This window comes from Hibiscus syriacus, unplaced genomic scaffold, assembly GCF_006381635.1.
Source record: "Hibiscus syriacus cultivar Baekdansim isolate YM2019G1 unplaced genomic scaffold, ASM638163v2 tig00111989_pilon, whole genome shotgun sequence".
Classification (NCBI taxonomy): Eukaryota; Viridiplantae; Streptophyta; class Magnoliopsida; order Malvales; family Malvaceae; genus Hibiscus; species Hibiscus syriacus.
Genome location: NW_024063230.1, coordinates 971,007 through 1,043,095, shown reverse-complemented (window position 1 = coordinate 1,043,095; position 72,089 = coordinate 971,007). Strand labels below are relative to the sequence as shown.

Below are 72,089 nucleotides of genomic sequence, written 5' to 3'. Positions count from 1 at the left end.
CCAAGTATGTGAAATAATGGAAGTGATCATATGTGTGCATATGAAGTTACGTATGTGTTTACATGGACAGTGATAAAAGAGATATAAAAATGAGAAATATATTTATATTTAAGCCCATGTTATTTAATATGAGAGCTATAGGTATAATTGGCATGCCAAGAGTCGAGGGATTACCTCCTATTCTAAATAATGTACATGGGCATCCAAAGATAAATTAAAGGAAAACTCTTATAAGACATAAACGTTCATTTGTGCATATCATATTTATATATGTCAGATTGTAGTATATACATGTACATTGCCATGTCATAATGGATTGATAGTAATACATGTTCATGATTTTATTGTTATGTGTTCATTTTATGCCTCATTAAGTCTGTGACTTAGCGTGTAAGTGATTTACACGTAGGTAGCAAGAAAACAGAAGATCAGAATTAGGAGTGGCAAGGACAGCATCACTACTAGAAGATCATATCAGAAGTAATTGGAAAAGTATGTATTTTGGTTGTAATTACTGTGTTGGTATGTAAATCGTTTGTTAATTACGAATGCTCTGATCGATTTTGTATTGTTATGGTCAAACTTTTGCAAGTCAACAACTTTTATGGTAATGAAAGTTCAAAATTTCCTTGTTTTTCTTTAAGTGTCAAAGTTGAAAAGTCAATGTGACACCTTGTACTCGTATCTGGGTCGGGTACGGGTTGGGGTGTGACATTTAATGGTATTAGAGCTATGGTTTAGTCTATTCTCGGTATAAACTGGGGTCTAGAGTGTCTTATAATATATACATACTAATAAAATAGTGAAAAATTCTTATATGATAGAATAATGAGTGTGTTTTTTGCTAATAGAACGATATGGTTATATTTTTATAGATGTCCAGAAAAGATAGTTCTAGAAGTGAAGCGGGAGATAATAGGCCGTTGAGAGTAGTAATTCACCTGCCCTGGCCAGGCAAGGTGAAGAACAGGCACCTTCTGGAGTACATGTAGCTGATCAAGATGTATTCTTTAGGACATTGCACGGTATTGGCGCGTTTCCAACCTCTTGCTACTTCAACTCCAAGAATGAATTTGAAATAGTTGAAGGGTTTAGGAGCACCAGAGTTTAGAGGAGAAGCCGAAGAAGGTCATGTTGTTGCGGACCTTTGTCTCAATGACGTAAAAATCATGCTTGAGGGACTTCATTGCTCTGATTCAGAGAAGCTAGATGGAGTGGTACTGTATATGAAAAGGATCAATGTTACATTGAGAATTTCTGATGATCATGTAACTTGATCCTTGTTTCTAGAGGAATTCAAGTATAAATACATCAGAGATCAATTCATCCGACAGATAGCAAGAGTTTATGAATCTGAAGTAATGGAATCGTACTGTATATGAATATGAGTGTGAGTTTAACAAGTTGATCCGTTTTGTTGTCGAGCTTATTCCTACAGAGAATGATGCTTGTGAGTGGTTCGTAGATAGGTTGCGTTCTCGGTTGAAAGAAATGATGATTATGTTAAATTTTTCTTCATTTCAAGAAGTGGTGAAACGCGCCAAAGCTATGGAAAGGGCTCAAAATGAGAGGTTTAGAGATTCCAGAGCTAAGACATCGAAAAGAACGGGTGCATCATCGAGTGTTGCACTATCAAAAAGGGGTTGAGATATTGGTTTTTGACCTCAAGCTAGATCGGAGTCAGTGGCCTCCTCCGCAAGGGGATTAAATCTGATAAGGGGATGACAGACCCAGTCAGTGGGATCTGGAACTGGGAGATCTAACCCGAGCCAAGTCAGGCCATGTTCACATTATGGAAGGAATCACTTGGGGATATGTAAAATGATTTCTGGAGCCTACTTTAAATGTGGGGACACCAGGTATTTTGTTCAGGATTGTCCTATGATAGTTGGTGAATCTGCACAGCCAAAGAGGTCTGCTATTGCTACTCAGAGGGGAAGAGGTAGAGGCAGAGGAAAAAAATCAGTCAGAGGCCTCGGCTCCACAAGAGATACTCTCCACAGCTTGGGTGTATAATCTCAAGACTAGCGAGGATCGAGATGACCAGAAGATTATAGCATTTATATTTCAATTGTATGACAATAATATTTTTGTACTGATTGATTCAGGGTTTACTTATTCTTACATTTATAGTAAGTTAGTGAGAGAATTGAATATTTAGTTAGAAGCAACTAGCAGTGAGGTGATAGTGACTAATCCGTTAGGGCACATTGCTTGGGTCAATATGATGTGTCGAGGGTGTCCCATACGGATTCAGGGAATTGAATTCCCTGCTTATCTGATGGAATTACCCCTCGGCAAATTTGAGGTAATATTGGGAATGGATTGGTTATATCATTATTATGCTAATGTCGATTGTAGACTAAAAAGAGTAACATTGAGAAGACCGGAAGGGGTAGAAGTCGTGGTATTTAGTGAAGGATGGAATCCATTGGCAAACGTAATCTCGGTGATGACGGAAAAGAAGTTACTGCTACAGGGATGTCAAGGGTTCATTGCTAATGTGCTAGATGTTAGAGCCAAAGAAAAGGGGATTGAAGAAATTCCTATAGTCAGAGAGTTCCTCGATGTATTTCCTACAGAGTTACCAGGGTTACCTTCGGACAGAGAAGTAGAATTTCAGATTGAGGTAATGTTAGGAACAACGCCCATTGTAATGGCACCATACAGAATGGCTCGAAAAGAGTTGCAAGAATTAAAGTTACAGTTACATGAGTTGTTGGATAAAGGATTTATAAGACCGAGTGTCTCGCCATAGGGAGCTCCAGTTTTGTTCGTCAAAAAGAATGATTGATCTATGCGTCTTTGCATTGATTATAGCAGCTCAATAAAGTAACCACCAAGAACAAGTATTCCCTCCCTGAATTAACGATTTGTTTGATAAGTTAAAGGAGCTTCAGTCTTCTCGAAGATTGATTTACTTTCTGGTTCTCATTAATTGAGGATTCAAGATAAAGATATTCCAAAGACGGTATTCAAAACGAGATATGGACATTATAAATTCATTGTGATGCCATTCGAAGTAACCAATGCACCAGCAGCTTTCATGGATCCAATGAGCAGAATATTTAACCCTATTTGGATCAGTTTGTGGTGGTATTTATTGATGATATTCTAGTGTATTCGAAGTCTAAAGAAGAGCATAGTTCGCACCTGAAGATAGTTTTACAGATTTTGCGAGAAAATAAGTTATATGCAAACTATCTAAACGTGAATTCAGGTTGAATGAAGTGATGTTCCATGGACATGTAATTTCTACAGAAGGAATTCTAGTGGATCCTAAAAAGATTAAAGCCATTTTAGAGTGGGAAGTTCCAAAGAATGTGTCAGAAGTTCAGAGTTTTCTGGGGTTAGTTGGTTATTACCAAAGTTTCTTTAAAAACTTTTCAATAATAGCATTACCCCTAACTAAGTTATTGAAGAAAGAGGTAAAATTTGTGTGGACTCTGGAGTGCCAAGAGAGTTTTGAAAGGTTAAAGAAGATTTTGACAAAAGCTCCAGTCTTGGTTCAACCCAAATCTGGCAAGAATTTCGTAGTATATAGTGATGTGTCTCATAATGGTTTGGGATGCGTATTAATGCAAGAGGGCAAATGGTGGCTTATGCGTTGAGATAATTGAAATCGCATGAGAAAAACTATCCAACGCATGATTTGGAGATGGTTGCAGTAATGTTTGCTCTTAAGATTTTGTGTCACTACTTGTATGGTGAACGTTGCTACTTGTATACCGATCACAAGAGTTTAAAGTACCTAATGACTCAGAAAGAGTTGAATTTAAGACAGAATATGGGTGGAATTTCTCAAGGATTATGATGTGGTAATTGATTTCCATCCGGGTAAAGCAAATGTGGTAGCAGATGCCTTAAGTCGAAAGACGTTTGCAGCCTTACGAGCTATGGATGCAAGATTATCGTTAAGTGGAGACAGTGCAATATGTGCGGAGTTGACTATCAAGCCATCATGGCTAGATCGAATTAAGGAATTGCAAAGTAAAGATGAAATGTGTTTGAAGAATCTGCAACAAGTAAAGAACGAAGAGATAAAAGATTATGAGATCAAGCCTGATGGGAACTTGTATTATCGAGAGATTGGTAATTCGGATAATGATGAATTGAGGAAAGAATTATTAATGGAAGCTCACTGTAGTCCATTGACTATGCATCCTGGAGGAAACAAAATGTATATGGACCTCAAGAGACGATATTGGTGGCCTGAAATGAAGAGGGACATTACGGAATTTGTATTAAGTGTTTGACTTACCAGCAAGTCAAAGCTGAGCATCAGGTTTCATCTGGAAATGGGAGAATGTAATGATGGATTTTGTAACGGGGTTGCCTTTAACTCCTAACAAAAGAGATTCAATATGGGTGATCATAGATATATTGACTAAGTCAACTCATTTCATTCTAGTGCGGATTGATTTCTCCATGGATAAATACGCGAAGTTATATATTAGAGAGATCATTAGATTGTATAGAATGCATGTTTCTATAGTTTCTGATCGAGACCCTCGATTTACTTCAAGATATTGGAAGACCTTGCATGGAGCATTAGGCACACGACTGAACTTTAGCACAGCTTTTAATCTGCAGATAAATAGACAGTTGAGCGAACTATCCAAATTCTGGAAGATATGCTAAGAGCTTGTGCAATAGAATTCAAGGGATCGTGGGAAAGGTATTTTTCACTCGCTAAATTTGCGTACAATAATAGTTATCAATCAAGTATCCAGATGGCTCCCTATGAAGCTCTTTATAGAAGAAGATGTCGTACGCCCCTGAATTGGTTTGAGCTTAAAGATAGAGAAGTTCTCGATCCTGAGTTGATCTAGGAAGTGAAAGAAAAGGTCCAAGTGATACAGAGTAACCTAAAAGCAGCAGCGAATAGACATAAGTCATATGCATATTTAAAGAGGAAAGAGATAGAATATCAAGTTGGGGACCAAGTGTTTTTAAAAGTATCTCTTTGGAAAAAAGTTTTGAGGTTTGGACGTAAGGGAAAACTTAATCATAGATTTATCGGACCTTATGAGATCGTTAAGAGAGTTGGACTAGTGGCATATCAACTGCTTTTCCACCTGAATTGAGAAGATTCACGATGTCTTTCATGTTTCAATTCTTAAGAAGTATCGATTTGATCCCTCTCATATTGTGTCATCAGAAGAGATTGAGGTTCAATCAGATTTAACTTATAAGGAAGAACCGGTTCAAATCTTAGCCCACGAGGTTAAGCAACTAAGGAATAAAACTATTCCACTAGTCAAAGTCTTGTGGAGGAATCACAAGGTCGAGGAAGCAACGTGGGAGCATGAAGAGGACATGAAGACTCAGTACCCCCATCTCTTTGCCCAATGAAAATTTGAGGAAGAATTTTCTTAAGGAGATTTGTAACATCCTCAATATCGGGTTAGTGACTAAATTGTAAAGTTTAGGAATTTGGTGATTAAAGTAGATTAATTGAATAGTTTAAGGACTTAAATGGGAAATATTGTGTAGGATTGAATTGTAAAGAAAGAGGAATAGAAGGACAAAATGATCATTGGCAAGGGAAATAATTTAATTGTTATGGTTATATATGTTTCTACGTGGAATGAGGGGGAAGAAATCAAGCTTCCAGAGTGATCTTCTTCTCTTTTCTTCTTCATGAGTGTGAGCCCCAAGCAAAAGTAAGAATTCTTATTAGTTTCATATTAGCTGAAATTAAGGTTGGTTTATGATCATTAGATGAAAATTAAGCTTAAGGAAAGCTTAATTTGTTTTAAAACAAGATGAAGGGTATAAGAAGGATTAAAGATTAGGAATTCTTGAATGGAATTTTGGAATATAGTTCATAATTTGAATTAGAAGTCAAATTTGACTTGTCATCAACTGAATTAAGACATATAAAGTGCTAGAATTAAATTTAGAACATGTTGCAAAGTTGGTTCAATTTTCTAATTACATATGAAGATAAGATTTTGAGGTTAAAGAACTTATTATTGAGTAGAAATGAGTTTAAACATGAGTAGATAAACTAAGAATATGTGAAAGAATGAAATATAAAGTGTTAAGCTGAAAATGGAGTGATTTTCGTGCTCAAAATATGATTTCTGGGAAAAGTGTATCGGTACACATTCAACAGGTATCGATACACTCTTGAATAAAGAAAACATTAATGCAATAAGTGTATCGATACACAGTTAATGTATTGATACCCTCTTAAAATGAAAACATTGAATGTAATTTGGGTACCGATACACAAGTAGTGTATCGATACACCCGTTAAGGAATGTACCGATACACTCTTGAGTGTACCGATACCTACCTTAAATAAGATATGAAAATAGTCTTTCTTTTAGTTTAAGAGATGGAAGATTATAATATACCAATTAGAATATTGATATGTATCAATGTATTATTATATAGATATAGAATGTAATCATGTTCCGGAACAATCAAAGAATTAGGATCAAGTCAAAGCAAGCAAGGCTAAGGTAAGTGCATATCCTAGATAGAATTGTATCGAGATAAGACTTGCGATGAATCTATCTCTTATAGTTGAATTTATGATTTCATATTCATGCACATGCATACATATATATGTATTAATGTTATAGTGATTTCATGCATAATTCATCCATGCTTTAACATGATATTATATGAATGAATGCCATTATAAGAGAATCAACCCAGGTATGTGAAATAATGGTAATGAAAGTTCAAAATTTCCTTTCTTTTCTTTAAGTAATTGGCAAGGACATTTGATTGTAATTACTGTGTTGGCATGTAAATCATTTGTTAATTACGAATCATCACTACTAGAAGATCATATCAAAAGTAATTGGCAAAGTATGTATTTTGGTTGTAATTACTGTGTTGGCATGTAAATCATTTGTTAATTACAAATGCTCTGATCAATTTTATATTGTTCTGGTCAAACTTTTGCAAGTCAACAACTTTTATGGTAATGAAAGTTCAAAATTTCCTTTCTTTTCTTTAAGTGTCAAAGTTGAAAAGTCAATGTGACACCTCGGACTCGTATCCGGGTCGGGTACGGGTTGGGGGTGTTACAAACGAGACATGGGTTGCCAATAGTGGTACGTATGTGGGTACTTTGGGGAGTTCTTGAGGGACATTTGATGTTGAGGCGTAGAATGTATTACCTCTCGCATTTTGTTTGAGAATGAACTAGGGAAGGGAGACATATTGGTGGTTGTGATAGGAGCAATTCCTTGAAAAAAGCGTTGAGTTGCGTGTCCCTTACCTTGACATACTCGAAAAAGATCTCCATGTGATCCTCTAAGTGCCTTATTTTCTCGCGTATTTCTCACATTTATGTAACCACTGCAGCCATTCTGGCCTCGCCAACCGATTTTCTCCCCTCTCCAAACCTTCATGCGAGGTGTTTTCGTCGAAACTCATTAGCTCGGGTACTTTCTTCTTGGTGATACCCTCCTTGGATTTAATAAAATCCTCAAAGGGCTCCTCGGGATCTTCTTTTCATGTACAGGGCGGTTATCAAGTTAGGAAATAATAAATTTCCCCGATTTCTTTTGGCACACTCGTGGATTTGATCAAAGATGAGTTCTCCAACATCGATCTTCCTCTCGTATATTATCGAGTGCAAGAGCATCAATCTTTTCACGAGCACTGTTGTATTGTGAGATGTTGGCATCTTCCATAACTTAACGATCAGTTTAAGGGCTCGACGATCGACTCTCTTCCTCGTTGGAGCATTCCCTTCGAACTTAGCCCACCCGAAGCATAGATCTTCAAGAACTCCGCTGTATGTTTCCTGATCTGCCTCAGCCACAAATTTATTGTGTTGCTCCTCTATTTTTCCAAACTTGAAGTATTTGTTCAGTGGTGAAGGGGAAAATCAAAGGATCTTCCCTCGAACATACATTATGTGGTTGGACGGGTCTTCGAGATGGGCGTAGAAGTCCCTCACCATAGATGGTGCTACGGCTTTGGGATGGCGAGCGAACTTCTCGTAGTTGTGCTTCTTAATCGCGTCCAATACCTCCGGTCCAAATGGCTCTTCATCCTCTACTGGAAAGACAAACCCATCTTCCAAATATACTTGTCATTTTTGGAGGATTTTGAAGCGTGCTTCGAATTCAGCTGTTTGGAAACGCTCAAAGCCTGGTGTTGGGGCTGGGGTTTTCCTTGATCTGGCCATGCTACTTGGTTTATGCAGTAAATTTAGTAGTGGTGATGGGGTAGATTTTGTAGAAAGAAAGAAAATATTCTTGTTTGGTAGAGAGAGAGTGAGGCACGATGAAGAATAAAAAGAAGTTTGACGGTTTTTTTTTTAAGTAATAGGTGGTTTCGGGGTAAATTGGTCCTTACACGAGGAGAAAAGATTTGGCCTTAAATGTGGGATATTTGATTGGACATAAAGTTAGGGAAAATATTGCTTACACTAGGGTTTCCTTTCTTTTCATGCATACGCTATCTCCCCATGCAGCCACGTGTATTCTTCATGCCTACAATAAATAAAGAAAACAAAACAAAACAAAACGAATAATGAAAACAGAAAATAATTTAATTTATTTATGTATAGATTTCAGATTTTCGTTGCCTAGGTAAAGAATTTTGTTCAAGTAAGGCAAACTCTTGGGTATCATGTGCCATTGATGTCGGTTTGTCGTGCATGACTGGGGTTCCTTTATATACCTTTAGTCTCTTCCCGTTCACCTTGAAGATGGAACCATCGTCTTGTTCTAGATTTCTATTGCTCCATTGTTGTGGACTAGATGTACGATGAATGGTCCTGACCATCGTGATTTTAGCTTGGCTGGGAATAACTTAAGACGTGAATTGTAGAGAAGTACTTGCTGTCTAGAATAAAATTACCTAGGCAATATTTTTCTGTCATACCATCGTTTTGTTTTCTCTTCGTACAGACGGGCATTTTCGTATGCGTATGCTCTGAATTCATCCATCTCGTTAAGTTCCAAGAGTCTTCTTTCTCCAGCAAGCTGAGCGTCCACGTTTATCTTTTCGATGGCCCAGTGGGCTTTATCTTCAACTTCCACAAGTATATCGCATTTCTTTCGTAGACTAGTTTGAACAGGGACATTCCCAGTGATGTCTTGAATGTTGTGCGATAAGCCCATAGTACTTCATCTAGCTTCGGCGACCAGTCCTATCGGCTTGAGTTGACCACTTTCACAAGGATCTATTTGATTCCTCGATTAGACACTTCGGCTTGTCCATTAGTTTGAGGGTGATACGCCATAGTGATCATGTGTCACACTCCATATCGTTTCAGAGCCTTGGCAATCAATTTGTTGTCAAAATGTGTGCCTTCATCACTAATGATAGCTCATGGTGTTCCAAATCGTGTGAATATATTTTTGTGCAAAAATTTTAACACCATCTTGGAATCATTTTTTGGTGTTGCAAGGGCCTCGACCCATTTGGATACATAATCCACTGTTAAGAGAATATACAGATCTCCAAATGATGTGGGAAAGGGTCACATGAAGTCTATTCCCCATACATCGAAAAGTTCAATCTCCAGAATATTTTTCCATGGCATCTCATGCCGTTTTGATATGTTTCCTGTTCGTTGGCATCTATCACATGACTTATAGAATTCATGCACATCTTTGAACAAGGTTGGCTAATAGAATCTGGACTGAAGTACTTTTGTCGTTGTTCTCATTCCACCAAAGTGCCCTCCATACGATGACGAGTGACATTGGTGTAGAATATCTTTATGCTATTCCTCTAGAATGCATCTTCGGATTATTTAGTCTCCACATTGCTTTAATAAAAACAGTTCATCCCAGTAGTAATGTTGCACATCATGTCAAAATTTCTTTCAGCCCTGGCTAGATAAATTAGGATGAATAATACCACTAACAAGAAAGTTAACTATATCAGGATACCACGGTGCAACCATGATAAATAATATTTTCTCATCAGGGAAATCCTCTTGAATTTCTGTTATGTCATGACAATTAAATTTGTTATCTAGCCTAGACAAATGGTATGTCAATTGATTTTTGTACCCCTTCTATCATTGATCTCTAAATCGAACTTTGTAGTAATAATATCCTTTGAATTAGCCTATGCTTTGCATCTTTTTTATTGATCATATATTTAATGGAAGAATGATTTGTATGCACAATTACCTTAGTGCCTATTAGATATGGCCTAAACTTATCGAATGCAAATACTACTTGTCATAACCATTTTTAGGTGGAACCATTATTTATGGTTTTAAAAAACGATTACGACTTTAATTTGGAAATTTGGTGATTTTGAATTAATTGAAATAAAATAGAAAAGGGTTCGCCATCGACCTTTGGGTTAGGTAGGTCGAATACCTAAAAACGTCTTTTAAAACAATTTTAAGAAAAATCATTTTTTAAGACAAAATTCAGTCTGCGTTACCGAAGATTCATTTAAATGGATTTGGGAGTCGGTTACGTGTGGGGAAGGGTAAACACCCCCACAACGCCCCAAAATTGGTACTGTGTAGCTTACACGTTGTCGTAAATGTGGACATTACAAATCGAATATAAAGTTAAAAGATGATATGTTTATTGAATTATAATTAATTTACTTCGAATTAATTAATTATAGAAAATTCTTTAACTTGAAAAGAAATATCAAAATTAGCAATCCTCCATTGGGAAAGCTAACTCGACTATTTCTTATCAATAAAAGAATATTCCCTCATTAATAAATATACGAATCGAATATAAATGAAAATCGACAATTTACATTTGCATACAATGAAATAAATTGTGAATTAAAACAATACACATTGCATTATTAAAGTAAATTAATTAGTAAAAGAAAATGGATTTATTTTAAGTTCATTAAATAAAGAAAAATGGAAATAAATAGAAATAGAAATATGTGAAATAAATATTTACAACAAACAAAATTAAGCATATTTAATTACATATGGTACAAATAAATACATAACATAAAAAATGTACATACATAGGGGATTAAAATAAAAGAAAATTAATATTACAAACCAAACTATAATGACAAAAAAAGTACTTTAAATTACAAAAACCAAAATAACAACATATAAACTCAAAGGACCAAAATAGTAAAAACATGAATTTCAAAGGACTAAAATGAAATAAATAGAAATATGAAGGGATTAATCGGTAAATAAAGAAAAATAGAGCCAAAATGAAAATATTAAACATTTACAAGCACTAGAAATAAAATAAACCATAAACAACATCTAGGACTAAACTGCAATAACCAAAAACATGAAGGCCGAATCATAATTAAACCAAAAGTAAAACAATGACTAAAATAATAGATTTATAACTATCATAGCCAAATTTGAATATCAAAGAAAGTACACAACACCTAATATCAGTGACTAAAATATAATATTTATAAATGTCAGAGACAAATTTGAAACTCAGCCAAAATACATAACATACCAAATCAATGTCTAAAATGAAACAAATGCAAATATGGTGACCAATGTAAAACATAAACAAACATGGTAAAATAAACAAACTAGGGCTTAAATATAAAATCTGAAATGTAAGTGCTTTAAATCAAAGAAAGTGGAACTTCATTTAATGGTGTAATAATTAGAGTATAAGATCCTATGGACTAAAAGTGTAGTTAACCCAAATGATGAAATTACAGACTGGTCCCCCTTGAAACTACGTCGTTTCGTGGGAGATATATAACCCTAAGCCCAAAGCTTTCTCATTTGCTTCCTTTGACAAAAACCAGAGAAGAGAGAAAGGGAGGGATTCTCTCAACTCCCCCATCGGGGAGAGAAGCAACGTCCGCCGCCGTGGAGCTCACGGGGCCAACGTCGGTGAGAGAGCGGAAATCACCTCAAAAGCTCCCTCTCTTTACCCTTAACCCAAAAATCAAACCCACTTAACACAAATCTGACTCTAAACTCCTAGATCTAGAGTTTTACCTTCGAAAGTTCGAAACTCCGGTGACCTTAAAGCTTCCCAAGCTTTGAACCATATAAAATCTCTTTCTCTCTTCCTCTCTTTTCTTCTCGATTTTATTTGTATTTTTTTTTATGTTCGAATGGTTTTTTCAAATCCTCGAATCTCTCTATTTTTTTTGAAATTAGCCTTCACCGAATACTCTCTCTTGTTTCCTCTTTTCTTTTTATCTTCTCCTCCTTAGTCTTGCATGCGTAACTGATATTTGATGGATGATTGATTTCATAGGGTCATAATATCCTAGAATTAGGATAAGATTTCTTTTGGATTTTTTTTTTCTGATTTTCTGTTCATTTTCACTGTTTGAGGGATTTCGGTCACTGTTGTTGATGCGTTCGTCAGAGACGATCGGAAGGGAGGCTCGGCTTGGTGACTCGGGAACTCGACGACGGCTCAGTGATGGGAATCCAGCTTGAGCGACGGCTGGGAACTGAGGAATTGAAGGCGGCGGCTGAGTAGTTAGGGGATTAGGGTTGAAACCCTAAATATCTCCCGATCTGGACCATTGATTTAGGTCCAGATCCAACGGCTGGTGAGAGGGAAAGCTGAAGCTTGAGAGGAAACCCTAGTTGGGTTGTCACATGGGCTCGGGTTTGGGCCTTGGGATTGGCCTGCACAAAATATGTATTTGTATTAATAATTATAATTAATAAACCTAACGATAATAATAATAATAATAACAAAACAAAATAAATAAATAAATAACCCGGACAAAAACGGGTGTCTACAGCTGCCCCTCTTTGCACATTCTTGTGTTAACAAGAATAGGGCAAAGACAACAAGACATCACGTTTTTGTCTGGTTTTCTCTCTTTTATGCTTAAAAATTGGATAATATTGGTTGTTGGGGACGACACTGCTCATACGTGATGAAGAGTTTGGGTCGTCTAAGGGTGACACGGTTCCTACGTGATGAGGAAATCTGGTCGAGAGATGACACTGCTCATACGTGATGAAGAGTTCTTGGCCATCTTTAGGAAGGGTGATAACTCGATTCCTACGCGATGAGGACGGCTGGTTATCTAGGGGTGACACAGCTCCTACGCGATGAGGAGATCTGGTCGAGGGATGACACGGCTCATACGTGATGAAGAGTTCTGGCCATCTTTAGGAAGGGCGATAACACGGTTCCCACGTGATGAGGACGTCTGGTTATCTAGAGGTGACACGACTCCTACGTGATAAAGAGATCTGGTCAGGAGATGACATGACTCATACGTGATGAAGAGTTCTAGCCATCTTTAGGGATAATGATTTCAAAAGAATCCGACTCAAAGATGATGTTTCAAAAGAAACAAACTCAAAGATTGTAAATTTTATTTCCAAAGAAACAGACTCAAGGATTTTTCTCAAAAGAAACAATCTCAAAGGTTGGTTTTTTCATTAAAATTGTCTCAAGAGACAAAATTTGTTTTTAAAGAAATAGAATCATATATGATTTTGTTAAGAGATACAATCTCAAAGATTTTTCAAAATGAACATGCTCAAAGATTTTTCTCAAGAAAAACTATCTCAAGAGACAAAACTTTGTTTCAAAATAAACAAACTCAAAGATTTTGGTTTCAAAAGAAATGACTCAAATATTTTTCAGGCAATTGTCCTAAGAGAGACAAAACTTTGGTTCAAAAGAATCATACTCAAAGAATATTTTCAAAAAACAACTCATATATTTTTATTTCAAAAGAAATAACTCACAGACGTTTTTGTTTCAAGAGAAACAAACTCAAAGATAAATTTTGTTTCAAGGGAAACAATCTCAAAGATGTTTGTTTTAAGAGAAATTGTCTCAAAAGAGACAAACATTTGTTTTCATAAAAACAGACTTAAAGATTTTTCTTCAAAATGAACTGTCTCAAAAGAGACAAAATTGTGTTTCCAAAAAAACATACTCAAAATTCTTTCAAAAGAAACTTTCTCAAAAGAGACAATATTTTGTTATTAAAGAAATATACTCAAAGATTTTTTTCATCTTGTTTTAAGTGAAACAGACTCAAAGATTTTTCAAGAAAATTTGTCTCAAGAGAAACAAAGTTTTGTTTCAAAAGAAATAGACTCAAATATCCTTTATTTCAAAAGAAACGACTCAAAGATGATGTTTGTTTCCAGTGAAACAAATTCATAATTTGTAAAATTGTCTCAAGTGAGACAACATTTGTTTTTAGAGAAATTGTCTCAAAGAGACAAAATTGTTTTTAGGAAAATTATCTCAAGCGAGACAAAGTTTGTTTTTGAGAAAACGATCTCAAGTGAGATCAACTTTGTTTAATGTGAAACAAATTCGAAATTTGTATTCTCAAATGAAAAATGTCTCAAATGAGACGAATTTTATTTTGAAAGAAATAACAATCTTAAATGAGATTAATTTTTGTTTCAAGTGAATCAAATTCGAAATTTGTATGTCAAAGGAAAAAAATGTCTCAAACAAGACGAAGTTTGTTTTTTTAAGAAAGCGATCTCAAATGATATCAACTTTGTTTAATGTGAAACAAATTCAAATTTGTATTCTCAAGTGAAAAATGCCTCAAATGAGATGAGATTTATTTCTCAAATGTGATAGAAAGCCTGCTTGTTCCTGCATGTTGAGGAAATGTCTTGATTGTTGACTTCGGAAGTCAAATCATTGCTTCTTCAAGTTTGAGACATCTGGTCATTTCCGAGCTTTGATTTCCTGAGAGATCAAAATGATGCATTTTTTACTGAATATCTTGGATGTTATGATGGATATCAAGATAAATTTTATTTTATTTTTTTATTGAATTTGTCTTCAAGTGAGGATAAAAATGTCTTTAATACACCTGATCATAAATGTTTGATGCAAATTTTAAGTATCATGTATGTATGTATGTATGTGTTCATGTATGTTTTCTCGATCTAAAAGGAGAATTGTTGCGAGAACAGTCTTCACTCCATCAATGATTCAGTTTGTCTGCATTTCCCTAAGGTGTACTCTTGCAAACCTCAAACTGAGACAATTTGTTTTCCTTGCCCCATCAAAATTTCCCCAAAAATTTGTCTTTTCTTGCCCCAACTTCAATCTTGAGCTTTAGAGGGATCTTCGTTGAATTCCAATATATGCCTCCAGAGAGATTATCTTGTTTGAAAAACTTTTTCTTCTTCTTGTATTTTCAAAAGTATGAAAATATCAATTAAAAGAGTTTTGAAAAATATTTAATCAAAAGTTTGAAAATATTACCCCTTTTGAGGTTTCACAATTGACAACTCATAAAACAAGAGTTCATTGGATATCAAAGAATTAATTACAATGTTAATCCTTCAATAAATTATAGCTATTTGACAAGTTTCAAGATCAATGCTATCTTTGAGAAATGGTTAAGTAAGGAAGTGATGAAAAAATGTCTCAGGTTATTGTCTTTGGTCAAAGGTATGGTGTTCTCATATATTTGATGTTCAATGGTCTGATGGAGTATCTTCTATACTCATTTATTGGAAGTGTTCTCCGACTCCCAGCTCTCATGTTCTTATTCGGGTTGTGCGATGCCTTATCAAGGGACTTGTACGATCGCCTCATATGCAATAGTCTCCAAATTCGAGCTGTCTTTTCAGGTTTTCAACTTGAATCCTCCTTTGGTTTCAAGACGTTACTTAGAATTTACGTTTTGAACCCCCTTTGTTATTTTTTCTCTACCATACATTAAAGATTTTAGAAAACTCTTTTTTTTGTAAATAAAAGATTAATCCTGATGGCGAGATGAGATCCGAAGATAGTCTCTTCTGTTTAGAAATCCATGTATGATTAGAATGGACTTTTAAGGAATGTAATGTAGGCTAGGGTTCATGGTTATGAAAAAAAGGATAAATAGGCCCAAACAAGTATTTCAGGGTAATTGAACCAAAGATCAATTCATTATGTTGCTTTCGATCTTGTCTTGCTCAATTTGGATCTGCTCGTATGTGTTCATCTTTTGGATGTTCCATGATCTTTGAGTGAAGTGATTCTGAAGTGATTGTGCTCGATCAATCTCGCGGTTTAAAACTTGATGCGTCATATGAGCCGAGAGACTCTTTGTTTGTGCTTTGTCATCTTTTTTTCTTTGTTTTTCTTTTCTTTTTTTCTTTTTTTTTTCTTGTTTCTTTGTTTTGATTTGTCTTTGCACTCTGTATTTAGTTCACTTTCGGTATATCATCTGAATCGATGTCTTCACTCATGTGAGCAGACTTCCTCCACCTTGCCCCCCAGTGTGGAGGGTGATCCTTGGTTAGGGTTGAATCAGAAGAAAACATAATTTAGGCTCAAAGGGGACACAAGGGATATATTTTCTCATTTTGTGAAGGGATAAAGAAAAATGCCATTCATCATCTCATACATAGAAGTCCTTGTAAAAGAGGTATCCCCAGGGGGATAGATTTCAGGAATAATTTTTATTCACATGAAATAAATGCAATTAATGCATGACAAAATTATTTTGAATTAATTTTGTTTTTCTTCTTCTTGCTGTCAGCATGCCTAAATGGTTTAAGCTCATCTTTAGAAAATTGATGCGAGATGCCCCACGTTGTCTTCTTGCAGGAAGCTTCATGTTCAAGTGAACAATCTTATACTCAATGTATGTAGGTCTTATTGGTAGAAAAATGTTGGTTTGAAGTCTAGGAAGACGATGGTGTGAATTTATTAGCTCAATGAAAGATAAGGGTATGACTTTTTGTGTCTCAAAAAAAAGATAAAGGCAATGTTTAAAATTCTCAAAGAAAATGGATGTCAAAATTTGGTTCTTTGGCAGTGGCCATGAATTATTTTGGGTCAAGAATCAAGAGATTTTATTTTGGGGTTGGACATAATAAGAAAGGTATAATCTTGTCATATGTCAAAAATCTATAATTCTTAAAGAATTAAAAGAATCTGTAATTCATTTGATATTCAAAGAACTCAAGATTAAAACTCGTTCAATTACTCAACCTTATAAGGTAACATAAGTTCAATCATTAAGATTAAAAAAATTAAGAAAATATTAAAGACAGATAAAAAATGAGTCAAAAAAATAATCTCTCTGGATGCAAATAGATGCAATGACTTCTCTTGCTTAGCATTAGGATGCCCCTGAATGAATCAGATTCTGGATTTTGATCTTTAATTCCTTGCAGTTCTCAACGGAATGTCCGGAGCTTCTCAGGCGGTAATTGCGTGCTGGATCAACATCGTAGCCCTCAGGATATGGGACTCTTGTCTCAGATCACCATGGAAGGCTCAATCCTATAACCAGCTGAACAAGCTTCCATCGTGCTAATTTATTCAATCTTGCTTCTATTCTCAATGGCGTCACATAATCATGATCATTTCCATCGAATTCTCCATGAACTAATTTCATGCATGTGAAAATGCTTAAAAATTTAAATACATATGCAAAATGCAAAAATGCAAATGCAAACGTAAAAATGTTGATCCCAACGATGAATATTTTAGAACAATTTTCACCAGAGATAAAAGTTTTCACATTACATGACAATCCACTTTACAGACTTGACTTCGCTTAGATGCTGAATCTAGAGTGAATCATTGCTTCGTCTCAAATCTTCGTCCTCGAAAATGATGCCCTTTACGTGCTTTGTTAATGCCCCGATGGTGTTGAATTCATTACTTCACTCTTTGGTTGGTAAGTGATGGAATGTTCGCAGATGAGAATCTACTGTTGGGTTACTCCTCGGATCAATGGATCGTCACTTCAGTCTCGAATGTTGCACGATCTTCGAGCTCACTGCTTCGTCTCGGATAAATTTGGAACTGATGCCCCTCAATGCTCTGTAAAACTAACTTTGTTAATGCCTCGGAAGTGCCAAAGTTAGTGCGTCGCTCTTTGATGACTAGTATGACATGATTGTAGATAAGACTTCACTGCTGGATTACTCTTCGAAATAGTGGGTCAATATATCAATCTCGAATGCTGCACGATCTTCAACGAAGCCTCATTCTAGTACTCTGTGAATTTCTTTTAGCCTTCGGTGCATATTTGTGTACTCGATTTCTTGATTGAAAACTTTTATCTCTTCTTGTGAAAATTTTCTCATGGACATCCCCTTGCGGATCAACATTTTTGCATTATGTTATGTCGATGCAATGCAATACAAAGAATAATAAAAATGACACAAACAAAATAAATAAGTTAGTGTACACAAACAAAAGAAAAAAAATTAGTTAGTACAAGTAAAATAATTGATACAGATAAAAATGTTATTCAGAGATGAATATAACACCTACCCCGTCATGATATCTACCCGAGCATACTTTCCATAGATAACATTCCAACCTGGGCATGCTTACCCACAATGATCTATTTTCAAGAAATTGGTCCTAACCGCATGGTATCTAGTTCGCATGCTTTTATTCGAAAAGAAAACAGATTCTACGAACTTAAAGCAAAAGATAAGGGTTTAGAAATGTTCCTCCTTTGTGTACACCTTTTTTGGGTACCTACTAACGGACAGAGGTTCGGTATGACTATATCTAGGGTGACCGTTCTACAGTTCACTATATGCATGGTTTAGGCTCTAACAGAAAAAGGGGACTCGAATTATCCTTAATGTCGGTGCCCCCTTGGGCTGCCAGACCCTCGATCCTCACCCATTACAGGTTTCGAATGAAACGAGTTCAATTCGAGGGGATTCACTGCCTTATACCCCTACGAAGAATAAATCCCTACGAAGGTATAAGGTATGTATCCCATGGGTTATTTACTAAAACTCATACGAAGAATAAATTCTTACGAGAGTAAAGCATTCACCCGACCAATTTGGATCAAAGCTCGTGTCTAGAGCTTACGTCATGCAAATGCACGTGATGTGTGTGAGGAGGAGCGTACCTACCTTTGACTCAAAAATGAAAGAAAGATAAAACTTGACAAAAATTTGGATCGATCTGAAAGCAAAAATTCAAGTGTTAGTATGACAGTTAAAAATGAAGCAATTAAAAACCTCAATAAACGGATCATAATTTAACTAAATACTCGAACTCATAATTTCCACCAAGACGACAAAGTGTAAGCGACTTAGCCTGACCCTCTAAAAAATCCCCAGTGGAGTCGCCAAGGTGTCATAACCATTTTTAGGTGGAACCATTATTTATGGTTTTAAAAAACGATTACGACTTTAATTTGGAAAATTTGGTGATTTTGAATTAATTGAAATAAAATAGAAAAGGGGTCGCCATCGACCTTTGGGTTAGGTAGGTCGAATACCTAAAAATGTCTTTTAAAACAATTTTAAGAAAAATCATTTTTAAGACAAAATTCGGTCTGCGTTACCGAAGATTCATTTAAATGGATTCGGGAGTCGGTTACGTGTGGGAATGGTAAACACCCCCACAACGCCCCAAAATTGGTACTGTGTAGCTTACACGTTGTCGTAAATGGTGGACATTACAAATCGAATATAAAGTTAAAAGATGATCTGTTTATTGAATTATAATTAATTTACTTCGAATTAATTAATTATAGAAAATTCTTTAACTTGAAAAGAAATATCAAAATTAGCAATCCTCCATTGGGAAAGCTAACTCGACTATTTCTTATCAATAAAAGAATATTCCCTCATTAATAAATATATGAATCGAATATAAATGAAAATCGACAATTTACATTTGCATACAATGAAATAAATTGTGAATTAAAACAATACACATTGCATTATTAAAGTAAATTAATTAGTAAAAGAAAATGGATTTATTTAAAGTTCATTAAATAAAGAAAAATAGAAATAAATAGAAATAGAAATATGTGAAATAAATATTTACAACAAACAAAATTAAGCATATTTAATTACATATGGTACAAATAAATACATAACATAAAAAATGTACATACATAGGGGATTAAAATAAAAGAAAATTAATATTACAAACCAAACTATAATGACAAAAAAAAGTACTTTAAATTACAAAAACCAAAATAACAACATATAAACTCAAAGGACCAAAATAGTAAAAACATGAATTTCAAAGGACTAAAATGAAATAAATAGAAATATGAAGGGATTAATCGGTAAATAAAGAAAAAACAGAGCCAAAATCAAAATATTAAACATTTACAAGCACTAGAAATGAAAATAAACCATAAACAACATCTAGGACTAAACTGCAATAACCAAAAACATGAAGGCCGAATCATAATTAAACCAAAAGTAAAACAATGACTAAAATAATAGATTTATAATTATCATAACCAAATTTGAATATCAAAGAAAGTACACAACACCTAATATCAGTGACTAAAATATAATATTTATAAATGTCAGAGACAAATTCGAAACTCAGCCAAAATACATAACATATGAAATCAATGTCTAAAATGAAACAAATGCAAATATGGTGACCAATGTAAAACATAAACAAACATGGTAAAATAAACAAACTAGGGACTTAATTATAAAATCTGAAATGTAAGTGCTTTAAATCAAAGAAAGTGGAACTTCATTTAATGGTGTAATAATTAGATTACAAGATCCTATGGACTAAAAGTGTAGTTAACCCAAACAATGAAATTAGATACTGGTCCCCCTTGAAACTACGTCGTTTCGTGGGAGATATATAACCCTAAGCCCAAAGCTTTCTCATTTCATCTTTCTCATTTGTTTCCTATGACATAAACCAGAGAAGAGAGAAAGGGAGAGATTCTCTCAACTCCCCCATCGGGGAGAGAAGCAATGTCCGCCGTCGGTGGAGCTCACGGCGGCCAACGGCCGTAAGAGAGCGGAAATCACCTCAAAAGCTCCCTCTCTCTACCCTTAACCCAAAAATCAAACCCACTTAACACAAATCTGACTCTAAACTCCTAGATCTAGAGTTTTACCTTCGAAAGTTCGAAACACCCGATGACCTTCAAGCTTCCCAAGCTTTGAACCATAGTAAAATCTCTTTCTCTCTTCCTCTCTTTTCTTCTCGATTTTATTTGTATTTTTTTCTGTTCGAATGGTTTTTTCAAATCCCTGAATCTCTCTATTTTTTTTTTGAAATTAGCCTTCACCGAATACTCTCTCTTGTTTCCTCTTTTCTTTTTATCTTCTCCTCCTTAGTTTTTCATGTGTAACTGATATTTGATGGATGATTGATTTTCATAGGGTCATAATATCCTAGAATTAGGATAAGATTTCTTTTGGATTTTTTTTTCTGATTTTCTGTCCATTTTCACTGTTTGAGGGATTTCGGACACTGTTGTTGATGCGTTCGTCAGAGACGATCGGAAGGGAGGCTCGGCTTGGTGACTCGGGAACTCGACGACGGCTCGGTGATGGGAATCCGGCTTGAGCGGCGGCTGGGAACTGAGGAATTGAAGGCGGCGGCTGAGCAGTTAGGGGATTAGGGTTGAAACCCTAAATATCTCCTGACCTAGACCATTGATTTAGGTCCAGATCCAACGGCTGGTGAGAGGGACAGCTAAAGCTTGAGAGGAAACCCTAGTTGGGTTGTCACATGGGCTCGGGTTTGGGCCTTGGGATTGGCCTGCACAAAATATGTATTTGTATTAATAATTATAATTAATAAACCTAATAATAATAATAATAATAACAAAATAAAATAAATAAAAAAAAACCCGGACAAAAACGGGTGTCTACACTACTATTAAGAGTTCTTTTTCAGTGGTTGTATAGTTTACTTGTGCATCATTAATAGTAAGGATCGCATAGTAGATAACATGAAAAACTTTACTTTTTCGTTTCCCTAGCACTGCTCCAATGCATAGTCACTAACATCACATATGAGCTCAAAAGGTTTGTTTCAGTCCGGTGGGACAACAATTGGTGCTGCCGAGAGTTTCTTTTTCAGATCTGTAAAGGCATTCCAACAATCATTAGTAAATTCAAATGGATGATTTTGTTGAAGTAAAAGACAAAAGGGTTTAGAGATTTGAGAAAAATCTTTTATGAACCGCCTGTAGAAGCCTGCATGTCCAAGGAAACTGCGTACACCTCTCACGTTGGTGGGTGGGGGAAGGTTTGCAATTACTTCCAACTTGGCTTTATCGACTTCAATGCCTCGGCATGAAATTTTCTGACCCAACATTATTCCTTCGGTTACCATAAAATGGTATTTCTCCCAATTTAGTACTAGGTTGGCTTCTTCACATCGTTTCAGTACCTTGGATAAATTGTCGAGACAACAGTCAAAATCATCACCTGAGATGGAGAAGTCATCCATAAATATTTTCATGCATTCTTCTACCATATCTGAAAAGATTGCCATCATGAATCTTTGGAAGGTATTTGGAACGTTACACAGCCCAAACAGCATTCGTCTAAATGCATAGGTGCCATATGGACATGTGAAACTGGTTTTCTCTTGATCCTCCGGTGCTATGGCTATTTGATTATTTCCTGAGTATCCATCGAGGAAGTAATAAAATATTTTTCCCGCTAATCTATCAAGCATTTGGTCGATAAAAGGGAGGGGAAAATGGTCTTTCTTTGTGGCTTTATTAAGCTTCAAGTAATCCATACATATGCGCCAGCCCATGACTGTACTGGTGGTGATGAGCTCGTCGTACTCGCTTTTAACCACGGTCACACTACCCTTCTTTGGCACACATTGCACCGGGCTGACCCATGAACAATCTGATATAGGATAAATCACTCCCGCATCCAACCATTTTATAATTTCCTTCATTACTACCTTCTTCATTATTAGGTTGAGTCTTCTTTGGGGTTTCACCGAAGTGTTATGACTATCTTCCAAATTGATCTTGTGAATGTATATGGTACGACTAATTCCCTTCAAGTCTATCATTGTCCATCCTAGAGCCTTTTTATGTTGTGACAAAACATTCAACAAATTATTCTCATGTTCGGAGGTTAGATTGGCAGAGATTATTACAGGTAAAGTTTCATCAATTCCTAGGTATGCATACTTCAAATGTGATGGTAAAGTTTTTAGCTCTAATTTTGGTGCATGTTCGGAAGATGATTCTGGAGTGTTAATTTCATCATACTCTAAGGGTTCGAATTTCATACCTTATCTATTATAAAGAATCCTCGATTGATCCTTTTTCTTTCCTTCGTATCCTACATTGGTGTCGTTTTCTGGGCACTCATGGTGTTCTTTGTTCAGATTTCTGTTGTCAGGGCTATAATTTTTAAAATTGCCTTATGAAAATAATTTGCCTAGGCCAGAGTTTTCTTGTTCATGCATCTCGGTTGTAGGGTCATGGTATAAAGCGTTGTATTCGTTGAGCCTTAGAGATTCACCGCGTCCAAGGATTTTTTTTCCTATACTTTTCTAATGCATTGACATTCTTCTGAGTCGTCCATATACTTCATGGAGTTGAATACATTTATGGTAACTCTTTGCTCTCCTACTCCCTTGGTGAACTCTCCCTTTTCACAATCTATTAGGATTCTTCCTGTGGCTAAGAATGGTCTTCCCAGAATGATTGGTGTGTTTTCATTGGCTTCACAATCCAATATGAGGAAATCAACTGGGAATACGAACTTATCCACCTTTACTATGACATCCTCTATTCTGCCTTCAGGCCGCACATAAGACCGATCGGCCAGCTCTAGGATGACTATGGTTGGACCGGCGTGATATCCTTTGAGTTTCATAAATATGGACTTTGGTAACAAGTTGACACTTGATCCTAAATCAACAAGAGCTCGTCCTACAAAGTCATTACCAATTGAGCATGGTATTATAAAACTGTCAGGGTCTTTTTGTTTTGGAAGGAGTTTGTTTATTGCAAAACAGATTTTTGTTGCCGTGGCAACACGTTCTACCTTCCTTTTCTTCGTAACGATGTCCTTAAGAAACTTGGCATAGGAAGGAATTTGCTCGATGGCTTTAAGAAAGGGCACATTGATATACAACTGGTCCAGAACATCAACGAATTTTCTGAACTGGATGTCATCATTATGTTTCTTCAATCGTTGAGGGAACGGTGGTGTAGGTCGCACATTATCTGATGTTGGTGTTGAGGAATCTTTGCCCTTGGCATGAATTTCTCATTATCTAGATGATGTTTTTCTGAGCCTTCACTCCTTTCCTTCTCTTCAGGCAATTCACCTTATTCCTTATTTTCAGCTCGATCCACTGGTTGTTTTATGCTATGGCGAGGAGTGTTTAGGTGTTCTCCCCTAAACTTGCCATTTTGGTTGACTTGTGTTCCACTCCTTAATGTAAGTACATTGCATTGCTCCTTTCCATGATATTTAGTTATCTCAGTATCACTAGGGAGATTTCCTTGTGGGCGATAATGTAATGCCGTAGCAATTTGTCCCACTTGATTCTCCAATGCTCTTAGAGACGAACTATGACTTTGTAAAAGTGTGGCTTGACTTTGTAGCAAATTTTCTTGATTTTTAATTGTTGTATAATGCTCGTGCATCAAGGTCTTTGTTGAAACCATGAAATCTTTTGTCGAAGCCATAAATTCCTGCAATGATAATTCCAAGGAGTTAGTATTATAATTATTGTTCGAAGAAGAAGCTATACCTTTATTGCTTTGCTAGGGCTGTTGATGATGTTGATTCTGAAAATGTTGATGGTCTGAATTATTCTGTTGTGGCCTGTAATTTGATGCTTGACTATTACTGTTCCCTTGATTGCTCCATGAAAAATTTGGGTGTTGTCTCCAACCAGGATTATACATGTTTAAATATGGGTTATTATTACTTCGGTTATAATTGCCCACAAAATTAGTTGACTCATGATTTTCTGGACAATCACTCTCATGATGGTTGCCATGACAAAATATGCATGCGTTATTGGTCACCTTGAATTCTCTTATCTTATTAGGACGTTGCAAATTTTTCAACATATTAGTTATGGCAGAAAGTTGAGCATCTACCGAATCCTTACCATCTAATTCATATGCTCCATATATTTTTCTGTCGGTTCTTAATCTTATATTTGGGAATTGATAATCATTATTTGTTATCCTGTCGAGGAAGTCAAAGGCTTCCTTGGGTGATTTGTCCAGTAAGGTGCCGTTTGCTGAGGCATCTAACATTATTCGAGTTGGTGCATTAACTCCGTTGTAAAACATCACCACTTGTGTCCAGTCATGAAATCCATGGTTGACACATTTGCGAAGTAGACTTTTGTATCTATCCTAGTATTTGTACATTGATTCATCATCTCCTTGGTGAAAACTTGTAATGTCATTGCGAAGCTGTGTATTCATAATGGGCTGATTATATCGAAGTAGGAAACTCTTGCATAAATCTGCCCATGACTCCATTGAACCGGAAGAAACTCCGCTGAGCCAGGCTCTCGCTCTATCGCATAGGGAATAAGGGAAGAGTTTTAGTTTAAGTATGTCTTCATGTACTCCTTGTTGTCGAAACGAGTCGTAAACCACAAGTAAAGCACGAATATGTTGTCTAGCATACTCATTGGGTGAACCACCAAATTAGCCAATAGGGTTTAGCATATTAAACATCACTGGTTTAAGTTCAAAATGAGTTGCTTGTATTTCAGGTGCCATTATGCATGGGTTGAGGTCATCGAGAATTGGGTTCAAATGATCTCGTATCACTCTTGGTCTTGCAACTTGAAGATTAATTGTTATATCAGGGTCTCCTACATTTCCCAAGTTATCTTGTATTTGAAGTTTGTTTAAATTTTCTCTGGTTCTTTGGGCATGTAACCTTTGTCTGAACGATTGTTCAACTTCAGCGTCGAATGGTTCCAAAGGTTTACCAGCAGATCTCAGGGTCATGCAATAATAAAAACCTACAAAAGAAAATGATGGTCTACGTTAGACTAGATAAATATAAGGTGACAAGAACTTGTTATGGCGAATAAAAATTTCGTCAGTTGTCAATCCCCGGCAACGGCGCCAAAAACTTGATCGCTTGTAAATGTATATGCTAAGGCAAAAAATTATGTGCAAGTATACACAATCGAATCAAGTAATATAGGGTAAGTGAGTATCGTCTCCGTAGGGATAGGTCTAGAAATTTACCTTCACCACAACTAGAACTAGTGGTCACGAGCTAATTCCTACTACCTTGTCAAACTAAAAATCTAATATTAATAAAAACAAGGAAATATTATAATGTATGATTGCAGACAAGTTTGGTTGAGGCAAAATAAATATGCAGACTACTGAAATAAAACAAAGCAAAGACAAGTGTGGATTTAGATATAATTCAAACAACCTCACATATTCATACTTATCACAAAGCACTTATGCTAATCTTTTGTATTGACAACAATTACTCTAAGTCTAGAATGAATTATTATGACTTGCTTAAGCTGCCCGATAGGATTCCTAGGTATTCTTAGACGGTTGCTATGGAAATACTACTCAGCGTTAACTACAACCCTTGATTTGTCAGACATGTTATTGTAGCAATACCTCTCAGCGTGAACTATAGGCGTTGTCTATCCTACTCTAGCGTCTATCTATTTTAGTTGATTGAAACCCGCTCTTTATCTCTAAGGTAGACAACTTAGAACTTCACCATCCCAGATTCATTCCATTGTTCACATAGATCTATCTTAATCCTCTCGAATATAAGAATCATTATCTAGACAAAAGGTGACCTTCTCTATGCTCTTACATTGCCAAGACATGTTTTACCAAAACCCCAAGCGATCTCTCGATGCTCTTACAGTGTCAAGGTAAATATTCAAACAATGAACAAAACAGTCATGAGTAAAAACATAATTCATCATTCATAAACATAAAATAATTGTCTAGGCAACACAAAGATTAACACCAAGTAAGACAGTCATGGTGCTATCAAAAAAAGTCATCCAAGATTCAACGTTTAATACAACCCCAATATGTAAAGAAATTAAGAACAAAGGAAGAATGACTCCCAAAATCGGGGTCTTTGTCGTGACAATTCTTATCAGCGTCGCGCATGCCTTGGTGATCAGCCTCTCTCGAGACCTGATCACCATTTTACTACATTCTGGCTATGGAGGACACCAATGAAGGTCGGCTGGTAAACGGTGGGAAAGCACTGTAGTTGCTCGCTCACACCTTAGGTAAAGCTCTTCTCTTTTCTTTCCTTGCCTCCTCTTTTTGGCGGCTACGACTGGTTATTTATAGGGAAGAATCTCCTAGGGTTTCGCATGATTGGAGATTCCTTAAATAACCATTGTTATCTTCTCCATGCTAAAAAAGGAAAGGTGGCTGACGACTGACAGAATATTTAAGGCTTGCTTGCACGTGAAATAGGTCATCCAGCTGGCGTGTGACATAGGCAATTTCGTCATACCCGCTTCAGACTCTTCAGATAAACCTTGCCTCGGCGAGATAAATATGCTACTCACGTTCTTCTTTCTTCCATTGGCCCTTGCAAATTATGTTGTCACGACTGAAATGTTCTTCCTCTGTAAATTTCCTGCACATACACAATCCACGCAACCCTTTCTCCTCAACAGCATCAGTTAAACCAAATAAATCTTGTCGTGGATCGTGGCAAAACTTATCCACGAAAAACAAATATAACCTAAATGTAACTAAAATGTTGTGCATACTTTGTTAAGACGAGCAATAAATTAAGTGAAAAGACTAGGAATTGAGTCTTTTTACGGAGTTATCACTTGTATCATACAAACACTTAAAATAAATGTGGGGGTGTCTTGAAAAGGTAATGGTCATATTGCCAAAACAAATAGAAATAAATCCTAAACAATGGATTTTATTTTCTTTGATTATCCTACTATTCTAGAAGGATAGACTGATGCTAGTTGGAATTTGATATTTAAAATATCAATGGCACAAGTGAATATGTTTCACATTGGAAAGAGAAGTCATGTTATGGAAACCCTTAAGAAAACATTTATAACCAAATTGATAATGAAGTCTGAGTTTGTAGTTCTATATAAGTATAGAGAATAAGTTGAATAGCTTTGGAATTTCTTGGAGGATATTCTTGAATGGCTGAAGCATGTGCCCACGGTATGTATATATTGTGACTAGAATAGAATTTTAAGTATAATGGTAAGTCAAGATATATGCATCGTCGACATAATACTATAGACAATCGATCTCAATTGAGTTATCTTTTTTTATTTGTAAGATCAAAGGATAACATTGTGAATCCACTAGCCAAAGGTTTAAATTGAGATCAAGTTGAGAAAAACTCTAAAGGAATGTGATTAAAGCCCATGAAATTCAAAGGTTTTATGTGAAGGAAAACCCTACCTTGTTGATTGGAGATCCTAAGATCTAGGTTCAAAGGGACAACCTAATTACATAAACCGTGTACGGTCACTATTAGGGTATCTTATCCCAATTTCATTCCAATGATGTAAATAGTGATCAGAGTGGCACATGCTAAGCTAAACTTTTAATGACCATTGTGTGATGCGGTGACCCGAGCAACATAAGTCATCTATGTGAGAGTAAAGTGGGACCGTTTCAAAGAGACTATTGGGGCATAGTTCTTTCAACCTCTTGCAGAACCATACATTGTCTATGGCTTTAAAGACATACCTATGAGAACTAAATTCTTGTCAGATAGATAGTTGTGTGAAGTATGTCATCGTTTACACAAACGACAGAACATTTCAAGGACATTGTGTCTATTGTTTAACCAATAAAGTAAATATACTTTCACAAGGGAAGGTTCAAAGGAGGACACCTACCTATCCTATGCAACTATCAAGCGTAGAGGTTATCTCCACACCTAATCAAAATGTTTTTGATAAAATCATCAATTGCATTCATGTGGGGGATTGTTGAAAAAAAGTGAATTTAATTTATGGATTTAATATTTATATTAAATTCATAGTCCTTTTAAATATTGAAAGTTAAAAGATTTTATTTAATTTGAATATAAGTAGGATAATTACTTTTTTAATATGTCAATTTAAAATTGTATGTGTTACCTTTTTAACTTTGAATATTAAAGATAATTATATAGCTTTGTATATTTTAAAATTAAAATAATATATGTTTAATTGAATAATAAAAGGAGTGTGTATCTGTTTAATATTTCAAATTAAAATATATTATTATTTGTTTACATTTGAATATTAAAATATATCTGGTTGGATTAAATCTCTCTTGAAAATCTCCTATAAATAGTGAGTTAACCTATTAGGTTAAACACAATAAGGTACATGTGTTTTCACAAGTTTTTTCATATGAGAAAAAGTTTTCTCCCATTAGTTTTTCGGTGATAGTCAAAGGCAAGGGTCGTTTGTAATCCCTACTGTTGTTGATCATCAAGTTTTTGTATCCTGGGAGACAGACGACTAACGAACTCGAGCACCAAGGAGTGACCGAAAATATATCTTAAGGAAACTGTGTAGCAACAAGTCTGAACTGATTCCGATCAATAGATCAAAATAAAATGAGTATTTTTATTTTTTTTTAAATTTTGATTTGGTTTTAAGAAGTTTAACTTCTTTGTTTAATTTTCTCAGAATTGATTTTGTCTTAGATTGTTACTCCAAATAACGATATCAAGATAAAAGTAAAATCATTCTTTCCCTTATCACTTTGTTTCCGTTGATTTTATAATAATATTTTATTATTATTATTATTTTTCTATATTGTCTTGGACTAATGAGTCCTATTTTTCTAACACAAATATATGTTGAAATACCATCATAACCCTTATCTTGGAGCAACATAATTTGGAGTCCCACAAGCTGCGTGAAGCAATCCATCATCCTGGGCTTGCTACAAGAATGCACTTAATCTAAAATCTGAAATTATAAGAACACCTTGCGAGTCAAAAAGAAGATTTTCAGGCTTCAAATCTCGATGGTAGATGCCTCTACACGGTGGTTGTAATCAACAGTACTGATAAGCTGATGGAAATAGCTTCTAGCCTCATCCTCTTTTAGACTCCCTCTCTCTTGGTAATTTTGTCGAAAAGCTTGCCTCCAACAACACTACTTGCTCATCATAACATGAACTAAACGATTTTTGTGGTTAAGGGAATTGTTATTATCCTTTGAGGTCTCGAGTTTGTGCACTACATATACATGGATATGAACATTTATTGTGAAATGATTGAAATTTTCTGAACATTTACTACATTATATTCACCTTAGAAATATATTAAAAAAATGACTTGCTTGTCATGAACAAAGAAATGTGTTTTAGCATGTTGCTTTTAGATAATTTTTCAAATGCAAACGCTGAACAGCATCAACATCCCCATCCTTAAAGGAATCTCTTTCAGACTTTCATCTCCCTCAAATTTTCCAAGAGAACCTAAAAGTTACTTCAAGTAAATAAAACGCATTTTCATTTACTGTGTAGCATGATGGAACCATACATTATAAGTCCAAATATTTCATGTATTTCAAAATAGTTTGGGACTTGAGGTAAAGCACCAACTTTCAGGAGCAATACTTATTATTATTTTTTTGGAAAGAATTAAATTCTCAATATACACTAATGGGCAAGGTCCAAATATCACAATATGGTCCATATTACAAGTTCAATTAAAAACAGTCCAAAACCCAAATTAAACTACTCATTACATCAGTCCAACAACAAGCTTGACCCAACATGTATCTTAGAGTTAGGGCAAACCCTAAGCATCAATCTAGCCGTAGACAGTGTGCCTTCAAATCCCAACGGCCGTTCGATCAGGGTTCCCCCCCACGGGTGTGAGCCTCGTCACCAGTGGTCCCCTTCCACACCATCAAGCAAGGAGTCACTCGACCGTGGTCTCCCGGTCTCCCATGCACCTCCAGCAGTCACGACAAGCTTCAGCCAGCCCCAGCTGGTTCCCCTATGCCTCATCAGCAGCACCATGCAAGCAAACAAGTTGAATGAGTTGTAAAAAAAATCAATTTCTTTTTAGGATTTCCATTGGTAACCCGGAAATGACTTTAAAAAGCCCTACAATTTGTAAAGAAGGGGATCCGGTCTCCCATTTTTTTGAAAAGGAAATATAAAACAGAGTGATTTCAAGATAGATTGAAACCCTTTTTTCCAATAGTTTTTTATTCGAACCAAAAGGAGAGGGAGGGTTAGTCATTTCTTACCTTAGACCTTTCTTTTTTTTTTTTACCGTTGTGGGGTCTTCACGGCTTCATTCCATGTCGATGGAGGCCTCACCGTTGAGTGAAGAGGGAACTTGAGCCTTCACGGTGGTCGGGTTTTTAGGGAGTCGAAGAGTGGGTTTTAGTTTACGTTTTGGTCTTGTCTGTTAGGTATCGAACCTTGGGCTTGGGGTAGAAATTAGAGGTTTTGGTTCTTTTGGGTTATGTCTAGGTTTGTCCGACCACTGCTGATGGTGGTCGGGATGAAGAGCGACATCGCTTTTCGAACGAGAGAACGACAGTTGAGAACTTTGATCGAGGAATGGTAGGTTTAGAATGAGAAGGGGAAGTGTTTGACCGTCTATGCCATCGATCGAAGGTCGGAATCACCAATAAAACAGTGGCCGGCGTGGTGAATTTGGCATTTCGGTTGTGGAAAGAGAAAAAAGTTGTGAACTTTTATAAAAAAAAAGAGTATTTTAAGCACTCGAAATGAAGTTTTATTGAAAATATCTACACGCTGAATCATCTTATTTTTTGAAAACCAGAAGGATTTCATAAAGATTCTCATAAATTACCTAATCATAATGCATGAATGAAAGGGGTTTGTGTTTGTGCTTGAATAAAGTGTTAAAACCAAAACCTAATTAATATAAAATCACGAACCCAAAATTTATTAGGTCAACTCATAAAGAATAAATTATTATATATGTTGAAATATACATAAATTAATGTTTTGAAAATTGGATCGGACCGACCGGTTCAACCGGGAATTGTTGCGTAGTCCGGTTCAATCTACACCGGTTGAACCGCTATTAGTGAACCGATCAGAACCGTTGAACCGTTCAAACCGAACCGGGTGAAAACTGAAAAAAACCATCAATTTTGTTTTTTTTTAAAAATTAAACCAAATGACGTCATTTGTTAAACGAGCCAAGTCGAACTCGAATATTGCTGAGCTCGACTCGAACTTGAAAACTTTAAAAGTAAGCTCAACTCGACTCAAACTCACAAGCTAAAAATTATCAAGTTCAACTCGAACTCGAAATATAATATTGAAACTTGAACACGAAAAGGCTTGAACCCAAAAAAAATAGAAGCTCGATTGAAGCCTAAAATTCGAGCTTGATTGAAGTGAAAGAATAGTTCACTCAATGCTCACTAAAAGGCTCCATGATTTTGAATGTCAAATTACTTCTATTATTTATAGAAGTTAGTTGAGATGCTATTCTATGTTTCTTAGCCATATGGGATTGTTTTGTTTTCATATTTTTACTCTTTAGACTTTTGGAATGCTCTTCTATGTTTCTTAGTCATGTGAGATTGTTTTAAAAAAAATTAAACCAAACAATATCATTTTGTTATGATTTTTTTAGCCCCAAATTTATTTTTTAATTATAGTTATATAATTATATTTATTATTTAATATGTTTTACCTTAAATATTATGTTGTAGTTAATTTAAATCATTTTGTTTCACTTGATTTTATGGTTTTTAACTTATTATGACTTGCTTTGAATATGACTTGTGATATAAAAAATTATTTTTTATTAAATGTTTTTGGTATTTTTATTTAATTTTTTAAATAATTATGACGTCGTCCGGTTCTTCCGACCGGTCGGACTTGTTCGACCGGTTGAACTAGTAGCATGGTCAGTTCGCTAATCGGTCCAGTTCTGAAAACCATGACATAAATTAATTGATATGTTAAAATTTTCAAGTTTTTTTATTGTAATATTTTAAGAATATATATTTTATTTTGTCATAAAAAGTTTATGACGATATAAGAGTATTACAAATTAATCTATTTCTTGGGAATTATTGCCAGTCTTTTAAATATTTATAACTATTACGCTCATTAAATTATAAATATAACTTAGAGTATCTACATTTTAACATCTACAAAACATGTAGCGTAATTGGTGATGTAATTTGTGTCATATTTTATTTTATACCTATGTTTCCACAATGATAAATTTTAATCCAATGTAAATTGTTGAAGATGTACCTTGGTGTAACCACATTTAATTAGCTTGATTGGTTTCTGAGTTGGTTGAAGAAACTCTTCTCATAGCTGATGGTGGTTGAATATGATTTTGTGCATCACACCATTCACCAAAAACATTGTTTCAAGTTTCAAAGGAAATTCCTTCGTTGTTGTTAGAGATGGTAAAGAACCGGGTTAATTCGGATTTTTTATCAATCCGACCCGAAAAATATATACTCTTCACTTGATTTAATTTGACTTAAAGAGCACATTTTTTCTATCTGAATTTGATCCAATCCAAAATTTTTGAGTATAAATTCGATCTGGTCCAATATAAAATAAACATTTCATCTAAAAAAACTATAGAGAGATCCAAAAATTTATATGAAAAAATCACACTATTACTTTAGGTTAGGTCAGAGGTTTTTCACTCTCTACCCGAACTCAATCCGACTCATCATATATAATTTCAATTTGAATCTAATTTCTTTTAAAAAGATAGACCTATCAAATTGAGTCGAATCAAAATCCTTCGTTTTCGAGTTAAATTGTCGTCTATAATTACAATCAATGTGATAGAAGGGACTTCGCATGCCTCTTCCGAAACCAGGTTCATCACTGACCCTAAGAGGCCATCGAAGGTAATCGACAACCACTCTTCGTTTTCTAAAAAAATCTATGGTCAATTTCAGTTTTAAACCAAGGCGAGGATGAACTTTTACTTCGAATGCATTACAATGACCAACAATTCCACTATGGGTGAAATTTGTGGTTCAGATCCACTAATCATCATCTAACAGATTCCATGGAAATGTTTCTTCTATCTCATCATCAATAGCTCTATACTGGACCCAAGGAGAAGAAGCAAGCTACAAGGAATATTAGGGTTTTAGGGATTGTTGGTAAATAGGAGAATAAAAATTATTATTGGTGAGTAACTAAATTATTAGTTTTGAAATATTAATAAAAAGATTCATTTAAATATAAATAATTGTTTATGTAGTTTAATCTTAAATGATATTTAGTGTTTATATTAGGGATGGGCATGAGTCGAGTTTTTGGTCCATCCGAACCGACCCGAGAACAAGGAGTCCTCCACCCGAGACCCGACCCGATCAAAACAAGTTTTCACCCGACCCGAACCCGACCCAATATATAACTTAAAAACCCGACCCGACCTGACCCGAAATAATAAAAAAATATTTTTATTCAATAAAAACAGTGACTTAATCGAAAAAATAATATATGGATGGGTATTATTGTAATTATTCATAAATGTATAAGGTAAAACTATATTTTTTTCGGGTCGGGTCGGATCGGGTATTTTCACCCTTAATTCGAACCGAATCGACCCGAACATCACATTTAAAAAACCCCAACCCGAACCGAACCCGAACCTGAAATTTAAAAAAAAAAACCAAATTTGACATGTAGGACTTACAGCAACAAAACTAAACTAAAATACTAGAAACGAAAAACTATAGCTTACTTTTAAGAAAATCGAAGTGAACTGAACAAAATTTAAAATATAGAGTTTGAAATTGAAACTTCAGGAAAATAAAAGATGGGCTTGAGTATGTTCAAAGTTCGGTTTTAACTGAATTAATCGATTGAATCGAATTAGTTCGGTTAATTCGGTCGGTCATCGAAATAATTCAGTCGGAGAACGGTTAATGATTTTTTGGAATTCGATTAACGGTTAATTCGGTTCGAAATCAGTTAATTAACCGAATTAACCATTAAATATAAGTATATTAAGAGACTCAGTCGGACTAATCCATTTAAAACCCATTTATTTTATAGAATTTTAAATTTGTTAGTTTTTTTAACTAAATTGATAGATACAAATCTTATTTTAATATAATATTTGAATCAAATTAATTATATATTATTTATAATTAATATTATTTAAATTAATTATAAACTATTTTTTAATTAAAAAATATTAAATTAGAAAATTCTAAAAATTTTCGATTAATTCAAAAATTAACCGAATTAACTGAAATTTATTTGATTCAGTTAATACTTAAAAAAAATTCGATTCAATTAACAGTTAAAAACAATTCGATTAAGGGTATTTAGATTCGGTCTGCTAGCGTTTTAACCCGATGAACACCGGTCCTGAGTCGAAAGAATAACAGGGAAAACGAGGTTGAAAGAATTGAAGGCCAAGAAAAGGTTTAAACTCAAAATCGATGTTTAGTGGCAGAAGGTAGCAAAGAAATAATGGCGCAGGAGACGGAGGGCAAAGCAAGCGGAGAGCGATGGGCCGGAGCCTTAGCAAATCTGTCGGAGATGGCTTCAAATCTTGATTCTCTCCAAAAATTACTTCTCAAGAAATCCGTTTTCGTCGAAGAAGATACCTTCTCCAAAGCCTCTCTTACCTCCGAACAAGCCCGAACCATCAAGGTCACTTCTTTTTATATTGAATTTATGATCTAGGTTTTTATTTATTTGATCTGAACATCGTTAGTTAGGTAATAATTAATTGATCTTATCAATTTAAGCCTGATAATTCCTGATCTAATGAGTTTAGGTTCTTGAACAAAGGGTGCAAACGCTGGAAAGAGAGGTAGATGCCGCAATCACGGCAGCGGCGCGTGCACGTTCGGAGAAACGACAGGCCGAGGCCGCCCAGAAGGCTGCCGAGTTGCGTGCTCTTGAGGTTACCAAAGAGCTCGAGAACACCACAAGTAGACATAATATCCGCTACCTCATCTCTCTCTCCTTTTTCCCCCATTTTAGGGTAATGATTATATTTTGAATTGTTCATATTATAATTTCTTTGTTTGCAGAAGTGTTTGACCTTCACATGGAAGAGCTGCGAGCAAAGCAAGAAGAGATCTCTAAGCGGGATAAGGAGATTAAGCTACTTGAAGCAATTATTCAAACAGTTGGTGGTAAAGATTCTCGCTCTGGGTGAAAAAACAAACAAACAAACAAACAGAGAATGAAAACTTCAGATTATCCTTTTTTGAGTCATGTAAAATGTTAATCCAAATCTTTTGCTTTTATTGTAATGAAAATTTCCTATTTATTTTCCCAAGGAAATTTGTTTATTTTCAACTTTTTCTCTCCGTCCTGCCCCAAAAATGGTTTAGCCTCTAAATTCCCTGTTGGCTGCTATCGTCCGTCGTTCATCATTATTATTGATCACCATCGGCCACCATTACCATAAATTCCCTCGGTGCATCGAAATGGTTACTCGAAGAATTGATGTAACCATTTTGTAACCACTCGAGGATCCCCTCATCAAGCAAGTCGTGGATGATACCGAGATGTGGAAACTCATCTCCCAATACACCTCAGGTATGATGTCCGGATGTAAGCTCGACAGAATAGAGCTCCTCTTTCCATTACACCCGGACTACTTGTCTACTGTCATCACTTTGAGAGCTCTCCAACCATTGGGGCGGATTTGGCCCTAGTTGTAATGCCAAACAAAAAGCCTGTCCGGAAGAATTTGGCACCATTCAGTCAGAGTCTAGGGTATATAAACCGGTGGCTATACCAAAGCAGGTGATTGCGAGTATGCCCGTAGTGAAACCGGCTGGACTAGAAGCAACGTGGTTACCCATTATGGCATTTCTATAAGATCGAGGCACTAAACCAATGGCACTATAGCAGATAGCGCTGCCGCTGTAAACAAGTTGAGTTTGAGTATCAACTCAATTCTAAAAGTTTTAAGATAAGCTTGATTCGAAAATTAAGATTAAGTTTCAGAAAAATTGAAAGTTTAGGTACTAAAATGGGTCAACATTGATAATTTAGGAATTAAATGCAATATGTTTTTAACGACAGATACTAATATGAAATGAAAATTATACTTTAAGTATGATTTTGGAAAAATTAAAAGTTTAAGTATTAAAACAGAGTAAAATTGATAGTTGAGGTACTATTTGCGTAGTGGACCCTAAAAATATTAGCATAAACGGTACCGTTTGTGTATCTTTTATTTATTTGTCTTCTTTCCTCTTCACTCATTTTGCAGTTTTGAACCTCTCGATTTTCTTTAATTTCTTTCAGAATCAACACCGTAGCATCTACCACTTTCCCACCTTTCCTTCGCCACCCAAACCACTACCATATTTCCTGCAACTTTTCTTTCCCAGGTATGGCTGGCAATAACGATGTCCATTGATATTAGACATTAGTACTAAATTACTGATATTTATTAGGTTTAGATTTTGATTCGTTATTTGCTTCTTAACTCGGTTTTGCTTAATTGTTTTAGCTGTGCAATAACCTAGTTATTTATAGTTATTTTTTTTACTAAATGGATATTCTAATCTTCATTTACATGTCTGTTGGCTATTTTCTTATGGAAATTAATGTTCTCGAATGTTTTTGTTGTTTGGCTCACCATCTGTTTGTTGATTTGTCTGACTCAAAAAACTTTCATATGCTTGGTTTTCAGTCAGGAGAAGAGTTCGAACAAGATACCCTTTTCACTATAACAATTATCTGTCTCTAAACGATCAAATCTTTGATTCTAGGGGCCTGGTAGTTGAATTTTTTTAGGTATGCTTTTAGTTTAAGTAGTTTAGATTCAAATTTCTCAAAACTTTTTTGTTGTGCATTTGTGCTTCCTTTTCTTTTTTGGCTGTGCCTTGAAATGATGGAGAAAACTTTTTTCCCTTTCTCTGGACTATATAAAGTTATTTAATTTTCAGTTTCACTTGGTAGGTTCAATGGATGTTGATGATGACAACAGTCCATCAACTTCAATCGCAGTTCCTGATGGCAAAACCACGGCGTCTACAGCTGATAATACGCCAAGCCAGCCTGTTCAGCCTATGGCTCCGCCAGTGGTCACACCTACAGTTGTACCACCTATTGCTCCAATACCTGCAGCTGTGCCATCTATTGCACCAATACCTGCAGTTCCTCCGCCCCTGGTTGTCAACCCATTGGCATCTCTCCCAGGTCGCCCCCCTGTCCTTAAGCCACCTGTGTCTCAAAATGGTGAGGTGAAAACTGGTGATTCAGACTCTGACCATGAGGATGATGGGCGAGCTACTGGTGGGGAATATGAGATCTCAGAAGAGAGCAGACTGGTTAGAGAGCGGCAAGAAAAGGCAATGCAAGATCTTCTGATGAAACGACGTGCTGCTGCACTAGCAGTGCCCACTAATGACATGGCTGTCCGTACTCGACTTCGCCGGCTTGGTGAACCTATAACTCTTTTTGGAGAAAGAGAGATGGAAAGGAGGGAAAGGCTGCGAATGATTATGGCGAAACTGGATGCTGAGGGGCAATTGGACAAGTTAATGAAAGCTCATGAGGAGGAAGAGGCTGCAATTTCTGCTAGGGCAGAGGACATTGAAGAAGACATTGAATATCCCTTTTATACTTATGGTCCAAAAGAGCTTTTGGATGCAAGGATTGATATTGCAAAGTACTCTATTGTAAAGGCAGCTGCACGTCTTCAACGTGCCCGGAGAAAAAGGGATGATCCAGATGAAGATATCGATGCTGAAATTGATTGGGCTCTAAGGCAGGCGGGGAATTTGGTTCTTGATTGCAGTGAAATTGGAGATGATAGACCACTTTCGGGTTGTTCTTTCTCTCGTGATGGAAAACTTCTAGCCACCTGGTTTGCTTCGGACTCTTTTTCTCGTCTTCATTAAAGAATAGGGTTTAGTCTTTATTGATTTTGTTTTCCACTTTTCTTTACAAGTTTGTTCTTTCATCATTAAAAGTAGTGAACACAAGTTTAAGTTATGCAAATTTTCAGTTGTTCAGAGTGCTAAATTTGATCCTCCTAGGGTAGTTATAGAATATGGTTTTGAGACCACTAAAGATGACAAGAATGTAAAATTGTAACTAGATTGTTTCTGTCTTTTGCAATGTAAAATTGTAACTAGATTGTTTCTGTCTTTTGCAGTTCTTTGAGTGGAGTTGCTAAGTTGTGGTCAATGCCTAGGCTAAGCAAGGTTTCTGCCTTAAAGGGTCACACAGAACGTGCAACAGATGTTACATTTTCTCCTGTGTGTGATCATTTAGCAACTGCTTCTGCTGACCGAACAGCAAAGTTATGGAGCCCTGATGGATCTCTCTTGAAGACATTTGAGGGCCATTTGGATCGCCTTGCTCGTATTGCCTTCCATCCTTCAGGGAAGTACCTTGGTACGACTAGCTTTGATAAAACGTGGAGACTGTGGGACATAGATAGTGGTGTGGAGTTGCTTCTCCAAGAAGGTCACAGTAGGAGTGTCTATGGAATTGCCTTCCATCAAGATGGATCTTTAGTAGCATCATGTGGACTTGATGCACTTACTCGTGTTTGGGATCTTCGCACTGGGAAAAGTATTCTTGCCTTGGAAGGCCATGTGAAGCCGGTAAGATATCATAATTCCATGGCTCTTTCACCTTTTTTACGATCATGGTTGTCAAATGCTACATGCAGGAGTAGCATATTGTAGAGCATCTTTAGTAGCAATAGTTCACTAAAGTACCTAATTTATAGTTAGTAACTAGTAACTACTATAAGTTTCACATGCATGCCTTACAGGCTTGGGGTTGGTTATGCATGGAAAATTATACTTTTGATTGTAGCTCATATTCGTTAGTACTTTGAAAGGAAGCTTTTGGATCTTCCTTGGATTCTCAAAATTGGGGGGCTATGTTGCTACATTTATTTTGAAGTTTTAAAGGCTTGGTTAGGCAAGTTGAAAGACATTGCCTTGTTAATATCTAAGATAAATCTATAGAAGTTATAGGAGCAAGGAAATAATTTCTATTACCTGAAATATATTTGATAACTAAAGTCTGCAAATCTCTGCCACTCTTTCCAGGTTCTTGGTGCTAGTTTTTCACCCAATGGCTATCAATTAGCCACAGGCGGTGAAGATAATACTTGCCGCATATGGGATTTGAGGAAGAAAAAGTCTATGTACGTCATACCGGCCCATTCAAATCTTATATCACAAGTGAAGTTTGAGCCTCAAGAGGGATATTACTTGGTCACATCCTCTTATGATATGACTGCAAAGGTGCAGCTCCCTTTCCATAAACAATTGCCTTTATATTTAAGTATTTTTTAATATACCATCTAAGATTTGTATGTGATTTGTCAGGTTTGGTCTGGAAGAGATTTTAAGCCCGTTAAAAGCTTACCAGGTCATGAAGCGAAAGTCACCGCTTCAGATATTACTGAAGGTAACTTCCTGAATTTTAAATTAGTAATGCTTGAGTCTCTTCTTTTTCTTCCACTCTTCTTCAAAATGCTTATTTTTATAGTGCTGACTATTACCCTCCTGCCCTTCACTAGAACTTCTGAAACACAATCAGTGAGTACTGGTTTCAAGTATTTTGGCACCCTATCATGTATTATGTTATTACGGATTGGTTGCGGATCGGAACAACTAAGACCGTGTATTAGCAGCACAGCAGTTGAAGTTATTTTTACTCCATTATTTCGTTTACAATTTTGTCATCTCTTTTCTGCCGTTATCTGACCATATCAGGACTCAAATTTAATAAATGTGAGGGGAGGGAAAGCGGGTGGTTAATGAGCCTTCTCTTATTTGTTTCTATTGGTGATATCAAGCTGAAGCAATAAAAGCCCCCGACTCTACATACAGTCTATTCCATTCCCTAGGTATGGAAACAGAACTTTATGCTAGAAGAGCCGAACTTATAAAATTTTGGAGGGGGCAAAAGCAAATTATCAATAGAAAATACAAAGAAAATATCTAAATTATATGAGAATTTGAAATTTTCAGAGGGTGGCTGCCCCACCAGCCCCCTAACCTGGTTTCAAGGGTGGAAAAGGGGTAGGGTTATCAACTTTTTTAGTTTTACCTTTAGCCTTTAATGATTTCTTCTTAGCTTTGTTTGATGGTAAATAGAGTGTTCATTTTCTTTTTGCATCACCGTTAGCAATTATCATCTTTACTTCCCTCTATTGATTGTCAAAAATCCAGCAATGGTTTTATTTTTTTGATGGAGCTAAAGGCTGTTCAGAAGGGTTTATATTTTTTTGATTCCTTGCGAGGATGTGTGTTAAGGGTCAGTTGATTATCGAATCTGATTGTAAAATGGCAGTGGAATGGGTTAATAATGGTGCTATTTGTCCTGATTTGTATGTCTTAATGGTCAGGGATATAGCTGATAGGCTTAAAGAATTGGAGGGTGTTATTAGATGGGTTGCTAGGACAGCTAATATAGAGGCAGATGGGCTGGCCAAGTCTGGTATAGGCTAATTTCAGTGTGGTTTTTAGGGGTATTTTATTTTGGGTTTTCGGGTTGCTTGTAAGAGTTTTATCTTGATGTTTTAAATCTTATGTATCTTTTTTATTGATAAAGTATAAGGTACTCTTTTCCTCCTCCTGATTAAGGAAATCATTTTGAGTTCCTTAATCATGAAGGGGGGTTTTTAATGAGGCCTTCAATTCTTATAAACAAAAAAAAGCAATGGTTTTATTTTAGTACACTGAGCATTCATTTGTATTTTTTGCATGGCAGATGGGCGATATATTGTGACAGTCTCTCATGATCGAACCATAAAGCTATGGACTGCTGGTGACATTGAAAAGGAAAATGATATGGATTTGGACTGAGGGGAGCTTTCCAACCGTTGATTTGGTAAGATCTTGTAGTACCTTATTTGGAGAAGTTTAGTAGGCCGTTTCTCTGATAGTTCAAAAACACTTTTATTTAAATTTAATTATAAATATTAATGTTTTCCTTTAACTTTTAACTGAAAGCGGATAATTTGGATGGGGTGGTCTGGGTTCGAGCGTAAGGCGTGGAATTTTTTTAAATTAGTTTACTATAATGCTAAAATTAGCTTAAATATTTGTTTGAATCTCAATTTGGTCTTGGAGCACTTTAATTCTTAGCGTTCCAATTTTTATTTAAAATAGTCCTTACTAAATGAAATCGTTAGTTGACTAATGATCATTTATTTTGTTGATATGTCATTTTCACATGTATTTAAATTATTGACACGTCACCTGTTACATTTACTAAAGGAGATGATGTATCATGTCACCTAAGGTGATAACATGACATGTCAGTAATTAAACATATATTGAAGTGTTACGTCATCAACATACATTTATATCAACATACATTTATAGTTAGTTAACCAACAATTTTCATCTAACATCGAATATTTTGATAAAAAAATTGAAAATTGGGAATAAAATATTTCAAAAAAAAGATATGAACTAAAGATATCATTTGTATAATTGTTAGGGTCAATTTTAATATTATATGGAGTATTAATTAATTTTGATATAATGTATAAGCACCTTTAATTCGAATATAATACAATTTTTTGAATAGTCTTGAATAAATACAAAGTAATTTTTGTCTAAAACTTTCTTTAAGCAAATACAGTGCACATACGCAATGGTTTGAATTCAAAAAATTAGGGAAAATAATATTTTATTTTATCATTAAGGTTATTTTTTGAGTTTAGGGTTATAAATGAGTCGAGATCGAGTATTGTTGAGTTTTACTTGGCTCGAAAACTTGCGAAGTTAAAATTTTCAAAATTGACTCGAATTCGAAACTATGAATTGAAACTTGTAGAAGATTGCAATGAAAAAAAAATCTTAAACTTAAATCGATTGAAGCTTAAACTAGAACTCTCACATAAACCTTAAATATATGAAAATCTTATAATATATTTTAAGAAAGAAATCAACACATAAATGTTAATATTATTAATAATTTATTTTTCAAAAAATTAAATCTTAATATATTATATTTTCGAGTTGCTCGCGAGCTTTTCGAGTTGAGTATCAAGTAGTTCGTTTCAGCTCGTTAAGAATTCAAGTCGAGTCCATTCAAGTCAAATATTTATCGAGTTTTAACCAAGTTGATCTCAAGTATCTCACGATCTATCTTATTTAATTTACGGCCCTAATTGAGTTCAAATATAATATTAAACTTAATTCTTCTTTTACATTTTTTTATTTAATTTGTTTGAAATAATTTATCCACGGACCACGGTAATCATTTTCTTGTCATTTCTACACAGATTTAATAATATTACGCATCACTTGTAAAATTTTAGGTTAATTATATTAATAATATGGGTACTTATTTAAATATATTGACACAAAGTTCATATAACTTTTTCGATTGGATTTTCTCTATATATTAAACGTAGCAAGGAAATATGACGAAAATGGAGAATTTTATGGGGAGAGGAAAAATTATTAGATTATGTCATTTATGGTTTCAATTAATAATATTTTTATCTCATTTTTAAAGGTGAATTATAACAAACAAGAAACTAGAAATGGAAAAATGCTTTCTTTCGCTTGCATCCAAAAGAAGGTTACAAAGCTGTTTATATACAACTATAATGTTAACTAACTAACTAATTGTATTAAAACAGATTAAAGCAGCTAACTAATTACAATTAATGTATCCTAATACCCTTCCCTCAAGCTGGAAGTGCATGGATATTAATAAGACCCAGCTTGGCAATAAAACCACGATGCATGGGAGGCCAAAGAGTCTTTGTGAAGATATCGGCCAACTGATCTGAAAAGCGAACATGAAATAGCTTTAAAAAACCAGCCTTCACTTTGTCCCTTACAAAATGACAATCAACCTCAATATGTTTTGTCCTTTCATGAAATACTTGATTTGTAGCAAGATTAATTGCAGGTTGGTTATCACAATATAACCTTGCATGATCAACAACCACATGAAACGAAGAGAGCAAAAAAAAAGCCAAACCAGTTCACAAGTAGCCATGGCCATGGCTTAGTATTCAGCCTCGCAAGAAGATCGACTAACAACCACCTGTTTCTTTGATTTCCAAGACACCAAGATATTTCCAAAGAAAGCACGAAAACTTGTCATGGAACATCGTGTATTAGGACAAGAGCTATAATATGAATCAACAAATATACTTAATTGATCAGTGGACTGAACCGAAAAAAGTAAGCCAAGGCCAGGAGAATTTTTTATGTATGCCAAAAGATGCTTCAAAGTTGTCATGTGAGGCAAGCGAGGAGAAGAGACGAACTGGCTTAACAAATGCACAATATGAGCAATGTCTGGCCTAGTATTAGTTAAGTATAACAAGTGACCTATCAATCATCGATACTCCTGAGAATCAGATAGTAATTCTCCTTCATTTGCACTTAACTTCGAGGAAAGTAACATGGGCGATTCGACTGGTTTAGCACCCAAGCAGCCTGTATCCTCCAACAGTTGCAATGCATATTTCCTTTGAGATAAAACAATACCAGAACTATTCCTAGCTATTTCAAAGCCAAGAAAGTAACGCAAAGGTCCCAACTCCTTTAGTTTGAAGTGTTGTTGTAAAAGACCTTAAATCTCATGAAACAACTATAAGTTTTCCCCAGCCAGAACAATATTATCTACATAGACTAGAAGAGCAACAAATCCATCTCTACAACCTCTTGTAAACAAAGAATGTTCAAAGGGAGACTGCTGAAAGCCAAGCTGAAGAACAACATTAGAAAAAGCAGTGAACCATTGCCTGAACGCTTGCTTGAGACCATAAATGGACTTGCGAAGTCTGCAAACCATATTAGATCCCTTAAGCTCAGGCTTGTATCCAGGAGATAGTTTCATGTAGACCTCATCATCTAAGATGCCATTTAGAAATGCATTATTTACATCCAGTTGTAGCAAATACCACTTACGTGTTGCTACAAGAGAAAGCAAGACCTGAAATGAAGTCATCTTTGCAACAGGTGAGAATGTATCCATGTAGTCAATCCCCTCAACTTGTGTAAAACCCTTAGCAACCATCCGAATTTTGTGACGATCAACCTAGTAAACCCATTTGCAATCAACGACATTATTTCCATCGGGTAAGGGAACAATAGTCCATATATCAAGAGTCTCCATAGCTCGAAGTTCATCATCCATAACACTTATCCAAGTTGGAGACTTGACAGCTTGATGATAAAAAGATGGCTCAACAATGGATGAGATATTAGCAATAAAAACCCTATACTCAGTTGAAAGTTTTGAAGAGGAGACAAAATTTTCAATAGGATATAAACATTCAGAAGAAGCATTGTTACAATAATATTGTTGAAGATATGATGGCTTATGAATAATGCGAGAAGAGCTCGAATTGGTACTGAAACAACAGTATCAACATGTAGTGAAACATCATCATTCGAGTCAGCAGGCCCAGGAGAAAGCTGTTAAATGGATACGGAACCATCCTGTTTAAGCTCGGGTACATGTGAAGGATCAACCATGTCATGTAAAACTTTTGGTAAGCAAAATCCTGGAAAATAACAACAGAATGATCAGACAAGTTTACATTTTGAAAAGGAAACAAGCCTTCATGAAAAACCAAGTTGCGGGAAACAATGATTTTCTTACTTTGTAACACATATACAAGATACCCCTTTACACCTGGAGGATATCCAAGAAAAACAGTAGGCAGAGCACGAGCTGAAAACTTATCTTGTTGGGACTTCAATGTGGAAACAAAACAAAGACATCCAAAAGCTCGTAATCGACTATAATCTGGTAAATGACCATACAAAACTTTATAAGGAGATTTATTGTTCAACACAGGCGATGGAAGTCTATTAATTAAGTGGTAGTGAGTAAACAATCACCCCAAAACTTTATCGACACTTTTGATTGAAAATACAAAGCACGAGCAACAACCAATAAATGTTGATATTTCCTTTCAATTACAAAGTTTTGTTGAGGTGTTTCCACACATGAGAATTGATGAACTATACCCAAGCTAGCAAACAACTCAGTGAAATTTAATTTAGGAGCATTATCAGACCTGAAAACCTTTATATCAAGCTCAAATTGTTTCTTTATCATGGATATAAATGCATGATGATTGTACTAACATCATATTTGTGCTGCAGCAAATAAACCCAGGTAGATCTCGAAAATTATCAACCAAAGTAAGAAATAAAGTCTGACCAGAATACGTTTTGTGCTTATAAGGTCCCCATATATCACAGTGAATTAATTCAAAAATTCGTGTAGTATGAGAATAATAAACAGGAAATGATAATCTTTGTTGCTTGTCCAATGGGCAAATTTGACAAGGATCCTGCATTTTTATATTCTTTAGAGACGAAACATATTTAAGAAGATGCATAATATGAGAACTAGGATGACCCAACTTATTATACCAATCACTAAACAAATCACTAAAAACATTATTACATGAAATACTGGATTTGAAAGAAGACATCTGCAGTAAGTAAAGTCCTTGAACCAGCTAACCCTTCCTAATCACTCGATGAAGGCCCTGAATTAAGCAATCTGTTTTGCAAAACAACACATTTAGATCAAAAGATTTCAAAAATGCACTAGCTGAAAGCAAATTGAAGCGAAAATACGGAACAAACAACACATCATGTAAAACAAGATCAAAAGAAAACCAAACTGAGTCTGTAAAGCTAACTGTAATAGTGGATCCATTAAGCATGGTGACTGAACAACTTGTTATGGGGAATAAAGATTCAAAGAGAGTCTTTGAATAACATATATGTAACATCCCAATTACCGGGTAAGTGACTAAATTGTAAGAGTTTATAAATTTAGTTGGTGAATTAGAATCAAGTGATAAGTCTAGTGATTTATGGAGGAATTTTGTGTGTTGGGTATGATAGTAAATATGTAATTATAATAAGGGTAAAAGGGTTATTGAGTAAATAAAAGAATAAAATAATAATTGAGGGTATTATAATACCCATATGAATGAATTGAAGAGATAAGCTTTGAGACTTATCTTCTTCATCTTCTTCTCTCAACGTGAAGACACAAGCTTAAGGTAAGAATCTAAACCTTGGTCGTTTCTTTGATTTTTAGTTTGGAAATGGAAGTTTGGATGTTATACAAGCTAAAGGAAAGCTTATATGACATTAAAACAACAAGATATGTGTTTTAGAGATGGATTTGAAAAATGGGTTTTTTAGATGAAATTTTGATATGGATGAGTTTTTGAAGTTTGAATAAGATTTTTTGACTTGTCAAAAAGTTAATTAAGGAATATGGAGTGTTAGAATTGATTAATATCATGTTTGAAATTTGGGTATGATTCTTAGTTGTAAGAATTTGAATGAAGTATTGGAAATAATAAAGTGTGGAATTGATAGAAGTTAGTTAAAATGGTTGTAGTTAAGTTGGTGGTATGAAAGGAACTTTGTATGAGAAAATTTAGTGAAGAATTGATGATTTTCGGATTTGAACAGTAAATTTCTGGATAAAATTTCCAGATTATGCAGAGGGAACCGATACCCCCTGGGGGGGGGAATCGATTACCCCTAAATGAAAAATGGAATTTGGTTCTTTAATCTGGCTTAAGTTGTTAACATCAAGTTTAAGGTTTAGGCTTCTGATAGTTGTTTTGAAATGATATATTTATGTAGATATTGAGTCTAAACAAGTTCCGGAATAATCAAAGGATTATGATCGAATCAAAGAAAACAAGGCTAAGGTGAGTGCAATTTTAATTGTACTTATATTATTGAACGGACATTGACTTGCGATAAGCCAGTGATGGAGTTACTATGGTAAGAAGTGACTCCTAAAATGTTATTTAATTTGTGATTCTTATATGTGCATGAATACATGAAATGAGTATAGGTTATTATATATGTTACATGATATGCATAAACATAAGAGCATAAAACATAAGATATATGATATGATATACATGATTATATGCATATGTGATATATGCTATGAGACACGACCAATGTGAAATGAGATAAGTTATGTGAATATATGAAATGATATATGAATAAGTAATACGTGATACATGTGATATGATATGAAATACATGGTTACACATACATGTGGTATGTGACAGAAAAGAAAGAACAAGTGATGAGAAAAGTATTCATCGTAAATGCCCATAGTATATGATATGAGAGCTATAGGTATAGTTGGCATGCCAAGAGTCGAGGGTTTCATAGGTCCTTCGGGGACAACTCATAGGTCCTTCGGGACATATTCACAGGTCCTTCGGGATAAATTTCATATGCCACTCAGTGGGACTTATACGAGCTGTGGTGACAACAATAGTGCACAACCTCAATTTACTCGAATACCTTGAGTTCTCAGTAATGTACATGGGCCTATAAAAGACATTGAAAGTATTTACAAGATTCATATGTGATATTGTGTGCATTTCTAAGTGAAATGTATTTGTTATATGAGATTGGTAATTATTTATGCAATAGTGAGATTTGAAGTTTATATTATATGCTGATATAGTATATAAAGAAATTAGTGATGATCAAATGAGAAATGATAAGTACAAAATCATATGATAAATAGAGATTATGATGATGATTGTATATGAATATGTATGCATTTTATTATATGAAATGCTATATGGTTTTCTTATATATTTTATATGCCTCACTAAGTCAACGACTTAGCGTGTGATTGTTTCACGCGTAGGTTATGAGAAGATGACGGTTGATAAAAGTTACTCAAGACAGGTCAGTTTCTCCTTTCCATAGATCAGATCAGAAAAGAAATGTATAATGTGTATTTTGTAATAACGATAGTGGTTGGCATGTAAATAAATGATTAAATCTGATAAGTTCTAATCGGTTTTGAAAAGTCATACGAATGAGTTTTGTAATGTTTAATGAGTATATGTAATTAATATATTCAATTTATTTTGTTAAATAAATTTGGAAGCATAGATGAGAATTTTTATAGTGATGAAAGGTTAATATGTAATTTTCGAAAATTACTGTAGCAGTTACTGTAGCATGAACAGTAACTGCGAGTTTGAACAAAATTTTCCAGTATCTTATAGGGGAACCGATTCCCTGCTACAGGGAATCGATACCCCCACTGTTCATCGTACTATTCACTGTTCACTATTCATACAGTATTTTACTGTTCACAAATACGTATTTTTGAACTCAAAATTTTATAACAAGCACAAGTGAACCATATATGGTCGTATTTTCTTAATATAAATTAAAATGCTCAATTATTTTGAAATGAAATCATTTTTAAAAGTCAATGTGACATCTCGGACTCGTATTCGGGTCGGGTACGGGTTGGGGTGTTACATTTAATGGTATCAGAGCTACGGTTTAGCCGATTCTAGGTTAAAAACGAAGTCAAAAGTGCTTTAAAAAGTATACATGCCAACACAAAGTGGAAAATTTTCTGATCTGATAGGGTAAGAAGTCTGCTGTCTTGTTAATAAAGTTAAATTTTTATGTTATATAAGATAAGTGAATACATGAGGATGATTATGAGATATATGTTTATATGATAGATGATATGTGAACATATGCAAATGACATATGTTAAATGATATGAATTGGATGATCATATGCACATGTTATATGTGATAGAAGAAATGATATTAGTACATGAATATATGAGAGCTTCCAAAGTGAAGCACAAGGCAATAGACTGCAGGTAATAGCATTCACCTGCCCTGGCCAGGCAGGGAGAAGAGCGAAAAACCTCAGGGCGTGCCTGTACAAGATTAGAGAATGTTTCATGATGTTGAATGATATTATGATATATTTTAATTTTATACTGTAGCATGAACAGTAACCGCGAGTTTGAACAAAATTTTCCAGTATCTTAGAGGGGAACCGATTCCCTGCTACAGGGAATCGATACCCCACTGTTCATCGTACTATTCACTGTTCACGGTTCACTTTTCACTATTTATATAGTATTTTACTGTTCACAAATACGTATTTTTGAACTCAAAATTTTATAACAAGCACAAGTGAACCATATATGGTCGTATTTTCTTAATATAAATTAAAATGCTCAATTATTTTGAAATGAAATCATTTTTAAAAGTCAATGTGACATCTCGGACTCGTATTCGGGTCGGGTACGGGTTGGGGTGTTACAATATATGCCTTGAAGCCCCATAATCTAAAATCCAGTAATCAGACACCCCAACATATAAACCATTTATGTGTGACATAATATTACCTTGTATGGCAATATTAATTGATGTAGTAGGAATATCCAAAGAAAATGTAGTTTGTAATTGAGAAGTAAGCATGGCAATCAATTGCTGACATTGCTTGGAAGTAAAAGCTTCAGTGACTGTAGAAGACCCTTGCTGAGAAACCACAGAGTTGGTGTGAACCACTTGGGTACCTTTACTACGAGAAGAATTCGAAGAAGACCAATTCTTGGAATTATAACCAGGTGGATAGCCAATCAACTTATAACACTTGTCCTTTGTGTGACCAAGAATATTACAATGACTACACAAGGGTGTGTTCTTGTGATTACTAGTGCAAGAATGAGCCTTGACAACAAAGGTAGGCTCATAAATAGGATGAATATGTTGCATATTTCTTTGATTCTCTTCTTGAACAACCAAAAAAACACCTTTGAAATGGGAGTAGGGGGATCCATTAAGAATTGCCCCTGATATGAGCATAAGACTCATTCAACCCATTAAAAATTGAATGACTTGTTCTTGCTGTTGTTCAACAAGCATACGTTATACTCCTTCACAAGTACGCTGGAGACAACTACATAACTGTCGAATCGAAAACAATTCATCCCAAACAATCTTTAACTGAGTGTAGTAATTACTTATTAACATTTGATCTTGCATGAGCTCACACAATCGCTTCTTTAAATGAAACAATCGTGGCCCATTCGATTGTTGTAAGCGATCAACCAAATCTTTCCACATTTTAGCTGCATTTGTATGATACAACAAACTCGCATCAATGTCTTTGGAAACTGAATTGAAAAGACAAGAATTGACCAAATTGTTGGCTCTTATCCAAGCGTTGAACTAATTTACCATGGACGAATCAGGAGCTGGAATGGAACCATCAATGAAACCAAGTTTGTTCTTGGCAGAGAGGGGAAACATCATTGATCTTTTCCAACTATGAAAGTTATCATTGGAAAGCAGATGGCTCGCCAATATCATACCAGGATTATCAGAATGGTGCAAATAATAGGGATTTACCCCATTATCGAAACTATCATTTAAGGAATCAACCATGATGACTCAAACTTTCGATACCATATAACAAACAAGAAACTGGTAATGGAAAATGCTTTCTTTCACTGCATCAAAAGAAGGTTACAAAGCTGTTTATATACACTATAATGTTAATTAACTAACCATATTAAAACAGATTAAAGCAACTAACTAATTACAGTTAATGTATTCTAATATGAATTTTCATTTCATTTCTATGTGTAAATAAGGAATGAATAATTATTTAAAAATTATTTTAAAATATAAATGATGTGGTGAGTCAGTTTATGAAAAATTTATCGTGGGAGTGAGAGAGTTAAAACCATGTAGTTTTATTTTATTTATAATATGTTTGGGTTAAAACTATTATCTATAAATATTAAAAAAATAAAGAAATAAATTAATAAAAAGGAGAAATAGTAATTATTAAATATTAATTAATAAATATGATAAATAATTTAAAATAAAAAAATAATCAATCAAAAAAAAGGTTTATTTATAAAATATGAATGAATTTAAATAAAGTTTGATATTCTCGTACAAAATTTGTAAACTGTAATAAACCGCAAATACTGAAACGCAGTGCGACGAATAGCTTATAGGGTAAATAACTTCGGTCATTACTTATTATTTAACTTTTGTTTGATTATAATTATTATTTCTTTTAAAATTATATTAATGTTGTATTTTAATTTTATTTAAATTATCTATCATTAAAAAAATTAATTGTGACGACATATATTATTATATAATTTATATTGGCATTGAAACAATAATAATAAATATCACATTAGTATCATTAATTTTGAGTAAACTACACGTTTAATATTTAAATTATCAATTTTGATTCGTTTAGTACTTTTTTTTCTTCAAAATCATACGTAACGTTAGTTTTTGTTTCGTTGTAGTACTCCCCACGCTAAAAACTTAATGGACATGCTCGTCGGTCGTCGTGTCTATTGTCCTCGGCCGTCGCATCCGTCGATCGATGAAGCTCAAACTTTCCAGCACACTGCTTTTTTGAATCCCTGAATATTATTTCGACCTTCGTTACAAATTGATTTTTTTAAAGGTTAGATACTAAAACGAATAAAATTGATAGTTAGGTGCAAATGCATAGTTTTCCCTTGATTTGTATCGACGTTTTTCAAAATAGAACTAAACGTAATATTAGATATAATTTAAAAAATTAATTAATGATCAAAACAAAAATTAAATAATAGGTGGGTGACCAAATATGTAATTTACCGTAGCTTATATCCCCTTAAGCGCGTTCATCTCAACTCCCTTGGATATCCTCCTACTCCATTTCTGGTTTATGGTTAAAGCGTGGAAGTAGTTAAGAAATCACGTACGTTTTAAACACAGAGTTTTCCATTTCCGTTCACAGCGTGATCTTCAAGCATCGTCCCCAATTTTTTTCCAAACAGAGAGAAGAAAAAGGCGATATCAAATCAAAAGCAAATATCAAAATGCGAAACCCTAAAATCTCCCCATCCTCCATCCACTAAGCCTCCTTTTCTTTTCTAATAGTTGTATTGTCTGAAGCTGTTGTTTATTACCTTTTGCTCATGGCGGAGGAGGCCGGCGTCAGCTTAGGTAGCGGCGGGAGTTCTTCTTCGAGGAGAGATCAATGGCGCCGGAGTTTCTTCGATGGACTCGTTAGAATCTCGTTGGGTGTTCCAAGACGAAGATGATTCCGAGATCGATGACGAGGAAGATGACGACGACTACGACGACGGGACAAATCTTCCCGGAGTTGACTCCGATGACGAAGATGCTCTGGATCAGCGTTTGATTCGCACCGGACCACGTATGGATTCTTTCGATGTCGAGGCTCTTGAAGTCCCCGGTGTACAAAGAAGTGATTATGAGGTACATTATCGTTTCTTTTTATGAGTTTGTTTATTTGAGACGCATTTATGATGCGAATCTAATAAAACTATTAGCTATCTGTATTTTGAAATTTCGGAATCCAATGATATTGCTTTGGTGGCACTGAAGAATACTTTTTATTTTTTTAAATTGGTTGGTTGTTGAGGAAGTTAATAATGTCTTATTGGAAACTTGAGCTTGAATAGTAGCTTGGCTGAAAGAATTATGCTTTTAGTTTAAGTTAATGAATAAAATGAAAACCTATGAGTATTTATTGATCTCAGTTGTTAAATAAACAATTTGATGTAATATTATAGCCTATTTTGGACTGGAATTGTGACTAAGAAGAGGTATGGGCATACTTTTTAGCTTTCCAGATATTACATTAGAACTCAGGCTGAACTTCTCTATACTCTGAATTTGAGCCTAACCATAGTATAATTTTCAATCTAATTAATAAATAGAGCTTGGTGAGGCAACTGTGACTTTGTTTTGGATTGAGTCCGTGCTTCCTTCAATCATTCCAACAAAAATTCTATAAAAAAAAATCCTTCCAACAATTGCCACTATATTGTCTGAATTGCGTATCTTTTTTTCTTATTGCTTTAGTTTTATTACTTAGAAAAGCTACACATGTAAGCTCAATGTATAATTTTGTTACTTTTGACATACCTGTTGAATTCCGCTTTTTTTTGTACTGTTATATTACTTTCAGTGTGAGGTTGTTCCATCACACTGTCTGGTAACAAGCCTACATTCCTCCCCAAGACTGTCTCTGGTGGAAAGTATTAAGATTAGACTTGAATGCATAAACTTGTATGATAAGTCTAGATTCCATCACATGATAATGAGAGGTTGGTACTTTGTCAGGAATAATATTATAATATCAAGTATGGAATACTCTGAAGTTTATGGTAACTGTTTTAGCAGGGAGTTCTGTTTTGTAGCATTTCAGTGATTATACAACTTTCTGCGGTTGTTGACGATCTTTGTCTAACTGAAAGATTGTCCTTTTCTTGTTGCAAATAAAAAAGCTTGTTTTTGTTGTGTATGTTGGATTAAGTGCAAAACTTTCTTACAGCTATCCTTGATAACCTTGGTACTGGAAATAGGACAAGTTTTTATTAAATTTATTCCACATATGTTTGTTTTTATGCTTGTGTTTATATGTCTACTTAAATTTGATCTCAGGACATTGGTATAGGGAGGAAGATAATACTTGCCTTCCAAACACTTGGAGTTGTATTTGGTGATGTTGGAACAAGTCCATTATATACCTTCAGTGTGATGTTTAGCAAGGCACCTATCAATGGAAATGAAGATGTTATTGGAGCATTATCACTTGTTCTATACACCTTAATCTTGATACCCTTAATCAAATATGTCCTTGTGGTTCTTTGGGCAAATGATGATGGTGAAGGTATGGATTTTCCTAATCAAGTCCGTACTTGAGCTTTTATGCAGGCTTTAAACATATATGTAAAATATATATATATTCCATCGTGATTGTTTCATAACTTTTCTGATTGGCTCCTTGAAGGTGGTACTTTTGCATTGTACTCGTTAATTTGCCGACATGCGAAGGTTAGCCTTCTCCTAAATCAGCTACCATCAGATGCCCGCATATCAAGCTTCAGGCTAAAGGTGCCATCTTCTGAACTTGAAAGATCACTTAAAATAAAGGAGAGACTAGAGACTTCATTGACTCTGAAGAAACTTCTTCTGATATTAGTGCTTGCCGGCACTTCTATGGTGATTGCTGATGGGGTTGTTACACCGGCAATGTCAGGTTCCATATGCTATTTCTTCTTTATTTTTTTAATGATCATGGTACAATTGAGTACAGCATAACTGTACCGGCCTGTGTTTACTGTTTGTATTTATTTATTTATTCTACCTAATGTAGTTATGTCAGCTGTTGGTGGTTTAAAGGTTGGAGTTGATGCAATTGAACAAGGTAAGCTGGGATTCCTCGCTATTATCAATGTTACATAACATTATTACTTTGCTTACTTTATTTTCTGGTTCAATAACATGCTGTTAATCTGTTTCCCTCAAACCGGTTAAAATCCAATTGAACTGACAAAAAAAGGATTAATTCAATTTTAAACTAGTTTTATATTTATTTTATTGTTTTGTTGCTCAAAAATTATTTTTAAGTACTTGGATTCGAAACGTTAACTTAGTAAAGACCATATCATTAAGCCAACTGCATTTTTTATTAACCATAGTACATATTTAATATGAAATAATGTGTTAATGATACAATCTCTTATACATTTATTGGAGTTCTCATCCATCAACCTCTATCTGCATAGATTTATATACAACATATTGAATTTATGATGGAGTTCTATGTCTCTCACCTTTCTTTTCCCTGGCTGCCTTTACATCTTAAGAGTTAATTTTTCCTTTATGATTTTTGCCAGATTATTACAAGTGAATTCCTATTTTTTGGTTATCTTTTCTCTTTTCTCTATGTGCAGACGAAGTCGTGATGATATCAGTTGCCTTTCTTGTGATTTTGTTCAGTGTACAGAAGTTTGGAACAAGTAAAGTAGGACTTGCTGTAGGCCCTGCTTTGTTCATATGGTTTTGTTCTCTAGCAGGCATTGGAATTTACAATCTTGTTAAGTATGATACCAGTGTCCTGAGGGCATTTAATCCTGTTCACATCTATTTATACTTCAAGAGGAACTCAGTTAAGGCTTGGTATGCACTTGGCGGTTGTCTCTTATGTGCAACAGGTAACGCATTAATAAAAAGTCAGGGTTGGTGAATATAATTACTTTAATAAAATTTCATTTGTTTCTTAAGTATAATTTCCAAGTGTCGTAGTGCAATGTTTTTTCTCTTGCAAGCCGCAAACTTGCCATACGATGATACGAACAATAATGGCTTTGAATAAGTTCCAAGTTATCATCTCAAATTGCCCGAACACATTTTTTTGTTTCCTCTAAAGCTTAGTTTGCTGCAGTGGAATATGATTCATGAAGATGTTTACCCAATTCAGTTAAAAGTTATGTCTTTTATTCAGCTTTGATAAATTTTAACATTAATGGTCTTTTATTGATCTTTACTATGTTGTTGATGGTTTTGTGCTTCAGGGTCTGAGGCAATGTTTGCAGATCTTTGCTATTTTCGTGTCCAATCAATACAGGTAATGAATCTAAATAACTTGATTAACAAATCTTCTGGTTCCGGTAAATCCTTTATATTATATGACTGAGATTGTTAGTTCACTCCTAAATTTCTTTTTATTTGCTGATGGTTGTTTGCAGCTTACATTGTTTTTCTCGTATTGCCTTGCCTGTTGTTGGGCTATCTGGGTCAAGCAGTGTACCTCCTGAATAATCCTAATGGTGCTGAGCAGGTTTTCTTTTCTTCAATTCCAAGTAAGTTCTATCATCAATGGTAATGGGAACCACCTAATAGTTGAATTCCATTTTTTTTTTGCAACAGTCTTGCTTGCCTTCCTCTAATGAGAAAACTTGTGCACTCCATGTAGGTGGTGTGTTTTGGCCAATCTTTCTCATAGCTAATATTGCCGCTTTGATTGCCAGCCGAACTATGACGACTGCGACATTTTCATGCATAAAGCATGGCTCTTGGTTGTTTCCCTCGTCTTAAAATCGTTCATACATCTAGAAAGTTCATGGGTCAGATTTATATCCCAGTCATAAACTGGTTTTTGCTGGTAGTTTGCTTGATTGTTGTTGCTCTATCTCAAGCATTAATGAGATTGGAAATGCTTATGGTAACGGTCTCTCTCTCTCTCTTTCTATATGTATATACTTGTTTTCGAACTTTAACTTTTGCCATCCTTGAATGAATTTGTAGTGCTATGCAACTCAAAAACCTAGGTTCTTTCTGGAATGTAAAGAACTGTTCTGCAACCAGTTTACTGTGGAATAGCTGAAACAATCAGCCTAATTTATCTAAGTTTTCTCATTCTTTTGGTTATGGTTTCTTTCTCAGGTATAGCAGAGCTGGGAGTTATGATGATGACCACAGTTTTAGTCACCATGTCATGCTTCTCATATGGCAGATAAATATCGTAATTGTGCTAAGTTTTGTGATCATTTTCCTGGGTTGGAATTGACTTTTTTCTCCTCGTTTTATGGAGTGTGACAGATGGAAGTTGGATAATATTGGTTTTTGCTGTGATAATGTTTCTCATTAGTACGTCTGGAATTATGGTAGCAAGCTTAAGTATGAAACTGAAGTGAAGCAAAAGCTCTCAATGGATTTGATGCGAGAACTGGGCTGCAATCTTGGGACTATCAGAGGCCCTGGCATTGGTTTGGTTTATAACGAGCTGGTCAAAGGAGTGCCGGCAATATTTGGCCATTTTCTAACTACGCTCCCTGCTATCCACTCTATGATCATCTTTGTCTGCATAAAGTATGTCCCTGTTCCTGTGGTGCCTCAGAGTGAAAGATTCCTATTCAGGCGAGTCTGCCCCAAAAGTTACCATATCTTTCGCTGCATTGCCAGGTAAGGTGCTCTGACTGGAAGCTCCAATCTGTTAGTTGCCTATCCAGTTCTTTTCCATGTTAGTTGAAGCTATCATCATTTCAGATTGAAGTTTTGAAGTGCAATATTTATCATAGAAACTAAATGGAATGGTAAAACGACACCTGGACAAGGTGTTGCCAAAATTAAACTGGCAATAACATTGATTCGTTGAAAAAAGAAAGAAATTAATCTACTCCTCCGAAAACACTTATGATCAAAGCATATGCACAATTTTTGCACCCTTCTGCCTATTCTCATACCCTCTGTTGGGGGGTCAACCAATTTCTCAGGTATGGGTATAAGGATGTCCATAAAGAAAACCACCAGACATTTGAGCAGCTGCTGATTGAGAGTCTTGAAAAGTTCATTCGTCGGGAAAGCTCAGGAAAGGCAATTGGAAAGTGATGGTTATGAAGACACTGATATGAGGAGGACAACTCTTTGTCAAGAGTTCTCATAGCTCCTAATGGAAGTGTTTACTCACTTTCTGTTCCGCTGTTGGCTGAGTTCGGGGGGCACTAGTAATATCCCATTACTGAAGCAAGCACTTCAGAGGAGGTAAAAGCAGATTTGCCTGCAGATCCACTGATCCAGATGCAGAGCACGGATTGGAGAGGGAGCTATTGTTCATACGCAAAGCTAAGGAATCTGGAGTTGTGTATCTTCTTGGTCATGGGGATATTAGGGCAAGAAAGATTCTTGGTTTATAAAGAAACTGGTTATCAATTACTTCTATGCTTTCTTGAGAAGAATTGCCGAAGGGGTACTGCAAATTTGAGCGTGCCCCATTCGCATCTCATGCATGTGGGCATGACTTACATGGTTTGATGGTCCATTTTAACAAAACTAAAATAACGTGCATAGTTTTTGTCCCTTGGAAAAGGACGGTTCAACAAAGGCAGATGGCCATTCAGAAAGGTCCTATCGTTTTAGCAACTCAGAAGATCGAAGCTGCAACGTGGAGGAGCTCAAGCCATTCAGAAAGGTCCTATCGTTTTAGCAACTCAGAAAGATCGAAGCTGCAACGTGGAGGAGCTCAAGTCAACCGATGGCAGCAAGTCTTCAACCTTTTCTCCTGATGGATGCTGGACCTTTCAATCTGCAAATTTAGTATGGAATACTTTCATTTTGCTTCGCTGATCAAAAGTTTTGTAATGTTTGTGGAGTTGCCTTACTTTTGTGTATTGGTTTTTTGGCTGTCAGAAGCAAGGGCATATCATATATCAAATATTGTTGTAATTGTTGGGGGAAGATCCTTTTTTTTTCCTCTCAATTCCTTTTCGGGCTAATCAAGTGATACCTAGAAAATATGTAGAGATATACTGCAGTTTCAACAGTAATGTTAAACTAGTCATTCTATCAGTGTTGGGAAAGTTTAGGGATGATATAGGAGACCCTTTGTTTTTCCCCCCCCCCAATGATAGGGTTAGTGTATTGATTTATTCTTGTTGGAATCAGTACCAGATGGGTCTTATTTTTTAAAAATTAGAAAGTTGTGAATTTTTCTTTTCAAATGAAAATTATGATATATGATACAATGAATCAAACTATACTTAAATACATGTGTATTTGAGAAATAGGTATCACAAAGAGATTACAATAGTTGGTGTACAGTTGAAGTTAATTAATTGAACACGATCCAAGTTTCGTTCTTCTTGATCAAAGCTTTTAATCTTCTTTACTATTTTCATGCACGTGTATTCTTGGTGTATGAGTACCTCTCAATTTAGAACGCTAGAAAAATCTAATCATTTTAATATTGAGTTTTCGACAAGCCTATAAACGTAGGAATTAAATTACAAAAATTATAAATAATTCTTTAGATTATTTTTCAACAATTTTTTCTCTCTCAAAATTTTTATAATGCATGAAATAAACAAAAAACAATAAAGTTAAACATATCTATTTATATAATACATGCGAAAACATGTTTTTTATTTCCTTTTTATCAATAAAAAATTATTACTTTATGTGACACATCTTAATTAAAGATAACAGCTAAAAAAGTCGAGAAGCAAAGCTCTTGCCTTTTTTCCTGTTCTTTTTTTTCAACAGTTGATGCTTACTATACTTATTCTGTACAAACGCTTGTCATTTTGTATACGTATAATTCTTGCATATGTTTGTCACTTTTTTTCTGAGAAAAGTGAGAGTCAAAGAATTGGGCAATTCAAGTCTCGTACAGCTGGGTTTTTTGTTCGTTCGTTCATTGTTTATTTATTATTTTTGGATTGAGAACTGGGTGTTTGGTGGACCAGTAAGGAGAATTCTGAGATACCCATGTCTTGATTTTGTGTTTGTACGAGTTTCAAGTTGTTTTCAACTATGGGTTTACTGGTTTGATGATCAAGATTTTTTAATCTGTGCAGGTTGAGGATTTCCTGGGGAAAAAGTATATAAAGTTTGATTTCTTTTAGATGTTGAGAATCTGGAAGGATATGAATTATATGGATTATCTGTTGCTCAACTCTGTCTCTTCTCAGGTTAGCCAATCCAACCCTCTTTGGAAATCTTTCCCTTTTTTTCTTTCTATTTTTATTTCCTAATTTCACTTTTATATTTTATATGATCTAAATCTATAAATCACTATCTAGTTGTTTTATGCTTTTTCTATATAATTATATGCTTGGATATCTTTGGTTGGTTGGATAACCTTGATTTTTTTGACAGATTTTGTGTTTGGTTTTAGTTTAAGACCATAAGTTGTATTCGTTCATCACCAAAATTTCCAGGATTGAAAAAGGGAGAAATGAAACAAGAAAAATAATAATCTATGTGAAATTCAGATTGTTACTTCAAATATAATGTCAGCTTGAAGATGACTCTTCTATTGAAGTGGGGAAAATGCTCCTAGTTCTTTCCTAATCAGATTTGTAGACTCTGCAGAATATTTCTTCCTGGCAAATTATGTTTATGATCTTTGTCAAATTCCTTTTCCAAGATTGTGATTTTTTGGAACATTGAAATGTTATTATTCTTCTCCTTGGTTGGAGGGCGTTCTTCATGTGGCTCCGGAAAGGGCAGAAGCCATCAGGGCTCTATTAAGTATGGCTTTACCCTAGTGAAAGGAAAAGCAAATCATCCGATGGCGGATTTTCATGTTGCAAAGTTTGCTCAACTTCAAGAACATGAACTCGGACTTTTTGCTGTATATGACGGCCATCTAGGCGATAGTGTACCTGCCTATTTGCAGAAGAATTTGTTTTCCAATATCTTAAAGGATGTAAGTTTCCGATCTATCAATTATGAATTATCTGTTAGTCCTTCCAAGCATTTGGCTACAACAGTCCAAAGGAATGGTTCTTGTCCTTTATGTACTTGAAAAAGAGTGCCCTTGTTGATATACCAATCCTAAAGTGATTGTTGCCTATGTTATCTTTGGGGACCGGAAGGAGAATGTTTGGTAAAGCATAATCGCCTCTTCCTATACCAGTGATAATGAACTAAAATGAATTGCAACGGTCAAAAGTTTAGGTTGCTTTGAAATGATGGTTCTATGATTCTACTTCTAATGGTTACCGCTCTCGGGCTACGTTTATTGGTTGTTAGAATTTTCCTTATTGTTTGTAATAATAAATTGTAGGAGTTTTGGACCGATCCCACCAGGTCCATCGCCAAAGCTTATGAGAAGACAGACCAGGAAATTCTTTCACAGTCCTGACCTGGGACGAGGGGGATCAACGGCTGTCACTGCAATTTTGATCGACGGACATAAATTATGGGTAGCCAATATTGGAGATTCACGTGTCGTTCTCTCGAAGAGTGGGCAGGCGATACATATGAGTATCGATCATGAGCCCAATACAGAGCGGGGAAGCATTGAGAACAGAGGTGGCTTTGTCTCGAACTTGCCAGGTTATTCGTAGACTATTCTTTGCTTATGTCTAGTTTTCTCTTTAAAGGTCATTTTCTTTTTTATAACTGAATGAAAGTAAAAAAGGACACATTTTGTGGCTGTTAACGTGCATGCATCATGGTCCGCGGCTGTGGTAAATCAGGACTTTCACATATGCATATGACAACTACATGGAGAGTCGGAGATATATTCTCGATCTCATGCCAAGTTTGAGTCTATCTGCGACGACACTCTAACTAATACTCCAATTAATAGATTGGAGCCTTAATAAAAAGCACATAGGACGGAGATTGACGATCTCTCTCGCTATTTCATGATAATGACTTACCGGTGCTGCATTTTTCTCACAGTAATTGTTCTTGTTGATTTCATCCCAGGAGACGTTGCGAGAGTGAATGGCCAACTTGCTGTTTCCCGTGCTTTTGGCGACAAGAACATTAAATCACATCTCGATCGGATCCTGACATACAAAATGCCGATATCGACTTGGATACTGAATTTCTCATCCTTGCAAGTGATGGACTATGGAAGGTAACCCGTCTCTTTCCGAAGGCCGAACAATTTCTCATGTTTCTCCTTTCTGATGCCGGATGATTTTAACGCAGGTGATGTCCAACCAAGACGCAGTCGACATTGTGAGAAAGACCAAGGATCCACTGAGGGCGGCACAACAGCTAACAAAGGAGGCATTGAACCGAGACAGCAAGGACGATATCTCCTGTATCGTAGTTCGTTTCAGGGGATGAAAGCAAAACGCAAACACGACGGAGAAACTCTTCCTCGACTGCACAAGTGAAGAATCAAAGGGTAAACATCATGCATCAGTTCTCATGATATGATGCTTCATGATGAAGAAAAAAAGTAAAACTCAACAATATCCGGTACTACTACTCGTCTCTGTAAATCGTTTGATTTCTTCCATTTGTAGACTGGTTCCATCATTTTTCTGTATAATTTCTCTGAAGCCATTGATTTTCTCTGTATAATATCAGGTACAAATGCGCTCTGCGCTTCATCAATGTATCGATCCAATAAACTTTGCATTCTAGTCACAAGTAATTTCTGTACAATTTTGAAAATAATGTTACATAGGCTTATTGGCCTATATTGAGAGAGTTTCGACAACGACGTAACTTTGGGATCATGTTGACTAAGCACCGAAGGTGCATATTAAATGCACCGAAAAAAATGAGCTGTTTTGTTTTTTTTGGACAATGGCTAATAATTTAGTCATTAAACTTTAGGGTATTTATAAATTAGTCCTTAGTTTTCAACTATAAATACCCTAGCTCATTTAGCTTCAAAATCATCCCAAAGCATTCTAGCTTTCTTCCAATACTAGAGAGATTTTAGAGAGTTTCTTGAGAGTTGTTTTCTCCTTTTTATCTAGAGAGAATTATCATTGTTTTCTCCTTGGTAGATCGAGAGAGGTTGTAATTCCTATTTTCTCATAGTGAAATTCTTCTACCGTTGCCCGTGGTTTTTACCCTAAATATTTTAGGGGTTTTCCACGTAAATTTTGTCTCTTTTATCTTCATTTTTATTTTCTCAAATTATCAGTTGCGATTTGCTCTATCCGATAGCCATCTTCCGCAACAATCAAGACAATGTGAGTTTTATTAATATCGTGCATATCATACTGACCTGAAAAGAAGCCGATACAGAACTCGATGAACTAATGATTGCCAAAAACACTGATAAAAAAATAGTGCCTAGCCCTTCTTCCCCTGATGCCCTTAGTGGGTCATCATTTTAACCACATGAGATATCTCTTCAAAGGTAAATTCAACATCAAGCATGGCATTCATCTAAGATGAAATTCAAGGCGTGAACACCTCTAAAATCTCTGTATCAATTGAACTTTGTCTACATAAATAGCTCCCCAAGGTAATTATGAGCACATTCTTCAATGCCTGGATCTTCCTCAACTCGGTCACTCGATTCAGTTTCTAGCATCGTTATTTTCTTACCGTTTCCTTTGAGTGGCGAAGCAGTTAAAAAATGCAGTGTTATTATCCTTGTTTTTATCCAATTTGCGTGCACTTTCTACTCCCAGTAAAGCTCCGATTATCTGCATGAGCATTCAGTTATGCTTTGGTGATTGCTATATCATCAAGTACCTCATTAGTGAGGTTTCTCCATATGCTCACTCAATCTCTCCTTCAATTGGGTACTCGCTCTCTGCAAAGTTTTTTGAACCACCTATCAAGTTTTTTTCTCACAGTTTCGAGTCTATCCGGTAATGTGCCAATAGATGAGGTCCAAAAATTATCAACTTCCGTTTCACATAATTCCTCTAAGATTCAAGAGGCTTCAAATTTGAAGCGTCAGAATCTGCGATCTCTCAATGGGGCATGTATTCAACAATAAAGGGAAATGGTCCAAAAAAGAGGAGAGTAAATGCTTCAACTCAAATTCGAGAACCATCTCCACCAAGACAAATTTACAACGCCTCTATCCAGCCATTCGTGAATACTAGCGTTAGATCTTCGTCCTCTCTCCCAGGTGAGCCACGCACCCGTGTATCCACATCCTCTAAACACCACATTATTCAATGTCGCTCGAAATTCCTTCATTTGTTGTTTATTTCGAATCAAATCACCTGATTTCTCATGAGAAACACGATCTCATTAAAATCCTGAATCACAAACCAGAAAACCTAGGGGAAATCGTCCAACTGCCTTAGCAATTTCCATGAGTTTCTCATAAAATCCGGTGCACCTCAAATTTTCTGTCTTCATCATAAGAAAACAATGTGCGAAGAAGAATAAGATCATAACTTTACAGAGCATGAGTCTTTCCAGGAGAAACTTAGACCTCCACCACTTCTAACAGAATCAATGTCAATATTATTAAACCCGAATTTTACTCTTGCCGTTCAAGTGCTTTGTAGTTTAGTTTTCATGAAGACAACTACAGAGAAGTTAATGTCTCTTGGTATATGCAGGAGACTTCGCACTGTCCAAAGGCTTCACCAAACCTCGGTCATTCTAACTTTGTAGTTTTGTTGCTCCCGACTGGCCTGTTACTACAGGTCTGCAGATGAAAAAGTGTGTTCCCCATTTCTAGTTTGCATTCCCGAATCCAAGCCCACAACTGGAGAGTATCGTGGTCGTTTGTAGTTTCTGCTTTATCGATTGGATTTTCCTCCTCAGTTGCCATGTCTACATCAAAACCTGTTGAACAACCCTCTATCTTTCCTAAGGGCGCTACCCAACCAATCTGCCTCCGAGTGGAGACTAGATTTATCCCCGCTAAAGCCCCTTTTCTCCCATCAACTCCAGAAGATGGTGGTACACCACCTGTCTCATCCTCGTAACCAAGTACCGGAGAAAGTTTCTCGTTGTCGCGGTGGCGCACGTAGGGAGGCGTCCCATTGAAATACACAGTTTTTTCTTCTGTTGCAGAATCCGAAGAGGGCAAAAACAAAAACTCTCACCATGTCCCAGTTTCCCACATAGGAAACAAAAGAGATGGAGCTTTTCATATTAAATTGAAGCATATGCATGCTTCCCACTTGGCAGTGCTAACTTCTTTCTTCGTTTGAGAGGGTATCGAGTATCCACGCGGACTCTAACTCTCATGCATCCTCTGTATCAAAGAGAAACTGTCGAAGCATCATAAGTAATAAATTTTCCAACAAAATTAACCAATTGTTTCACAACTGCTTCAGAGATATAGCCCACTGCTTAGTCGACTAAGCGTATCCAAAAGTCAATCGAAAATAACGGAACTGTCAACGGGTCCTTCATTCGTAATCTTGTCAATGTCAATCGTATGATAGAGATGAAACAGAATTCTTCGCTTTCCAGGTCCGTAATAGAGATGCCCCCAATTGGGTGCCAAACATTTGCCATCATCGTGTGCATTGCTTTGAAATTTATCATGTTGGAAGTGAGAAAAGATCCCACAAAACACATGTCAAAGGAAATACCGGACTCTTTGCTCGAATTGCCAACGCAAGAACCTCTTCCTCCTCTCCCAATTGTAGTTCTTCTAATTGTTGATTGAGATCTCCCATCGTCGATTATAGAGGCTGTAGAACTCCCTAAAAAAGCGTGTCCTACAAGAGAAAAGGGCAAAACCCTAGAAAGTAATAATTATTTATTTATTACTAAATATATAATTAAATGACTCAATGTATATATTATCCATAAATTAATAAAGAGATGTAAATAAAACGCCTTTCGACGTGAACAAATAAGCCGACTTCTGAACAAAGGGGTCCTAACATGATTTTTAAAATCGAATCGGTCAGCGAATAGATCGAATTATTGGTTTATTGATTTATTCGGTCGAATCGATCGGAAGAAAACGACATTATAATTAATTAATTATTTTAAATTAAATAAAAATATAAAAAATATTTAATAAAAATAATTTTTTATATCACAAGTCATATTCAAAGCAAGTTATAACATATATAAGTTAAAAACTATAAAATCAAGTGAAACAAAATGATTCAAATCAACTATAACATAATATTTAAGGTAAAACATATTAAATAATAAATATAATTATATAACTATAATTAAAAAATAAATTTGGGGCTAAAAAAATCATAACAAACGATGTCTTTTGGTTTAATTTTTTTTAAATCTCACATGGCTAAGAAAATAGAAGAGCAACACAAAAGTCTAAAGAGTAAAAATATAAAAACAAAATAATCCCACATGGCTAAGAAACATAAAAGAGCATCCCAACTGACTTCTATAAATAATAGAGGTAATTTAACATTCAAAATTGAAGCCTTTTGGTGAGCACAGAACGAACTATTATTTCGCTTCAATTGAGCTCGAATTTCAGGCTTAAATTAAGCTTCTAATTTTTTTTTGAGTTCTAGTCTTTTTGAGTTCAAGTTTCAATATTATATTTTGAGTTCGAGTTGAACTTGATAATTTTTAGCTCGTGAGTTTTTGAGTTGAGTTGAGCTTACTTTTAATATTTTTGAGTTCGAGTCGAGCTCAGCAATACTCGAGTTCTACTCGGCTTGTTTAACAACGACGTCGTTTAATTTAATTTTTATTAGAAAAAAAAACAAAATCGATTTTCAACCGGTTCACGGTCCGTCCGATTCAAACGGTTTACAGTCGGTTTAGCGGTTCCTTTCGATTCACTAATAACGATTTAACCGGTATAAAATGAACCGGATCAAATAGTAATTTCTGATTAAACTGACCGATTCAATCCGATTTTCGAAACACTGAATCCTACCCTCACTACCAATTGACCACACCCCGTTCCAAAAATTCTACTAATTATCAGTTTTTCAAACACTAATTAATGGCGGTTGACCAAAAATAATGATGTTACCAATTTTCTAAAAGTAATAAATAGAAGAAAACAATGTTGCTTTTGGCCATAATAGTTTTGAAACAACATTGAAAAAAAAAAATGGGGATTAGTATTAACTGTTCTTCACAATTCTATATATATATATATATGCCTTTCCTTTTTCGATGATGCTGTCAATAAACAAAGAAGAAATAAACCCAAAGCCAAAAAAGTCGAGAAGGCAAAGCTCTTGCCTTTTTCCTGTTCTTTTTTTCAACAGTTGATGCTTACTATACTTATTCTGTACAACGCTTGTCATTTTGTATACGTATAATTCTTGCATATGTTTTGTCACTTTTTTTCTGAGAAAAGAGAGAGTCAAAGAATTGGGCAATTCAAGTCTCGTACAGCTGTGGGTTTTTGTTCGTTTGTTCATTGTTTATTTATTTATTTTGGATTGAGAACTGGGTGTTTTGGTGGACCAGTAAGGAGAATTCTGAGATACACATGTCATGATTTTGTGTTTGTACGAGTTTCAAGTTGTTTTCAACTATGGGTTTTACTGGTTTGATGATCAAGATTTTAATCTGTGCAGGTTGAGGATTTCCTGGGGGAAAAAGTATATAAAGTTTGATTTCTTTTAGATGTTGAGAAATCTGGAAGGATATGATTATATGGATAATCTATGTTGCTTCAACTCTGTCTCTTCTCAGGTTAGCCAATCCAACCCTCTTTGGAAAATCTTTCCCTTTTTTTCTTTCTATTTTTATTTCCTAATTTCACTTTTATATTTTTATATGATCAAATCTATAAATCACTATCTAGTTGTTTTATGCTATTTTTCTATATAATTATATGCTTGGATATCTTTGGTTGGTTGGATAACCTTGATTTTTTTGACAGATTTGTGTTTGGTTTTAGTTTAAGACCATAAGTTGTATTCGTTCATCACCAATTTCCAGGATTGAAAAAGGGAGAAATGAAACAAGAAAAATAATAATCTATGTGAAATTCAGATTGTTACTTCAAATATATCAGCTTGAAGATGACTCTTCTATTGAAGTGGGGAATGCTCCTAGTTCTTTCCTAAATCAGATTTGTAGACTCTGCAGAATATTTCTTCCTGGCAAATTATGTTTATGATCTTTGTCAAATTCCTTTTCCAAGATTGTGATTTTTTGGAACATTGAAAATGTTATTATTCTTCTCCTTGGGTTGGAGGGCGTTCTTCATGTGGCTCCGGAAAGGGCAGAAGCCATCAGGGCTCTATTAAGTATGGCTTTACCCTAGTGAAAGGAAAAGCAAATCATCCGATGGAGGATTTTCATGTTGCAAAGTTTGCTCAACTTCAAGGACATGAACTCGGACTTTTTGCTGTATATGACGGCCATCTAGGCGATAGTGTACCTGCCTATTTGCAGAAGAATTTGTTTTCCAATATCTTAAGGATGTAAGTTTCCGATCTATCAATTATGAATTATCTGTTAGTCCTTCCAAGCATTTGGCTACAACAGTCCAAAGGAATGGTTCTTGTCCTTTATGTACTTGAAAAAGAGTGCCCTTGTTGATATACCAATCCTAAAGTGATTGTCGCCTATGTTATCTTTGGGGACCGGAAGGAGGAATGTTTGGTAAAGCATAATCGCCTCTTCCTATACCAGTGATAATGAACTAAAATGAATTGCAACGGTCAAAAGTTTAGGTTGCTTTGAAATGATGGTTCTATGATTCTACTTCTAATGGTTACCGCTCTCGGGCTACGTTTATTGGTTGTTAGAATTTTTCCTTATTTTTGTAATAATAAATTGTAGGTTTTTGGACCGATCCCACCAGGTCCATCGCCAAAGCTTATGAGAAGACAGACCAGGAAATTCTTTCACAGTCCTGACCTGGGACGAGGGGGATCAACGGCTGTCACTGCAATTTTGATCGACGGACATAAATTATGGGGAGCCAATATTGGAGATTCACGTGCCGTTTCTCTCGAAGAGTGGGCAGGCGATACAAAGTATCGATCATGAGCCCAATACAGAGCGGAAGCATTGAGAACAGAGGCGGCTTTGTCTCGAACTTGCCAGGTTATTCGTAGACTATTCTTTGCTTATGTCTAGTTTTCTCTTTAAAGGTCATTTTCTTTTTATAACTGAATGAAAGTAAAAAAGGACACATTTTGTGGCTGTTAACGTGCATGCATCATGGTCCGCGGCTGTGGTAAATCAGGACTTTCACATATGCATATGACAACTACATGGAGAGTCGGAGATATATTTCTCGATCTCATGCCAAGTTTGAGTCTATCTGCGACGACACTCTAACTAACTCCAATAATAGATTGGAGCCTTAATAAAAAGCACATAGGACGATTGACGATCTCTCTCGCTATTTCATGATAATGACTTACCGGTGCTGCATTTTTCTCACAGTAATTGTTCTTGTTGCATTTCATCCCAGGAGACGTTGCGAGAGTGAATGGCCAACTTGCTGTTTCCCGTGCTTTTGGCGACAAGAACATTAAATCACATCTCCGATCGGATCCTGACATACAAAATGCCGATATCGACTTGGATACTGAATTTCTCATCCTTGCAAGTGATGGACTATGGAAGGTAACCCGTCTCTTTCCGAAGGCCGAACAATTTCTCATGTTTCTCCTTTCTGATGCCGGATGATTTTAACGCAGGTGATGTCCAACCAAGACGCAGTCGACATTGTGAGAAAGACCAAGGATCCACTGAGGGCGGCACAACAGCTAACAAAGGAGGCATTGAACCGAGACAGCAAGGACGATATCTCCTGTATCGTAGTTCGTTTCAGGGGATGAAAGCAAAACGCAAACACGACGGAGAAAACTCTTCCTCGACTGCACAAGTGAAGAATCAAAGGGGTAAACATCATGCATCAGTTCTCATGATATGATGCTTTCATGATGAAGAAAAAAAGTAAAACTCAACAATATCCGGTACTACTACTCCTCTCTGTAAAATCGTTTGATTTCTTCCATTTGTAGACTGGTTCCATCATTTTTCTGTATAATTTTCTCTGAAGCCATTGATTTTCTATGAAACTGCGAAATATCAAGTATATTTGCGATGAACTAATTAATTTTAATAATAAATAAGATTTTTATTTAATTTTAATAATAAAATAAGATTTTTGTTTAATTTTAATTTTAAATACTTACTAATTCTAAATCCCATTTGAAACTCTGCTGTGATCTTACTTGGATTAAAGTTCTATAAAACTGTTTTTTCTTCTATTTGCATAGTTGGTATTAGCTCTGTTTTGAAAACCGGATCGGACCGGCCGGTTCAACCGGTTCAACCGGAAACCGTTGTTTAGTCCGATTTAATCTAAACCGGTTGAACTGCTATTAGTAAATCGGCCAGAACCGCTATTAGTGAACCGGTCAGAACCGTTGAACCGTTCGAACCGGACCGGAAAAAACCGGAAAAAACCGGGATTTTTTTTTAAATTAAAAAACGTCGTTTGTTAAACGAGCCAAGTCGAACTCGAGTATTGCTGAGCTCGACTCGAACTTGAAAACTTTAAAAGTAAGCTCAACTCAACTCAAACTCACAAGCTAAAAATTATCAAGTTCAACTCAAATTCGAAATATAATATTGAAACTTGAACTAAAAAAGGCTTAAACTAAAAAAAAAATTAGAAGCTCGATTGAAGTGAAAGAATAGTTCACTCAATGCTCACCAAAAGGCATTTTGAATGCCAAATTACCTTATTATTTAGAAGTTAGTTGTGATGCGCTTCTATGTTTCTTAGCAATGTGAGATTGTTTTGTTCTCATATTTTTACTCTTTAGACTTTTGGATGCTCTTCTATGTTTCTTAGCCATGTGAGATTGTTTTAAAAAAAATTTAAACCGAATAATATCATTTTGTTATGATTTTTTAACCCCAAATTTATTTTTTAATTATAGTTATATAATTATATTTATTATTTAATATGTTTTACCTTAAATATTATGTTGTAGTTAATTTGAATCATTTGTTTCACTTGATTTTATGGTTTTTAACTTATATATGTTATGACTTGCTTTGAATATGACTTGTGATATAAAAAATTATTTTTTATTAATATTTTTGGTATTTTTATTTAATTTTTTAAATAATTATGATGTCGTCTGGTTCTTCCGACCGGTCGGACCGATTCGACCGGTTGAACCAGTGAACCGGTAGCATGACTGGTTCGCTAACTGGTCTGGTTCTGAAAACCATGGGTATTAGATTTAATATGAATAAGTTTATTATTTGGGTAAATTACACGTTTTACTAATTGAACTTTACTCTCTCTCTTATTTCAACCACCGTACTTTCAATTTTTTCAATTTGCTCACTAAACTGATATTGGATTTTTTTGCTCATTCTAAGATGATGTGGCTTTTTATTATTTTTTTCATATGATGTCATATTTATTAATATTTTAATACCAAATATGATTAAAATAAAAAATTTAAAATTACAATTGTACTTGTAGACATCTGTTTTTGTCCGGGCCCGAAACCAAGACCCAAACAACAACAAAAAACCTGAAGCCCAAATATAAAAACACCCAACCTGAGGCCCAACAAGGAGCCCATGTGTGAACCTAAATGAAGCTAGGGTTCCCATCTGCAACTCCAGCCGCCTCAATCTTCAGCCGTTGGATCTGATTAAGATCTAACGGCCTACAAGTCACCAATTAGGGTTCACATCCTTCTCCATGTGCCGCAACCTCCTCAGCCACATGATCTGGACCCATCCAACGATCCAAATCAGTTATGCAAAGTTAGGGTTTTAACCCTATATCTCAATCAGCGTCGATTGCTCCTACTACGCGCGATTGCTTCTGCCATGTTATCTTCGTCACGTCACCAGTACCCTGACGCCGCCGTTCCAGCAGATATCACCTGTCAGTCAAAATCAGAAGAAAAAATAAAAAACAAAAAAAATCAATTTGTACAAACAAAATCCCAAGGAGATCGATTTTGTCACGAGCCGAAATAGGGCAATCATGCCATACTTCATCACATCCAACATGCATCGAAAAGAGAGGAACGAAATTATTTAAAAGAAAGAGAGATGGAAGGGAGAAAAGAAAGGAATTCGAACAGAAAAAAAGAGAAAGAACAAAACAGAGAGCAAAAAAAAACATAAGAGAAAAAGAAAAACATCAAACGAAAAAATAACAAAGTGAGAAACCCTTACCTCGGTTCAAAGCATAGAAATTTAGGGGTCGTCGGATCTTTGAGTCTTCGAAAGGTAAACCCTAGATCTAGGGCTTTAGAGTGAGATTTAGGCTAAAGGAGGCTAGGTTCGAGTTTAGGAGGGTGTAAGGAGCATTATGGGATATTTTTTTTCTTTTGGCCGCCGTGAGCGGCCGTGAAACGCTATCGGTGAACGAAGGCTCCTTCTCTCCCGAGGGGAAAGTTGAGAGAGTTTGGGAAACCCTTTCTCCCTTTTTTAAGCAATGAGAAATGAGGAGATGATGAGAAAAAGCCCTATAACCGAGCTTATACCATGCACGAAACGACGTAATTTCGATAGGGTGGGGTTGTATTTTATCGCGTGGGATAATCACATTTTAGGTCGCTCTGTCTTTGCAATCTCATCCTTCGGTCATTGAATGAAGCTTTATGTTATTTTTTTCGAGCACTTATCTTTCAATATTTGTATTTAAGTCATCATCCTATATGTTATGCCATTTTGTTAATGTTTGACTCTGGTCATGATATTTATAAATGTTTCACTTCAGTCATCGCTTTGTATATTGTTGCTTTTAGGTGTAATT

General features: G+C 35.4%; 2 protein-coding genes and 3 pseudogenes across 4 annotated transcripts; all 5 read left to right on the top strand.

The window, feature by feature from the left end:
• The first annotated feature begins 35,001 nt into the window (after positions 1–35,001).
• On the top strand, positions 35,002–35,881 carry LOC120173828. Its single transcript, XM_039180895.1, has 3 exons — positions 35,002–35,244; positions 35,372–35,528; positions 35,631–35,881. Exons 1-3 carry the CDS (start codon positions 35,062–35,064, stop codon positions 35,756–35,758), a joined length of 468 nt encoding a protein of 155 aa, XP_039036826.1. The 5' UTR covers positions 35,002–35,061; the 3' UTR covers positions 35,759–35,881.
• A 934-nt stretch (positions 35,882–36,815) lies between these two features.
• LOC120173869 (U4/U6 small nuclear ribonucleoprotein PRP4-like protein) lies at positions 36,816–60,581 on the top strand. Of its 3 annotated transcripts, none has more exons than XM_039180920.1 (9): positions 36,816–36,947; positions 37,522–37,582; positions 37,655–38,431; positions 38,723–39,176; positions 39,633–39,830; positions 39,915–39,996; positions 41,305–41,424; positions 55,349–55,358; positions 60,568–60,581. In XM_039180920.1, exons 2-7 carry the CDS (start codon positions 37,527–37,529, stop codon positions 41,397–41,399), a joined length of 1,662 nt encoding a protein of 553 aa, XP_039036851.1. In that variant the 5' UTR covers positions 36,816–36,947; positions 37,522–37,526; the 3' UTR covers positions 41,400–41,424; positions 55,349–55,358; positions 60,568–60,581. The 3 variants fall into 3 exon arrangements, with proteins under 3 accessions (XP_039036851.1, XP_039036850.1, XP_039036849.1); XM_039180919.1 differs by having other exon boundaries at positions 37,522–38,431; positions 38,723–39,041; positions 39,072–39,176; XM_039180918.1 differs by having other exon boundaries at positions 37,522–38,431.
• LOC120173871 lies at positions 52,096–58,044 on the top strand (annotated as a pseudogene).
• LOC120173870 lies at positions 60,165–61,797 on the top strand (annotated as a pseudogene).
• A 5,582-nt stretch (positions 61,798–67,379) lies between these two features.
• Positions 67,380–69,353, top strand: LOC120173851 (annotated as a pseudogene).
• The last annotated feature ends 2,736 nt before the right edge of the window (positions 69,354–72,089 follow it).

What these genes read in the sequence shown, in the direction of transcription:
- LOC120173828 (XM_039180895.1), top strand. Translation starts at nt 35,062, where the DNA reads ATGGCGCAGGAGACGGAGGGCAAAGCAAGCGGAGAGCGATGGGCCGGA. An exon ending in AACAAGCCCGAACCATCAAG is followed by an intron (nt 35,245 to 35,371) that starts GTCACTTCTTTT and finishes TAATGAGTTTAG; the next exon opens with GTTCTTGAACAAAGGGTGCA. An exon ending in AGAGCTCGAGAACACCACAA is followed by an intron (nt 35,529 to 35,630) that starts GTAGACATAATA and finishes CTTTGTTTGCAG; the next exon opens with AAGTGTTTGACCTTCACATG.
- LOC120173869 (XM_039180918.1), top strand. Translation starts at nt 37,527, where the DNA reads ATGGATGTTGATGATGACAACAGTCCATCAACTTCAATCGCAGTTCCT. An exon ending in CTTATGATATGACTGCAAAG is followed by an intron (nt 39,831 to 39,914) that starts GTGCAGCTCCCT and finishes GTGATTTGTCAG; the next exon opens with GTTTGGTCTGGAAGAGATTT. An exon ending in CGCTTCAGATATTACTGAAG is followed by an intron (nt 39,997 to 41,304) that starts GTAACTTCCTGA and finishes TTTGCATGGCAG; the next exon opens with ATGGGCGATATATTGTGACA.